Source organism: Sorghum bicolor, chromosome 3 (genome assembly GCF_000003195.3).
Source record: "Sorghum bicolor cultivar BTx623 chromosome 3, Sorghum_bicolor_NCBIv3, whole genome shotgun sequence".
NCBI lineage: Eukaryota > Viridiplantae > Streptophyta > Magnoliopsida > Poales > Poaceae > Sorghum > Sorghum bicolor.
This window is the reverse complement of record NC_012872.2, coordinates 10294202-10355149: the sequence shown is the minus strand read 5'-3', so window position 1 is coordinate 10355149 and position 60948 is coordinate 10294202. Positions and strand designations below refer to the sequence as shown.

General features: G+C 44.3%; 4 protein-coding genes and 2 long non-coding RNA genes across 8 annotated transcripts in view; 3 read left to right on the top strand and 3 right to left on the bottom strand.

The window, feature by feature from the left end:
* Positions 14582-15611, bottom strand: LOC8072409. The gene has a single exon (XM_002455336.2). It carries the CDS (start codon positions 15547-15549, stop codon positions 14998-15000), a length of 552 nt encoding a protein of 183 aa, XP_002455381.1. The 5' UTR covers positions 15550-15611; the 3' UTR covers positions 14582-14997.
* LOC110434045 lies at positions 21941-22626 on the bottom strand. The gene is made up of 2 exons (XR_002451496.1): positions 22496-22626; positions 21941-22141 (listed from the first exon to the last, which is right to left on the bottom strand). It is a non-coding gene; the product is annotated as an uncharacterized LOC110434045 (long non-coding RNA).
* LOC110434044 lies at positions 22632-24299 on the bottom strand. 2 transcript variants are annotated; one of them, XR_002451494.1, is made up of 3 exons: positions 24142-24299; positions 23539-23743; positions 22632-22645 (listed from the first exon to the last, which is right to left on the bottom strand). It is a non-coding gene; the product is annotated as an uncharacterized LOC110434044 (long non-coding RNA). The 2 variants fall into 2 exon arrangements; XR_002451495.1 differs by lacking the exon at positions 22632-22645 and adding an exon at positions 23401-23478.
* Positions 32338-42482, top strand: LOC8072408 (receptor-like protein kinase ANXUR1). The gene is given in 9 exon segments (XM_002457530.2): positions 32338-32847; positions 33908-34387; positions 34620-34994; positions 36537-36749; positions 37375-37746; positions 37895-38138; positions 38228-38375; positions 38661-39045; positions 39673-42482. Coding segments are annotated over 9 exon segments (4857 nt in total). The 5' UTR covers positions 32338-32789; the 3' UTR covers positions 42255-42482.
* On the top strand, positions 52601-57717 carry LOC8072404. 2 transcript variants are annotated; one of them, XM_021457413.1, is made up of 7 exons: positions 52601-52798; positions 53106-53443; positions 54047-54524; positions 54673-54678; positions 54953-55248; positions 56756-57080; positions 57357-57717. In XM_021457413.1, the coding sequence occupies exons 2-6, from the start codon at positions 53129-53131 to the stop codon at positions 57065-57067; spliced, it is 1407 nt and encodes a 468-aa protein (XP_021313088.1). In that variant the 5' UTR covers positions 52601-52798; positions 53106-53128; the 3' UTR covers positions 57068-57080; positions 57357-57717. The 2 variants fall into 2 exon arrangements, with proteins under 2 accessions (XP_021313088.1, XP_002457571.1); XM_002457526.2 differs by lacking the exon at positions 54673-54678 and having other exon boundaries at positions 52602-52798.
* Positions 59408-60948, top strand: part of LOC8085801 (GPI ethanolamine phosphate transferase 3) — a 6239-nt gene continuing 4698 nt past the window's right edge. The window contains exons 1-7 of the mRNA XM_021457649.1: positions 59408-59733; positions 59816-59850; positions 59927-60048; positions 60170-60259; positions 60377-60496; positions 60599-60682; positions 60775-60852. Of these exons, the coding sequence (XP_021313324.1) occupies positions 59483-59733; positions 59816-59850; positions 59927-60048; positions 60170-60259; positions 60377-60496; positions 60599-60682; positions 60775-60852 (780 nt within the window). The 5' untranslated portion in view covers positions 59408-59482. The remainder of the gene's footprint in view (positions 59734-59815; positions 59851-59926; positions 60049-60169; positions 60260-60376; positions 60497-60598; positions 60683-60774; positions 60853-60948) is intronic.

Genomic DNA, 60948 nt, shown 5'->3' with positions numbered 1-60948 from the left:
CCAGAATTCACACTTGCTAAACTTAGCATATAACTGATGTTCTCTCAGGCGAGTCAACACTATCCTGAGATGCTCTTCATGTTCTTCTTTAGTTTTGGAATAGATGAGAATGTCATCAATGAATACAACCACGAACTTATCTAACTCTGGCATGAACACTGAATTCATCAAGTACATAAAATGTGCTGGAGCATTTGTCAGACCAAAAGACATGACCAGATATTCATACAGACCATATCTGGTAGTGAATGCTGTTTTCGGAACATCTTCTGGTTTGATCTTAATTTGATGATACCCAGATCTCAAGTCTATCTTCGAAAATACCTTAGCACTAGTAAGTTGATCAAAGAGAAGATCAATACGGGGCAAAGGATACTTATTCTTGATTGTTACTTCATTCAAAGGACGATAATCCACACATAGCCTCAAGGTATTGTCCTTTCACAAAGATTGCCGGACAACCCCATGGTGATGAACTAGGTCGAATGAAACCTTTATCCATCAATTCTTGCAACTGAGTTTTTAATTCTGCTAATTCTTTTGGTGGCATTCTATAAGCTCTTCTGGATATTGGTGCTGTCCCTGGCTTGAGCTCTATTTCAAACTCCACATCACGATCAGGTGGCAGACCAGGTAAATCTTCTGGAAACACATCAGGAAACTCACAGACCACTGGAATGTCCTTGATTTCCTTGACAGAGATAGCACATACTTGCTCAACTGCTCTCTTAAGGGTAGGGAGATGGATAAGAAGTTGAGACTTGCTATTAGGTAAGTTGACCTTGATGGTTCTATTTAAGGTGTCTATAACTGCACCTCTCTGGCTCATCCAGTTCATACCCAAGATTACATCTATACTTGGATCTTTTAACACTATCATGGATGTTGGAAATATATATCGACCCAAGTCTATTGGTACCTGATATACCATTTCCTTAGTGCATAGTCGACCCCCAGGTGACTGTATAAAGAATCAAAAAGTGTGAGCGCTGGGTGTTGGGCAACAGGGAACATACCAAGCATCACTGGTTCTCCTTTGGGTATAGCTTCAATTTGAGTGTGGAAAACCCTTCCTGTTTTCGGAGTACCCTTACCCTTCTGCTGATTCTGGGCATTACCTTTGTTTTGATTTGCTTGCTGATTTCCAACTGGCCTTGATACATTGACATTTGGAACATTTTGCCTTGGGTATGGGCAATCACGAGCAAAATGCCCACTCTTCCCACAATTGTAACAAGGATTGTTTGCAGCTTGTGGCACTGGCGGACGAATGGCAGGAGCATTTGGCTGACGTTGAACATTGAATGGCATTGCTGGCCTTGCAAAGCTCCTCTGCATATTCTGCTGCTGAGGCGGATGATAAGAAGGACGATATGATGGGCGGAACTGCTGAGCTGGATGATATACGAGCCTCTGGCGCTTCTTGTTGCCGCCAGATGATCCGGACCCTGAGACAAACCCCTTCTTCTTCTTAGCCTCCTTATGTTTGCGGTTCTTTTCTTCACTGGAGATAGCGATGTTCACTGCCTCATGATAAGATATATTGCCACATGATGCCATCATTAACTGGAGCTTTGTATTCAAGCCCCTCATGAAACATGCCTTCTTCTTTTCATCAGTGTTGACTTGCTCAATTGCATATTGGGATAGATGATTAAACTTTCCAATATACTGCAGGACTGGCTCATCCCCCTGACGGAGAGCTAAGAACTCTTCAAGCTTCATTTTCATAACTCCATCGGGGATGTAATGAGGCCTAAAGGCTTCCTTGAATTCTCCCCAAGTGATTCGGTGGCGGGTTGGTTGAACAGCCAGTAAGTTTGCCCACCAAACCCCTGCACCCCCTCTCAGCTGCTGAGCGGCGAAAGCTGGCTTCTGGGTTTCAGTACAGTTGATGAGACTGAACTTTTGCTCCATGGTGCGAAGCCAATCATCAGCTTCAAGAGGTTCATCAGCTTTTGTGAATACTGGGGGACGGGTATCTGTGAAGTCAATATATGTGGTTTCTTCTCAGTTATTGCGACCACGGCCACGCTGACCAACATTCTGGTTCTGTGCTAACAGAGTTGTTGCATTGACCAAGGCTGCAATTGCATCAGCCAAAGAGGGTGGAACTGGTGGTGCATTAGGAAAATCATCCCCACCCTGGGAAGAACTAGCTCCATGGTTGTTAGCAGGCATCTGTTTAAAACACATCACACTTTGATTAACATCCTTACTTAACCATCATACATCATGACATACATAACACAAACACGTTCATCTTATTTATCATACAAGTCCGCTCTTGGGCAGGACTACTGAAACCACTATTTTACACAACTTCCCATACTAGAGGTTTTCTGACTAACTAAGTTACAAAGTCAGAAGATCACACTATATTATACTTCTTGCCTACTCAACCCCTAGTCATCATCCATGTCCGATCCACTTTCGTTGACATCCTCATCTGGAGCTGGAATTTCCGGCTCCTCTGCTTCATCCTCAGAAGTGTCACTATCTACTTGGATGACAAATGGTCCTTCCTCTGCTGCTTCAGGAGCCTCGGGTGGATTGAGGGCATTATGCAGCTGGTGCACCTCCTCATGGAGGATGTTGGTATAGGCCTCAAGATTGACCACATACCCCGCCATATGGTACAGTTGAACTTCCATGTTGATGTTGTCAGTGAGCATCAGGCGCAAATCATTCTTCATAAGCCTGTAGGTCCTTGGCGAAGGAGGACCTCCGCTAGTGTCACTCCCGTTTCCGTTGCTGGCGTCATCAGTGCTGCTATCGCTGCTATCGGAGGGTGGCGGATCGCTTGATGCCAACTGGTGCCTTGGGACACGACCTCCGGTTGACTTGCGAGCGGTTAGGCGGGTACGAGCCATCTGCCAAAATATTTTTATTTTGAATATTAGAACTATATATGTTCTAAAGTTAAAGGATAGAGTTTTATAATTAGATAGACATATTACCTCTATTTATTAACAACTTTAAGGAGGAAAGTTAATTACATGTTATCAATAATGATGCATGAAACGTACTTACGAACAAAGCATACATCAAACAATTAATTAACTTTAAATTAGTCACTTAACATAAAAGTGCATAAACTTTCTTTTCCTAAATAGGGCAATATTATAAGCATCGTTCCTTATATATAAATATCACCATAATTATACCAAGAACATATCCATTTAGATAGAAGGATAAGTCTAAAGAATGATTTGAGACAAGTTAGAAGCATAAGACAAGCTTAGAAGCAATTTGGACTCAAACTAATTTGAAATTTAGTTTGACTCAAAAGCTTTTGAAGTTTTTAAATTGAATACTGTTATACTTTCTAAGGGAAACCTGCTCTGATACCAATCTGTGGCAGAACCTCCTGAATTAATTGGCCCACATGCACCCATCATTGTCTCAAAGACTTCTCATCGGCGTGCACGAGTTCCAAATGATTCAAGAAGTCTGTCGGGTGTCCTCGGGAAACCCGAATCATCCACGTTACATTCTTTCCAGGAATTCCCTCATTAAGCATTACAGTATTACAACATTTTCATAGATAAGATAAATCAGAGTAAAAGCGGAAAGGTTACATAACATAGATTGAAACTTAAGTCCAACGGTTACAAACCATAAGTATTAGTACATAAAAGGTTCGGAACTTTATATTACATAAACCATAAGTCACACAACTTGCTTTACTTGCCCAAGGTCACACATCAGATTCATCATCATCACTCTCCTCCACAAGAGTAAAGTAACAATGACCATCAAAAGGTTGATCAAAAGGTTCACCTGCAACATGGGTTAATAAACCCTGAGCACAAAAGTACTCAACAAGACTTAACCGACTAGAAAAGAGGTGAAGACTCAGGTATGCAGGTTATAGGGATTCAAGGAAAAACTTTATCAGAATCAAAGCATTTCTTTTGCATAAAAGCTTACTAAAAGTAAGACCTACTTTTAGATTTTAACTCAAGATCATCATTCATGACTAACCAAAACTATTATCAAACTTTCATAAACATACTACCTCTTTCTTATACCAAAGTTTCATTTATTACTACGATGATGGTGTGAGGATTGAGGCTCCATATCCGAGGAAACACGGCGATTCGAATCGATTAAACCCAGCTGGGGATTCAGTACCACACGACATATGTAGAACTTAATCTTGCATATGTCAACCTGTTTCTATAGATCCTCCCATACAAGAACGGGTCCAGCGTCACCCGAGAGTACAGTACACCACCATCCTACAGCCAATCTAGATGTTTCCCGGTCATCTCAGATCCGTAAGGTGGGTACACGCTACTCTCGCCATCTCTCCACTCCCAGTACGCGGTTAGCCGTTCTCAAGTATCGGAATAGCTATAGGTAAGGCTTACCATCGCATGTGGGCTGTACTCAAAGGTCTCAATCACAGCAGGCCACCAACGGAACGGTCCTTAATCGACACAGTTGGAGACACTACTTTAAGACTCCATTCTTAAAGCAAGTCCACCGACCGGTCTCAAGTTGAAACATCATTGACCATAAAAGTATTCCACAACAACCCTTCAAACTTTCTCATTTGAAAACCTATCTAATAAGCAGGACTAAGCATACTAAGCATTTTCATAAACAGGTATCAAGGTTAATATAAGAATCACCAAGGTAGGTAATGCAGCAAATAGGATTCACTCAACTCCTATTCACCTAATGCATCATATTAACTCAAGTGATATAAATAACTTTATGAAAATACAAGGATAGGGTTTAATGTCCGGGGCTTGCCTTGGTCGGAAGGGAAGTCCGACAACTCAGCAAAACCAGATGGATTCACAAACTCGGAAGCAACCCACTGAGGATCAGATTCCTCCGGAGCGTAGTCTACACGTAGAAGTGCATATGCATGATCAATGAGATACTCATGACATGATAAAGACAGGTTACATGTTCTTGGATGATAACAACAAACATAACTACCTCGAGTACAATTTACCTTCATGGTAAAGAAACAAACTAATCTAGCTATCAAAGTATAGATCACTACTAAACAAATTTTATCATCTTTATTAATCAATGTTGTGTAGCTATCAAACAACAAAGATCATTTATATAAAACAATCCATAACCAGGGAGCATATCATGCTAAGTAACCACTGGTTGTCAATCAATCCAAAATACCACTCAAATCCTAAAAGGATTAATCATTTCTATTTCTTTTATAATTATTTTAAATGGCTTTATTAAGAAACAGAGCATACTTTATCAAAAAGAGCTGAAATTATTCCTGAAGCTAGATAACAGTAACACAAGTTCACATGTCAAATTTCATGATTTTTGGATATACTCATAAATTATTAAAAATCATGGAAGATCTATTTATTAATAAACACATGCAATTTATCTATACCTGCAAACTATCAGAAAATAAACTCTAATATTTTTCCTGTGTTCTAAGAAATTTATAGAACCTACACAAAAATTTTCATAATTTTTGGATCAGCAGATAATTTATTATACAAAATCAAATATATACATCATAAATTGCATAAAAGAAAAAGGAAACAAACACTGTTCTATTGAGGCCGGCCCGAATAGCCTCGGCCCAAGCCGGCCCACGCGCTGCACCCTCTCTCTCTCTCTCTCACACACAGCCGCTGACGGGGTAGCCCCACCCGTCAGCTCTCTCTCCCACACGCACGGCGGCTCGGCCGCGACTCCAGCCGCCGCCGGCGGGGTCTGAGCTCGCGCTAGGGTGCGCAACAGCGTCGCGTCGCTCCCGCGACTCCACTGCTAGGCTCTAAGCACGCCCTACCCCTTTCTTCCCACCTCGGCCGCACGAATGGCGGGCGACCATGGCGGTTCCCGTAGACCGGCTGCTGTGGCTCGGTAGAGCGCAAAAGAATTGGACAGGGAGGTTCGGGGAGGGATAAGGAACACGGTGCTCACATCACCACAACGGGAGAGGCGGTAGAGGAGCTTGGCGACGGTGGCCGTGCGGTCGGGCGGGTGCTCCGGCTCCGGCGAGCTCGTTCCGACGATCCTGTTCGCGCCCAAAGCGAAAGAGCGAGCGCATGAGATACAGAGGCGGAAAAAGAACCGGAAACAACCGCGAGCAGGATGTGCCACTCACTGGAATAGCGAGACCACGGAGGGAGCTTCTCGGCGGCGGTTTCGGCCGGAGATGGAGAAGAAAGAGAAGCCCCGGCGATTGAACGGACTAGAGAAGAAACTTGGAAGTGCACTGGGTTCGCAAAGAAGTGGCAAACTTAGTGAACTGCTCAATTTGGTGTGAGAGGGATCGAGCACGATCAATTTCAAAGAGGAAGACGTCGGGTTCCATCGGCCGTGGACGGTGAAAACGAGCGGCGGCGTCCACGTTGGTGCTCAAGTGGAGGGAGGAGCGAGCCCAGAGCGTCCACGTCGCCTGACGACCCTGGCAGCAAGCAGCTGCGTGCTTGCACGCATGCAGGCGGCGCTGCGCGGGCGGTGGCCGCGCTGGACAGGGTGCCGATATCCATATCGGGCTACTGTAGACGTCCATATCCTCCCCATTCTGTCTTTTTGCGAAAATCGACCAAAATTTGAATAGAAGTCAAAATTCTACCAAAATAAAACTTGTTCAGAATTTTGAATGCTACAAAACATCTTTAAGGGTCCAAGGCTGATTTTAAATGGAAAGGGATGAATTTGAGCCAAACTGTTTGAAATTCAAAACTCAAATTGGGAAAAATTCCAATTTTGAATTGGGGCAGATTAGAAATTCCAAAATTACTTTTGATTTTCCAAAACAACTTGAAAAACTCCCAACATGAAAGTTGTTCAGCTTTTCAAGCCCTACAACTTTCATGTTGACCATTTTTCAAAATTCCAAATAGATTTTGAATTGAAGACTCAAATTAGAAAAGGGGACACTTTCCAGAAATCTGTATTTTCAAAATTACTTTGAATTTTGTATTCAAACTTCAAAAACTCAAAACACCAAAGTTGTACATCTTGACAAGATCTACAACTTTGCTTTTGAACTCAACTTCAAATTTTGTTTGGTTTTTGAATTGCACAAAAGGGGGCAAATCCAGGGTTTTTAAAATTAGGGTTTCCCCCCTTAAGCTCTCGGAAAACTTTCACCCTAGGGTTTTACTCACCAACACAAACATCCATACACAAAATAAGCACACTTTAAATCCCTAAGCACATTCAACCAAACTAAACTTATTTTAAGTTAGTGCATCAGTGTGTGCTTAACAATTATACTATGCAATGCTCATGATGACATGATCCACTTTTAGTACCCGTAACATCGGGGATGTTACAAATAGCTATAGCGGTGATTCTTGAGGTCAGACAAAGATCTTGAAATCTACCATTGTCTAGAGTTTTCTTGTGGTTTTTGATTGCCCACAAGCAGAGGTGAGGATAGATTGCTCCGAAGTGATAGGATATAGAGAACTGAAGATAACCAAAACCCAAGCTATTTATTTCATTAATCCTTATGCCTTATACCTATAAGCTAAACGAAATTATGGAATAATCCACAAAATCATTGCAATCGTTACAAAGATCCAAAGCATGCATAGGCATAATAACAAACCAACTAAGCATTGAAGGTTCATACTCACTCAACTTGCGATACTATCGTTCTCTTCATAGTAAGGGTAAAGATCCTAAAACTCCTCTTTTGATTATGCAAGCAGGTGGTAAGAAAAGATTCTAAAAATATACCAAATCAAGGAGTGAAGATAAGAACAACGATTTTTAAAATGAGCAACAAGGTAGGAAGGAATAGCAAGGGTAGAGATATAGTATAGAGGAAAATACCAAGGTTTATAGAGCAAGGGTGTTATAACAATTTCAGAACCTTAAGATGACCAATTTCTAACTAGGCTTGCGCCCTACAGTCAGCATTGCTTTGATACCACTTTGTAGCACCCGGTTTTAAGAACAAAACCAGATACACACCATATGTGAGCCCAGGAAGTCAAATCTTACATATAGCCACAAATAGGGGTAATATCAATAGACAATGCTTATATATAACAAACTTAGTATAAAAGATATAACCTTAGATAGCAAACAGTGGAAAGACACTCCGTTCTTCAGGCGAAAGCTCCAAATCCATAGGGACAACTGACTGGTTGAGCACAAGCCTAAACTCTTTTCCAAGCTTGCAATCTGGTACCCATCCGGGATTTTTATCCAAATAAAATGTAAAGGCAAGCGTAAGTACATCTCGTACTCAACAAGAATAACATAGGGTTCATGAGGCTCAAAGGCTAGACACTGGTTTAACTGCATGTAGCTTTTAGTTGTCACAATTTTAGCATATGAGTAGCATCAAGTTGGCAAGTCCCATAGTAAACTCATGATCAATTAAGGTGAATAAAGAATAGCATAAACAACATATTAGCAATAATATCATTAATAATTTTCCATTAGTGATCATTTATTCTGTATTGGTCCAAGGCCGCTCGTGACCGTGAGCACGGCTGATATATCAGTTTTACACTCTGCAGAGGTTGTACACTTTCACTTTGAGTCGTGATTTACCCTTTCGCCCGAGGTCATGAGTCTCTAAACCCCCTTCCTAGGGAGGCCGGCAGGGTTCACTATGAAGCCTTTCAAAGGTTCGTCTAACAAGTTAGGGCCGCTAGGTTTCGTTAGTCAGTCCGTGTGACTCACCCGTAGGAATCCACGGTCTGCTATCCCCCACTTGCGCCACAAGGGTAACCACTAACAAGCTAGAAAAGGTCCTCATACTGAGCTAAAGCCAGAGCCATGTAGCCCTCACAGTTGTACTGTATGTCCCGTATGGTCAGATACAGATAAGTCCTTATGGAGAGAAACTAGAGCACCATAAGATAGCCCAATGCTCCAACCCTCTTTTCCAAAGTTGCTAAAAAGTCATCTTTTAATGTTTATTGCATAATCCTTTAATCAATTTACAAGATCATGGTTTAGTGGAGCACTAGCATAAGCTACCCAATGCATAACCATAGGTGACAAGGTATAAGATCAATACTAGGAAATCCTTATCAAGGAGACACATGCAATATGAACTGTGTGATTAAAGTTATTAGGAAACAAGGTTGATCCCATGCTATACTTGCCTTGAAACTCAGATCTTTCTTTTAGTTCCAAACCTTCCACAAACTGCTTCTTGATCACCACGTAAAAGCTCACCGACTAAACTCAGTCATCACATCAACACCAATCATACAGAGGCAATCATACAAAGCAAAACAAACCTATAATTAGAACAATACACCAACAGTAGCAAATAAAGATGAAAAGTTTATGAAAAGAATCAACATCGCTCTACGATCACACAGACGTAAAGATCACGAAAATCGGAGCTATAGCGAAGAAGATATGAATTTTCTAAGATTTCCTTTAATAAAATAATTAATTAAATAGGATCACGAAAATAAAAAGTTGTAAACTCAGTGAGACTAACATGTAGATCTTGTGATTACGAATCTAACGCAATTTGAATGGATCAAATCGGAGTTAAAATGAAGATTTTATGAGCTAAACAAATCTGGTGGCAATTTTGTAATTACTGAAAACATATTTTGATTTAGAAACCCAGGTAAACTAATTGGAGTAGAGCAAAACCTGGCGGCCAGCCATTGCAGCAGCGAGCTCCTAGCCGGCGAGCATGAAACTTAAGCCTACGGCTACGATTTGATGCGGGGAAAACAAACTCACCAATAGAGATTTCGCAGATAGGTACGAAGCGGAGATGGAAAGCACGACGACGGGCGGATCGACACCGGACCGAGGGCGATCACGTTGTAGAGAAGAAAATAAATTTTTATTTTACTACCTTAGGAATTCTCAAATGAGAGGCTTCCCATATGGTAGTATTTGGTGTGCTTTGCCTACGGGGTTAGGTACATATATATAGGAAGAAAAACTCCCCACCTCCACGTCTACTAGCGATATGGTACTAATTGATTTGCACCCTTTATCTTTACTAATAGGTCTAATTAATTATTAAAGCCCACTAATAAATAAAGACATGGGCCTTGAGCGTTGAGAAAAATGAGAGATTTATTATTTTCGGAATTAATTAATTTCATGGATAAAATAATTCTAGAAAAGTTAAGAATTATTATTTAAGCCAAGAAAAAATACTCCGAAAGCTCCAAAAATTTGAGAAAAATTCTCAGAGACATTATGGAATATGAGGAACCCAAATAAAGTATTTGGAGCTCATGATGAGATAATATGGAGCATCTAAAAATTAGATCATGCTCACAGAAGAGTGAGAACAAAAGCTGGAAAAATTTCTGAAAAGTTTGTAGAGATTGCTTGATGGACGAGGAACTAAAATGAGTGAGTTGGATGACAAAGAAAAGATTTTAGGAAGCTCCTAATAAAAACTTGACCTGAGGAATAAGGAATTTGGTTGTAGATAAAGATAAAGATGTACCGACCAAGGAAGATCGTTCTACTTAACGCAATTTTAAAAACATTGCTTACTCTCAACACACAAAGGAGCAACAATCAAACATTGCATCAAATCTTATGCAACAACATGTATGCACAACAATGTTGCTAAGTCTTATGATAAATTTTAATTTAATGAAAAATATTATTTTCCCTATGTTTCATGAGCACAAAGAAATGTATAATTACTTATTTCTCCTCTATTTCCAAAAAAGTAAAATTTAGGGTGTTACAATACTGATCTGAAGTATATGTGGAGCTTGTGAGGCAACAAATATAAAAAGATGGCACATAAGTTTGTAACAAATAGCAATTCTGAACTATAGTCCCGAGCACTTGTCCTCATTGCTAGCCTATATGTGTTCCTAGCACAAGACATCAAGAGTATGATAGACAACGCGCAATACCACACACTCCAAAACAATTCTCTAGGTGTCCTCTATGTGCTTTCTCTCCCTCTTTTCTTTTTTCACTATATTTTTCATCGACCATTGTTTTTGGAACTTTTTTACTATGTTTTCATATTTTGGCTTACTTAAGAGCATAGAAGAACCACTCACAAAATTTTTAAGATCAAACAGATGAAAGGTGTGGCCTATACAAGGTTTCTTGTGTGCTCCAAGAAGCATGTCGGATCTCTTGGGCTCAAAAACAAAATCTACCTAGCCAAACTTCTTAAAAATAATTTCAGCGAACCCATTGAAGGGGGGAGAAACGTATGCAAAAATTTCTTCTAATCTCCGTAGGTATATAATTTGACTAATCTCGAGTCTATATGTGAAAGTTATAATCATTTGAAGGAAGATACACTTTGAGTCAAGGTTTCTAGAGAGCACAAAACAGGCACATTATACACAATTTTGTGGTTGTAGCTAGGGTTGAAGGAAAACAATGGAGGGATCACATAAAATGGACTCAAATATGATCTAAACTAGCAACAATATACCATGACATAGGACACAAAATAAACAAGATGGACTCTAAATCTGGATTATGCAAAGGCTATGGTGTGGAAGGATGTAGGACAGAAAAAAATATGGTGGTGGACTATGGGACAAAGGTGAAAATACTAGAACTAAGGTAAAGGTGTGAACTTGATGGTAACACCGAAAGCTTTGATTACAAATTGATGAGAATGGGGTTTTGATCTTCCATCAGATGAAGATAGTTGTCGATTTGGTAGATACTTGACACACCGATCTAGCTAAAGAGACTACAAGATCTTTTTTGGGGGGGGAGGGGAGAGACCACAAGATTTGAATTCTACAACCTTAGTACCATATCTTCTCTAACATCAACGTTACTACCTGATTGATCTTGCTAAGATGGAGACAAGCAAGAACTCGAAAGAACGCAATCTAGAGAAAAATTATTGATGCATGATTAAGCACTAAGAGCTATGGTCTCACACATAGATGAATGACTACCATTTAGTGATAGATCGGTCTAAAGCAAAGCCGAAACCCTATCATGGGTGAGAGCTACCGATTATAAGGTATTTAGGGCATGCATACCCCTAGACGTGCCCTTAGTAGGCTCAAAGATGATACATGACCCAGTGGACAAAAGACGATGTTGTAGCACCTTGATAGGTTCTAGACATACTTGTTTTGATGATTTCTATTAACTCCGGTGGAATTTTAATGTGAGGCCAATGGCATTCGAAAGTTTGTATCCTTAACTTTTTATGCATATGTAGAATGTCAAAACAGAGTCCATATGTGTAATGGACGATTATTTTTAGTGTTGATTACCCCTAAGGACCGAGCTAGACTCAAACTTGACTTAGATAGGGCCTCTATCTTGACTTGGATGAACTTGTTGGTCTTCGCTACCTCGATATCTCTCTTTAAGTATTTCATAATTCTCTTTAATGTTCCTATTTATAATAACTTAAGGATCGCTCAGAAACATGCACACCTTTAGATTTAGTCGGTGTGTCCCAGCTCTAGTCATCGGTACTTGTATAGTAGTTGGAGGAGTGATATGTGTATCTAAAAGAGTGATGTCCTTAACATGTGGCCGTGAGCTTGATTGCCAAAGATGCACCAGGATGCCAAGTAAGCGTGTGAGACAATGTGAACACGTCGCTAATGGAGAACACCTTTGTCACTTCAATTACAAGGGATGGGAGTGTCCTGGATCTTGGATGAATATTCCCTATTGAGGCTACCTGGAACTAACCCTGGGCACGAAATACCGAAAACCGAAACCGAACCGAAAAATACCGAAACCGAATAATTCGGTTCCTGTTCGGTACCAGGTTCCCAGGTACCGAATTTATCGAGGTACTTTCGGTACTGGGCCTCGGTAAACCGAAATTACCAAACAGTACAGAATTAGCCTGCCAGCAGCCCATGTAATAGCTATATATTATGTTTTGGACAACTATATGTTATGTATTTGTGGACAACTATATATTATGTATTTGTGCCTTTCTATTTGTTTAATTTGACACTATTATTCTATATGGATTCATATAAAATTTCTGTCAAAATTTGCTACTCAACCTAATATTACATGTTGTTCGGTACTTTCGGTATTTACCGGTACCGAACCGAAAATACCGAAACCGAAATACCTCGGTACCAAGTTTTTCCAGGAACCGAACGGTACCGGCTTCCTCTGGTACCGAATTAGAGAAGGTACCAAAATACCGAACCGATCGGTTCGGTAGTACCGATCACCCAGGGTGACCTGGAACTGTACACTAGTAAAATGGGGATCATCTCGTCCCATCCTCATAGATCTTGCAACCGAACACAAGCTTAGTCATCATGCATATAGTTCATTTTGGTAAGGATCTTGATGATAATTAGCAACTTCCTCTGATCCCCACGAACTGTATGTGATCTCAAAGGTTATGCACTAGTACAAAAAAGATTTTTAGGGATGTCTCTCTTTTCTACCAGACATGGTTAAACTAACACATTGCCTCTAACATCATCGATGAAAATCCATTCACAAGGTTAGTTCCATTAAGAAATCCACCTCTAAAAATATTTTCATTTTCAGAGGCGGTTCTCAAGGACGCTTGCATATGTCAATCGTCTCTAAAGCTTAGTGATTTTTAAAGGCGCTTTTATTAAGTCAATCGTTCTTAAAAATAGATGTAGCACAAATAAATTCATATCTTTTTTAAATAAAATCGGATGAAGATAAAATTTATATCAAAACTATAGAACTCAACAAGATCTAAAACTTTGTACTTGATAAAATTTTTGCTTGAGATCATTTAGGGTTCCAAATATATAAATTAATTCCTAGATTTTAAATTTTAAAATTTGAATTTTTCAAATGACTTTGGATAGAAAAATGTCCTATATGAAAGTTGTAGGGCTCAATGAGATCTAAAATTTGTAGTTAAAAGTTTTCTCATTTAAGATTGTTTACGAGTTAAAATATTGATTACAAGATTTTTATATATTAGTATATAAATAGATAGTATCGTAGAACTAGTCATAATTGATTGTGTGGTGTAGTGGTATAGGATGGACTGCACAGAGAGAAAGGTTGTGATTTCAAATATAATTTTTTTTCTTATTTTTAATTGTGGTTGTCTTAAGAGAACATCATCTAAAAATCGATATTGAGAGGCGGTTTTAAAACCGTCTCTAAAAACCACTTATTTTTACAATTAGTGGTATGGTTGTGGTTTTTTAAACTGCCTCTAAAAATCTATTTTAATCATCTTTAAAAATATTTTTCTACGGTTTGTTGACGTGGATAAGACACAAGAGCATTGGCGGTGGTTAGTGGTTAGTGGGGAGGCAAAGACGGGCACTTGCCCCTTCCTCCATGCATTGACCACTGGTCTCTATTGCCCCTCCCTCTTGCTTTATTTGGCACCACACTAGGAGTATCAATGAACAATTGAGCATAGGATGTTGTTGCCTTAGAGTTGACCTAACGCACCGTCACGTACATCCAGTGACGGAGCAAGCGGTGGCCGGTGGGGCTGTGGGGGCTCTAGCTCCCTAGGGCCGCCGAACCCATGGAGTCCCCTCTTAGCCTCTCATACAAAAATTTTGTTATTAATGCACTTTAAGAAGAGGTTGAAGCTATTTCAAAGAGTCAAAGTAGAAGAAATTCTCCTAATTCTAGATTTGTCCTGTTTAGTAGCCACACCCATACAAAAATAGCATAATGACAGTAGAAGTCAAATTTTCATCATATATGTACCTTTATGTTACAAATCTTTGTAAAAACAGCCACTCAACTAAGGCGAAAACGAGGAAGAAGACCAGTTTTACTCTGTATTGTGCTGCCAAGAACTGAGCAACATTTTTAGTTGTATGATGAGACTGGCTATACAAGAAGCACAAATTAGCAGGTTATAATAGGATTACATATAGGCTGCCCTACACGCGTGCCTCTCAACGAGCCGCATGAGGCAACACAGAAAAAAGGAGGACGCGCTAGCTCCGCATGAACTGTGGCATGCGTCCAGCTCTATCATCGACTGACACACACACACGCACGCGGCCATCAAATTGCATGTTAGGCCGCACTTAGACGACGACGACGACGACGACGACGTTACTGAACATTGTGGGTGGAAAAAAAAAATCAATGGGTATGTTCGTAAGGGACCATGTTGGAGAGCGTGCGGCAGATCTCGGACATCTCGATGAGCGACCTGTTGTGGTCCTCCATGGGGTTGGTGGAGCCGGCCTTCCTGAACTCCTCGTCGCAATTCTGCATGTCCTGTGCCACCATGCTCATGGTGGCGCGGATGGTGACGGCGTCCCTGAAGCCGATGGCGCGCTTGCAGGCGCCGAGGTTGTCCCCGGCGTCCAGGTAGTAGCTCTTGCAGAGGTTCAGCGCCCTCCGCACCAAGGGCGTCGGCGCCGCCGTCTTCACCTCCTGCTTCGCGACCCTCCGCGCCGCCTTGACGCGCTTCTTGAACGCGTCCACCTGCATCTCCAGCACCGTCACCGCGTCCACGACCTTGTACTTCTCGGCGTGCTTCCCCGCCGTCCTGGTGCACAGATCCGGGAAAGGTGTGCTCCTGCAGACTTCTTCCACACCGGCAACTCCCCCGGTGGCCGCCACCGGGCGTGCGGCCAGGAGCGCGACGGCAGCCGCGAGGACGATGAGCAGCACGCGGGCTCCGGCCATCGCTAGCCGATGGTTTTTATTAGTTGCAGGGTTGCGGGTGCGAAAGGGGCTGGGCAAGACTGCTCAATTCAACGGGACCGGCCAAGGCAGATAAATACTCCTACCGACTTGGGATGGGTGGCTCTGCATGCATATGGACGACGGAAATGACGGCTCTCCGCCATTGCTCGGGCTGCCATGGTCCGCTCGCTGTCGTCGCTGGCGTTGGGATTGTTCTATCTATAAGCTAAGGTACCCTAGCTAAAGAATGGCGAGAGCCTCATAGCCTCATCTCCTCCTTCCGTTTCACTGCTCACTAATTTGAGATGAGATGGTCTAACGGCCGAGAATAGAGCATATAGCACGTGACAAAACAAAACTAAAAGACCAGCAGAATTTGGTATATAACAAATACAAAAAATAGTTAATGGACTTCAAATTTAGAGCTCTTTTACCGCGGTTGCTGGCAAGCTGGAGTTTTGTGGTATTTTGTGTCCTCTTTTTTTTTTTGATAAAGCCCTTGGGCAAGCTTTATTGATCGAAAAAAGTTACATCGCCTGATAATAGTTGGACAATAAAACTAGGGGGATCATCGTCCCAAATACAATTTGTTCTAGAAATCATAGCTTGCCTAGCTAGCGCATGCGCCACATTGTTTGCCTCCCTACTTAAGTGCTCAATAGAGATCTCTTGAAATCCATTCCAGACGATGCTACACTCATCATAAATTGCAGCGGCTGAGTTCGCAATAAATCCTCCATTCTCCATAGTCTGGACAACCTCCAAGCAATTTGATTGAACAATCAACCGAATATGTTGAGCTAGCATCAGTCCCTCCTTAAGAGCAAAAGCTTCGGCCATTAGTGCATCAACAAAATAGGAGATAAAAGTATTTGAAGCTGCAATCATACTTCCAGAACCATCTCGAATAATAGCATCTGTGCTGCCACAGCCATTATCGCAGCCTTTGATTAGAGAAAAGAACTTTTAAACTTACTAGCAAGACGTGCCCGTACGTTGCAATGAGGTGTATAACTTATTAAGTGGTCACATGAACGACTTATTATTTAAAGATTTATGCAATGGTCACATTATATGTTCTAATTAGATTTCGTATTGTGTTTCAACATGTCATCGTAACTCGTATACCACGGAGAGAGATCTGTTTCAATATGTCTTAGAATCAAATTTCATATCACCGATAATATAGTGCTTCATATTCTAATTTAGTTTAGAATTAGACTCCACAATATAGACACATCACGTTAACTCATATAGTAGAGATATTTGCTTGGTCCATTGAATCCTCATGGGATAGTAGTGAGCATGTGATAGACCAAAATTCTTTCTTGGTGGTGAGAACCTATTTGACACAAAAAAAAAATCACGTGGGCATGCCCTTTTTACTTTTTTTCTGCAGTCTTACATTGTTTTAAGGTCGAGCCATAGCCACTTTGCATTGTGCCAATCTTACCGTCGACGATAAGTATTTCTGAAAATATCAAATATCCTTTTCTTCTAATTTTTTTATATATAAATGCTGATATTTTTCCTTTTTATCATAGAGATCGTATCCTCATCGGCCACAATTTTTTTTTGCCTTTTTTCTTTTTGCTTTTGCCATGACTCTTGGTTTGGGTCTTTTTTTCCTTTTTTGTGACACAATGATAGCTAGGAATTCTATTCTAATCCAAATAGATGCCTCCTAGTAAGTTGGATAAGGATCGTAATCTAAATCCATATGGAAAATAAAATAAGAGTAGAGATCAACTACAATAAGTTTCTTTGGTTTAAATTTTTTTCTTTTTTCCATAAATGCCACCTTTTTTTTCTTTTTGTCATAGAGTGTTGTCTTTCCATAAACACTGACTTTTTTCTTTTTCCATAGAGATCATGTTGTCATTGGTCACAAATTTTTTCCCTTTTAATCTTTTCCCTTTTTCTTTTTTGTCATGACTCTTGGTTTGGGTCTTTATTTTCTATTTTTTCGACAAGTATAGTTAGGAATCCTATTCTAATCCAAATAGCACCCATGAGGAATAGAATATTGGCGGACAGAAAGATACCTGGTGGACTAAAATTTTCATAATTATATATTAAGGAAAGATAATAAGTATCATCACTCTCAAGTGATTAGCTTCCCATCAGGTTTTAGATCCTCACCTTACCACATGGGAGTGATTATTAGTCGTTGTTGGCTTCAGCAAAACCGTCAGTGATGCTCCAGCAGTGATTGCGTGTTGTGGCGTAGTGGGAGGATATGAAAAAAAATTACCCACACCTGCAACAAAGATTATCCTTGATGCTAACAGCCACAAGTAGAAAAGAGAACAGCCAAAGAAAAATGACAAGACTTGTACATCTTCCAAAGACAAATTAAGTACCATGACTATTACTGAACAAGTTCAAGCTCAAATAAAATGGTGATAAATTTAGGACGACACTTGATCCCATACAAACAAATTTAGAGCTCATTTCAAGATTGGGTCTTATGTAATTAAATTACTTTTATACAAATTTAATTTATTAATTTTGGATCTTATTTGTTGTCAACGCCTATTATTGCGTTCCTCGGAACATATGTTACATGTTATGTCAGTTGGCAGACTTCCATAATGCATCTATTTCAGATTGTGTTTCATGACCTAGAACAATTCAACTGACACAGTCCTAAGAGCTTGAGTCTTCACAATTGTGCAAAAAAGGATTTCAAACTGATATTGTCTAAACATTCATCAAAAATTGTCTAAACAAACATTTTTGGTGTTCTATTTCACAACTCACATACCACAAAACTGACAATCACAAAATCAACAAGTCATATTAGACAATCAACAAGTAGATTTTTTATGCACAAAAGTGATAATCACACAATCAACAAGCCATACACATTTTGCTACTCGATATCACAAATTAAACCAAAGCGCATGACAAACTTGATAAACAACCCTATTATGGACATCGTTTCATTTATTGTCTACTTCAGACCCTATACTTTCTTAAGTTCTACAACACTCTAGCTATACTTGGGATCTACAACACGCATGAGAGTAGAGTGCCACACCTAGCACTGCTACCGGAGCCAACTCTTCAAAAAGGATGATGCCACGAGCCTCTATATGTCAACAGATAATTTCCGTCGGGGTTAGGTCCCCATCCTCATTGCCGTAGGGAGAATTTTTCATGTCCCCCTCTCCATCCCCCAAATGTCATCTAGGATAATTTCTTCATCGTCCTCGTCCCCACCGGGATATTAGTCACCACAAGGATTCACTATCCCCACTTAAACATATTAATTCTCACAAAATTTATTAATAGATAAACCAACAAGCACCTTAGAAAATCCACCAACTTATCACTAAAAGATATGAAATTATCAATAGACCTCTATATATCTAATACACTATATCCATATGAAAACAATAAATTGAACCACTTAATAGATTGGTGCAAGATTGCTACAAGAAATAGGTTCACGGGGGGCGGGGATGGTTCCCCATCCCAGTTGCTGCGAAACTCGACGAGGAGAGTTTTTCTCCAACTTCAATCCCTCTAGGAACTAAATCTTCCGATCCCCATCTCCTAGTAGGGTAATTCCCTGTGGTAAATCAGGGATTGTGTATGTATTACCATCTTTGCACATGTCGCAGCTAGGTGAAAGCCCTATCTTAGGTTTTGGTAATTGAGATAATTAGTGGACTAACCTCTACTTTAAGTGTTGTGAATGAGATAGGTTAGGTCCACACCAAGGTTGAGCAAGGATGGCACTCATGGAGGAGATGATGGTAGCAAAATGATGATCAAATGCTCAATTCTTGGAAAAGAAGAAAGATAAAAACAAAATGCATGTGCTCAAGGCAAAGGTATAAGCTAGGGCATTTTGTTTTGCTGATCAAGGTGTAATAGAGTGTTGATCGAGTATAGGATAGATAGTCGTACTATTAAGAGGAGAACTCAAAGTTCAAATGGGGTTATCTAAGTGCCACTAAGTTGATTGACTCTTTGCATGTGCATTAGATCTAGTGAGGAGATGGAAAACCCTTTGAAAATGATTATCAAAATGCTAATTCACTTCCACTAGAGTTGAAACACTTTTGGAGTTGGCACAGTTGCAAAAGGGTGGAAGAAGCAAGCTAGAGATGGTCACCAGTGGCCATCAGACTCTAACTAAGGGTGTTGGACTAGCAAAGACTAGGTCCGATGGCTAACCCTAGTTGTGTGCATTTCAAGTCACACCAAACCATTATGTATGGTCTAACAGTGGTGATCGAGGCAGTGTCGGACAGAAAGGGCACATTGTTCATCCACTAGTCCCCACCTGTCAATGCTAGGGTTGGTACGACAGGGGTCATCATAGACTGGTCAACGGTTCGAGGATCGACGACCATTTTCACGTTATAGGAGCTCTCTGCATGGCATCGATCAGACTAGAGGAAGGTTTTGGCTCGATGATCACCAGACTCTAGGCGATCGAACCATAGCACACATAGTCATTGGCGGCAATGGTCGAATTCAAACGGCTAGTGACACGTATGCCCCGATGGTCCGATGGTGGGCGTCAGTCGGTCCGACGGCCTCGACTTTTCTAAAGTGAGGAGCATGATGGCTCCTTGGCTCATGGGGGCTTATAAATAGAGCTTGGCCGGTCTTGAGGTGGCTCTCTTTGCACTCTAACCTATTAAACACCCTTGTGAGCCTAAGCAAACACCTCCTACTCATCTACTTGTCCATTGCTTGATCCAAGTTGAGATTAGGAGTGATTCTAGAGCATTTACATCTAGTTGTTGCATCTAGTGGTAGTAGTATTTGAGTTGAGCTCCGGGATTCTTATTACTATTGGTGGTTGCTGCCACCTAGGTGGCTTGGAGCAGCAGTGGGTCATTGAGGAAGATTGGTGATTGTTCTTCGCCTCCAACCAAGTGATATTGTGAGATGTTTTGATCCTACCTCACAAAAAGCAAAAGGATACTCTACTAAATTGCTCGTGGCTAGACGAAGAGCTTGTAGGACTGATTCTTGCGACATCCAAGTTGTGGGTTTGGCGTGTCATGCCAGTTAGTGCACGAATCACTCACTACTAGACTCACCACAACGAGGATTAAGTTGCTCGCAAGCAACCAAACCTCGGAAGAAAAAAATCATTATATCATCTCTCTTGAACGGTCCAGTGTAAAGCTCTTCACTTATATTTCACTCAACTTAGCATGTGTAGTGCTTGTTGCTTGTTTTGGTTGAGTAGTGGTAGTTCTCTTGTTAGTATATAGCACTAGACTACCTTATAGTTGTAACTATTTTATTTGTAGCATTCTAGTTTGTTCTCTTGATTAGTTGGTAGCTTGTTTGCTTGAGTAACTCAGTCTAGAAATCAAACTACGGCTTGTGCAGGAGGCTTGTTTTGGTTGAATTAGAGCTAGAGCAAGTAGTTGCTTGTACAATTTATTTTTGTACTACTCAACCTTTGCTATAGTATTTGTGAGTTTGTAGAAATATTTTTTATATGTTGTTTACCTTGTCTAGCCATCTAGATCCTATCACTACTAGACAGTGCCCAACAACCCCATGATTGGCAGCTCGAGCCCATCAACCTTGTCACTACCTCCTCTTCCTCATCGTCCTCTATGCAGCTTCATTTTTTTGTTCTCAACCAACCAATTTAAGTACCTATATCCGGTACCTTTCTTTTAACTCTACTAGGTAGCGTGCCCGTGCGTTGCTACGGGACAACAAAAAAATTTATATTAAAATATATAGATCGCACAATAATATAATAGTATTATAAAATTAAACACCGACATGGAAATGATATTTAATCTAAAAAAACAAAGTTCCTAAAATTAACACAGTCATGGAATAGCACATTGGTGTTCATTCTCACACTTATCAAATGCCATGACTGCAAGACATTTATACAGGCCATGTCCTTGAAAATTGCACAAATGGTAAACATGGGTTCCAATAGACAGATTCTGCTAGCATATCTAACACCAATACTTGGTTTCTGCATATAGTGAGATAAGACAAATATATGTTGTTTCACAATAGAACAAAATCCTCTGATTGTTAGACTAAGCTGGTCTCTAAACGTCAGGGACCAGAATAGGCACTACTGCTTCAATCTTTCAGTCCTAATGGTTGTCCGGAAGAGCTCTTCGACGGTTCGACCTTGCCTAATAGCCTTTTCAATATAATCTTTAAGTGTGAATGCTTTCAACCATCATCATCATGGTACTGAATTTGAACTACAGTTTCTAGACAAAGGTGTAAAGGAATTAGGCAAGGGTGTAACATGATTTCCACCATTGATATGTTGTGCACACTGAGTTTGAACTGTAGTTCATAAAAAATACAGCAAAACGATGTTGAAAATTACAGCACAATGATGTCCCAACCATCAATGGCTTCTGCTCCATACCTAATAAACCCCACCTGGCCATTAGGTGCTTAGATCTCGATCATCTAGCCCCCCAAGGCATCAGCGCCCTCCCTCAACTCATGTTGAAGATGCATTGGCAGTGCAGGCATGCCAACACGTGAAGGCTCATGTGCCAGGTTGTCCTCTATTCTCATTGAAGATTGTCAATCATCTTCTAAATCAGTAATTTCTTTTTGTTATCTGAATCAGTAACGTAAACAACATTTGGTCTTCAGGAAACATATTCAAAATTAACTAAGACAAGGCATCAGTACTTTTACAATCTCATTACAGAAACTTCTAAAAAGATTCATTCAATTAGCATATGTAGAAAAAATAAGTTTACTTATCTGATCCAAGCCACCTAATAATATGTATACTTAGCAGTCTGGAACACCACCATAGCCCACATCTACGGAACTGGTTACTACATGGCACGCCAAAACTTTGATAATACTACAATTTTATTCTACATGATTAGAACATCAACTCTAATTTTCAAGCAAATAGTAATATTCATACTATCAAGCGCATTAAAAAAATTGTCAAAATTACCTGCATGTAACAACCTTAAAGGTATCATCCACATATATCGGAGAATTGCCACGACTGAGTAGTAAATATAGCACATAAGTAGGAGTTAGTTTTCATCTGCAAAACTTCAGAAAAAACCCATCGCATTGCAAAAACAATTGATAGACATAACTGAAACATAAAGAATGACCCGTTAATTGAGCTATGTATTAGATTTTACAAGATTCTGGGCATTTCCAAACAAGTATGCAAATAAACAAGATTCTTCATTGATTGCATATCTGTGAATGCAATATTGAATATCATTACTGATTAATTTTTCAAAAACAAAAAAGGCAGTAGCCAATATGAACCTTTCAAAAAAAATTTGCACAGGTAAAATCATTACTGGTGAATCAACTATGAAACAAATGTGTGACAAATAAAAAAAACCTTGATGATCATGCGTTCTCTAACAAATGAAGCTTGAACTTTGTTTTTCATGTAATTAATTTTCTGACTGAAGTACCACTTTGGGGTTCCTAGATTCTTCTTACATAATGGAACCTATTTTCTAGCAAACTATGGAGTTTCAGAGCACATCAAAAGTCAGCATAGCAGCTCCATCATTAGACCTGCTACCCCTCCCAAAAAAGAGAGCAAGAAAAATATGTTCTAGAAACAAAACAAGACTACCTCAATGGCATACAAATTAGAGACGTTTGAACATCATTATCCCTCATCAGCTCATTTAAAGTTGGGGACCTATTTCGTCAATTTATAAAAGGCATTGATTAGTTATAAAAGGGTGTTATCTAGCCACAATTAACATGTTAGACACAATCCTTCTTCCAAGGAACCCTAATATGTTTCCATTGGTAATAGCTAATTCAAACTGCGTACACAGGGCAGGTGTAGAAGACCTTACATGTGATGGATCATGCATATTTTAGAGCCTTCCATCAACAAATTGTTTACTTTGCCATAGCTAAAGATAGCCATTGCAAATGGTTCCAATAGAACTCCTGAACAAATGGTAAACCTAAGAACATTGATGATTGATGAAGGATAGCTAAAAGTACAACCTCAAAGGTAATGTGCAGATTCTTGAGGTCAAGATTGTCATCCAAATCATTGACACCATCCAGTAACTTGTTTATGTGATTCATATCAGTAGAAGCAACCATGGGTAATGCAAAGGCCTTCGCATGTTGGATTATCTTATAGAGCCATACAACCGACTATGCAACTGATCTCAACATATAATGCCTAAATATAGAGTAAGTGCTCCTGCATTAAAAAATGCCGAAACAGTTAGGGGTTCAACACCTATAAACACAAGCAATTAATTAAACACACCAAGACGCTAAAGTCTTCATATGACCAAAAATAGTTGAGAAATCTAATTGCACTTGATGGTTATGATATAATAAGCTTATGAGAATAAACTATCTTGGGTGAGGCCTGTAACTGAAATAAGCTTATTTATATGCACAACTCTGATATGTGCAACTGAAATAATCTTATTGATATAATGATATGCAAAACTATCTCTACTGCAAACTGAAATAAAACTATATTTCACTGTAGTTACAATGTGATTTGTAACCAAGAAAAATCCCTCATTTATTCTCACAACTCTGAATATAAAAAAAATGCAAACTCGAGCATATCAATTTGGTGAACACCTGCATTGTGGGCTTGCAGTTCCCTCTGTTGTGCATTTCATCGTGCAGCTTGACGACGTCCAGCAGTAAGCATCCATATTCCATCCTCACGTAGCCCCTAGCACTTCATGGTAGAAGAGGACGAGAGCCTTGGCGTGTCTGGCCTCCTTGAACTTGCACGCATTGTCCAGCCACGCCTCCCACCAAGGTTGGCAGGATGAATAGTAGAAATTCTTGGTCTAGTGCAAAGAACAAAGATATGCAGGCGCAGATCCAATAAAGGACATGGTTGTGCACATGTACAATTAGCCAATTAGATAACCTTTGGAAGGGATGCATAATCCAAATACAATTAGCCAATTAGATTAAGGTAGGTTTTGAGTGCTCGATTTCACATAGTGGGAAGGAGAAGGGTTTGGCATACCTGGTAGTGCTCCTCGCAGAACGGGGGTGGGGGATGGAAGTGCGGCAGGAGCAGAAGACCGATGAAGACGCGAGTCAGACTGGGGCGAAGAACACGAGCAGCCCTGCCAGCTTCTGCTACCGCCCGGATGGCCTCCAAGACCACGGCGGCGGCGGCCTAGGTTTGGTGCGCGGTCTAGCTAGATCGAGGATAGGGCCACGCGCACGTCCATTATGGGGTGTAAGCTCGCTAAATGCTGAGATGGAGGAGAGAAGGGAGGAGAGAGAAGAAGGAGGCTATAAGCTTACAGCCAGCTTAGACACAAAATAAGGAACTTTGTGAGACAAATAAGTGGGCCATGTATTAATAGTGAATAGCTAACTATTGTATGGGTGGGCTGCAAGAAGGCTGTAAGGAACCTTACAACCAGCAAGTGGACTGTATTATTAAACTTGCTCTTATAAGTATTTCTATGATCCACTCAGTCTCTAAATTGTAACAGACACAAGCAGTCTGCACACTCTTTAGTCTCTACATATGCTAGGTACTTGGCACAGGCAACCATACACAATAGCCCACCGCTAGCGACATACAAAGCCTAAAAAAGCTATGGCGTTGTGCCACTGCCGTCGGCAGGGCCTCGTCTATTGACCCAGATCGAAAAACAAATGTACAAGCATATCGATGAAAGTGCCCTCAGTTGCTTGTGTTAGCCTCAGTGACCTTATTATTGTCCGTGCATAACGCTACGACCTACATTAAATCCAAAGTTAATTCTATCAAATTTAAAGTACTTACTTGATTGTGTTTTGTCAAAGTTGTTTTCATAACACTGAACTGAGCACTAAAAGTTAAGTGTTTTGCTAACAGAACCAGGGTAGGACTCGACACTGAACTGAGCACTAAAAGTTAAGTGTTTTGCTAACAGACAGGGTAGGACTCGATTTTTTAAGAAATGAGACCGACACAAGGCATATTAGACAAAGAACATATGGCACTGTACCCAAGCCACATTGATCTATATATGTAGTCCCTACAAAAGGAAAAATAAATCACTAGTTCACAATTTGTGTGGAAGAAAAGCAAGAATAATCCAAATGAAAAGCTCAGATTGATCACACCATGCGGAAGCATTAAAACCTCGGTATGCACCCAATCAGCTGGCTGAACCAGTCAAATTACTCAAAACTATAAAGGGCATCATATTATTGATATTGAAGATATATAAGGTCAAGATAATGATATTACTATATAGACAGAACTTTATAAAACCTGAAGCATTTATGCTTATATATCTAGCTTTTAAAAAACTGAAGCATATGCAAAAGGAAAAATATAAATATAGCACGAAATGACCAGGTATCTCGATTTCATTAGACCAAGCAACCTTTGGGGCTGCCAACTTTCCATAGCAAAAGGCACCATTCCAACACAGAATTCACCACACTAATTTATCTAATCATCGTTCATAGAAATCCTTCCTAAATTGAGCTATCCCCAACAAATACGGTGCCCACAAAAAAATCTGCCCAAAGAAATTATGCCTTTATCTAATTTTCTTGTTTGAAGCTGACGACTTAGTTTTGATATACTTCACTTTTACAGAGAACTATGTTCCCTCCTCCCTCCCTCTCTTGTGTCTGAAACTTTAATTGCAATATGTGTATCTAAAGGTTTGGGTGTACCCCCTGGATCAATTATTGTTGGTTGAAAAGTTTTAATTGATAAGGCCTGATCAATTGTGTCTTCGTTTTGATATACTTCACTTCTACAGAGCACTATGTTCACTCCTCCCTCCTTCTCTTGTGTCTGAAACTTAAACTGCAGTATGTGTATCTAAAGGTTTGGGTGCACCCGCTGGATCAATTACTGTTGGTTGAAAGGTTTTAATTGATAAGGCCAAACCAATTGTGTCTCAACTATAAAGTTCAATGATGTTTCTTTTTCTAAGAGGAAAAGAACTGCACAGACCCAGTAGCAATGGAAATCTAAATGTACAAGATGTAAGATTCTTTGAAGAACAAAAGTATTTTAAAAATTCACCTCATTTTGAAATATCTAGGATAAATAGATGTAATGCATTTTCTGGACTCATTGAGTGATGAGTTTGTGTAGAAACCATGCTACTTCAGTCAGTTTACTGGTTATGCACTTATGTGCCAGTGTTCAAAATATGAATAAAATAATCTTTCACTGGAACATGGATTACTATACTTTGTGGTTTATTTGATAGTTTCACAATTTTCTCTACTTCACCCGCTATCGGATACACTGAAGCAACTGATAGTTCACTTTAGTGGAGCAATTCTGAATAAATTTCTCCAGCTTTTTGATAGATATGTAGCAACACTGATCAAAGTCTTGCCTGGGCCTTCTGAAGATGATCAAAGTCTTACCTGATCCGCGCCGAGGGAGGAGGCGGGCGAGGTCCGCGAGACCGGATCCGCGTGGAGGAGGGCGCCGGTGAGGGCGCGCCGAGGGAGGAGGCGGGCGAGGTCCGCGCGGGGCGACCGGACCGCGCCGAGGGAGGAGGCGGGCGAGGGCGAGGTCCGCGGGACCGGATCCGCGTGGAGGAGGCGATCTGCGTGGAGGAGGAGGCGGGCGAGGGGGCGCGCGGGACGACGTTCGCAGGAGGCAGGACGACCGGATCCGCGTGGAGGAGGGCGCCGGCGAGGGCGCGCCGAGAGAGGAGGCGGGCGAGGTCCGCGTGGGGCGACCGGACCGCACGACCGGATCCGCGTGGAGGAGGAGGCGTGCGCGGGCGAGGGCGCGCCGAGGGAGGAGGCGGGCGAGGGCGAGGGCGAGGTCCGCGCGACCGGATCCGCGTGGAGGAGGCGATCTGCGTGGAGGAGGAGGCGGGCGAGGGGGCGCGCGGGACGACGTTCGCAGGAGGCAGGACGAAAGCGGGAGGGGAGAATGTCGCACCAAAACGATGTCTCCTCTTTAGTCTTTTTACTTGTAGTAGGAGAGTTTTCTGGCCACTAAATTTCTCCTTACCAACGGCTAGCCATAGTAAAATTTCTCTTAAAATAAGTATTTTGGTAAATTTTTGTCTCACCTGTTCACTTCGCTAAAATTAATTTATGTTAATTTATTGTAAGACAAAAATATTATTAGTTCACTGAAAATAGTGCTAAATATCTTTTGCGCGGGCTTGTTATACATCCGGACACTTCCTCACTCGCAGCCATAGGCGGACCCAGGGCCCGACGACCCTGGGCACCTGCCCGGGCCCTGCTCAGTGACGGACATGAGCAAATGAAGCGCAGTGCATCACCCCTACAGCTTTTACTGTATGTTTGTATATATGCTACACACATGAAAGTCTCACGGCGTGATCAAGACATGTAGCCCAAACGCAGATACCATGCATGTAGCTAGTACTAATTAATAATTGACAGTACTTAATAATTAAATTATCAATTTTGGCCAGTTTCATATAACTCAAGACTTGAAAAAATACAGCCAGCGTATAATTTATGTGCCCATGAGCTTAGGTCCTGTTTGGTTTGGGAAGTTAAACTTTAACTTCCATCGTATCGAATATTTGTACACATGCATGAAGTATTAAATATAAACTATTTATAAAACTAAAAACATAGTTAGAGAGTAATTTACGAGATGAATTTTTAAGCCTAATTAGTCCATGATTGGACAATAATTATCAAATAAAATAAAATGCTACACGTACCTGTTAAACTTTAACACCCCTAACCAAACACCGTCTTACATAATGTATATTGAAATCCTTTTTAGCAATACAACGTATAAATAATTTTAGTGTCATGGGCATGTTTATTTCTAGCTACAAATTGCTACCATTTATGACTCCCATAGTCTATTTCTTTATAAAAATTTAATATATGATGACTTAGGGCTTGTTTTAGATGTCCATATAGCCACCTTAATCCACCTGTGTTAATCTACCCTAACACATATGTATTAAGGTAGCATGCATGAACATCTAAGAAGGCTTTATATGGAACACTATGTTTTTTCTTAATTTAAATATGTGAAACTTTAGTTCTTTGAGTACAGTTAATATCTATTTATATCTATTATTCATAATATATGTGCTTAAATTTACATGTAATTATCATATGCTGCTATTGGAACTCAACGTTCGCAATAACACCCGCTATTCGTGATCCACTATCTCGACATCACTCTACTACCAACCCGCTATACTTTATTTACTGTAATATTCGCCCAGGCTCTACAAAATTTCTGGGTCCGCCACTACTCGCAGCCAGAAAGCTGGTTACTGGTTAGTAGATCGCAGGGGTGTGCTCCTGCAGCCGGCCCTTTGCTTGGTCAAGGCGGGCTCAGGCCATCATAGGGGTGTGGGGTAGCCGGGGAATGGAAGCCGGAAGGTGGCCGAAAGCTATAGCTACGAGGAACTAATGACGACACTGGGTAGACACGAGAACAGAGAAATTATTGCACTTGTGTTCAAAAAAAAGTGCATGATGTTGTGAGAACAAACAGATGCGGACCTGCCACGGTCTCTCAGCCTACAATTTTGATCGATAATAACCACAAGTTGATATTCTGTCAAAAAAACATAAGTTGATAATCAAAGTTAGGCATGCATTTTTTCCACAACCATGTCATCATCAGTTAGGTACGATACGAGAGTAATAACTAACGCTGAAACTCCCTTGCTTGTTCCATCATTTACAACTTACAAAAAGAACTCTGACCTTGACACTTGACGGATTCGCTGAGCTCACATATAGTCAGAGAGCTTAACAGAAAGTGGGATGTACCGGGTTTGGCTCCTGGCATGGAGGTCAAAGCAGCCACCTGAATTCAACCAAGGACAACGACTCGCTGAACCCCAATACCCCATGCATGTGTGTGTGTGGCCATGATCCATCTCCGTTCCGTCTCTGAATCCTCATGGCAGAGAAAATGAGCAGAAACTTTATATATATATATATATATATATATATATATATAGACTTAATAATAAACTGTGAAAATTTATATATATATATGACTATATAAGACTATGTTTCTCTTTTTTGGATCCGGTTTCTTATTATTTTTATCTTATTTTTTGTTTATGGCACAAGAACTCTTGGTCCTATAGCGGGAAAAAAAGAAAGTTATGGTCTGAATCTAACTCGGAAGCCTAACATGAGTTTAAACCAATTTTAAACCAAAACAAGCGAATGGTTAGACTCAACTAAAATCTAAAACAGAGCTCGACCAAAATTATCTTTATTCTTATAAAAAAAATATAGTTACTTCAAAGAAAAAAAAAGTCACAAACACCACCGGGGGAGGGGGAGCGATTCTTTTATACCCAAGTACGCAACACCTATGAGCCGGAGAGAAAAAATAAAGTAAAAACGAAAACAAAAATAAAGATCTAATCCAAACTAAGGTAATCATGCTGAACTCAGACAAAACACTGGTGATTGGCAAAAAAAATAAAGACGAAAAAAAGATCCAATCTAATATATAGGACTATGTTTCTCTTTTTCGGATCTGGTTTCTTATTATTTTTAACTTATTTTTTGTTTATGGCACAAGAACTTCTGGTCCCATAGTGGAAAAAAAAAAAAGAAAATTATGGGCCGAATCTAACTCGGAAGCCTGACACGAGTTTAAACCAATTTTAAACCAAAACAAGCGAATCGTTAGACTCAACTAAAATCTAAAACAGAGCTCGACCAAAATTATCTTTATTCTTATAAGAAAAATATAGTTACTTTAAAGAAAAAAAGTCACGAACACCACCGAAGGAGGGGGAGTGATTCTTTTAGACCCAAGGTACGCAACACCTATGAGCCGGAGAGAAAAAATAAAGTAAAGACGAAAAAATAAAGATCCAATCCAAACTAAGATAATCACGCTGAACTCAGACAAAACACTGGTGATCGGCGAAAAAAAGTAAAGACGAAAAAAAGATCCAATCTAATATATAGGACTATGTTTCTCTTTTTCGGATCTGGTTTCTTATTATTTTTAACTTATTTTTTGTTTATGGCACAAGAACTTCTGGTCCCATAGCGGGAAAAAAAGAAAGTTATGGGCCGAATCTAACTCGGAAGCCTAACACGAGTTTAAACCAATTTTAAACCAAAGCAAGCGAATAGTTAGACTCAACTAAAATCCAAAACAGAGCTCGACCAAAATTATCTTTATTCTTATAAGAAAAGATATAGTTACTTCAAAGAAAAAAAAGTCACGAACACCATCCGGGGAGGGGGAGCGATTCTTTTAGACCCAAGGTGCGCAACACCTATGAGCCGGAGAGAAAAAATAAAGTAAAGACGAAAAAATTAAAGATCCAATCCAAACTAAGGTAATCATGCTGAACTCAGACAGAACACTGGTGATTGGCAAAAAAAAATAAAGACGAAAAAAAAGATCCAATCTAAACTCAGGCAATCATGGTGAACTCGAAGAGAATTAGGTGCCACAAAATTTGGCTTTCTATTATTAAGAGGAATAGATTATGAATCTAGAGTTCAGTTCCTGATCCAATATGTTTTGGAATTGAACTCTATATCATACTAGACAAAAGCTATTCTAACTTGTCGAAGTATGGGCTATATATATAAGTAGATAGAAGAAACTCTTCATTATCCGGTAGCTAAAGAGAGACGGGCTAAAAAAAGATGGACGAAAAAAACTTGAAATTTTGCTTCTTTATTATTAGGTATAGATATAAGAAGAAGAAGGAACTATAGATTAGGACTTTGATTTTTTTTGCCTCCGATTGACATCTAACTAAATAAAGAAAGCGGAGCAAAATAAAAAACGCAATTCTTATCCTTTTCTATTTAACTATTAAGAGTTCTTTTTAGAATAGGATGTGAGGAATCTATTTATATTAAGACTCCTACTCCATATTGGTTTAGACACAAGTTATTCTAAGTTGTATGAGCACAGGTTATATATATAAGTCTAGATAAAAGAAACTATCATCGTTCGGTAGTTAGAGGAAGACAAACAAAAATGGATAGACGAAAAAAAGAGCATAAATTTTTTTCCTATTTATTATTAGATATAGATTATATATAATTAGATAATATAGATATAAATATAGATTTGATAGTTTTTTTTCCTCCTGTTGCAACGCACGTGTATTTTTGCCAGTATATATACGCTAAATGTAATGGCGCTCGTCGATCTCATGCATCGCATGGTCCAAGTAGGGATCGGGAACAACGAACAACCTGCTTTTTCAATGATCCATCGCATGGCCCGGCTGTGGTCGTTGATTAAAGAAGAGGTAAAGCGTCGTTGTCGATCTGGAACGACGCTACTAGCACGGGAAGTCGGCAAGGTGAAGACCCTGCGCACACGCACAGCGAGAGGTCGACGTCTCCCCGGAATTTGATACGCGGCGCTAAGCTAGCTACTAGCAGCCAGGCTCCACCGTTTAGTGACTCCCCGACGCGACGACTGTGCTGTGCGTGTACTGGGCCTCGTCCTCTGCTGCTGGGTTAAACTACTCCTAGGATTCATAGATTAGTTTGTCCTCAAGGTACTAGGGCTGGTTTTAGTCCGGTCTACTCTTGGTGCGTGACCTATCTTTTGTTCCCTTCCACATGAAGCCTAACTAGGATATTTTTATTATCATTTGGGTGATTTTGGCCGGTGTGCGTGCATGTGGAACGAAATGCGACACACGGAACTGAATAATTTTGTATATATCCAGCTTTTTACACTGGCACTGGCATCTGAGGACGACGTTTTTACAGGTGATTACAGCAGTAGTTTGGGGACGGGGACTTTTGTTGACCTCCCTCTCACGTCAGTCAGCCCCGAGTAAAACCACCACACTGGACACGCCGATTCTTGCAATTCAGGTTTCAAGAAGAGTCCCCCAGCGGCGAGGGGAGGGGGAGAAAAAGTCGCAGGAGGGAAAAAGCAGCAGCAGCGCAGGCGCAAAAAGCAAATCAAAGCCACCACCAGTCCACCACCGGCAGCTGCCGAGAGAGGTCTAGCCGAGGCCGCGCCGCGGAAGCAGGCAGGGGAGAGGAGAGGAAAAAGGAAAGCCAAATCCATCTACCCGTCCATTCCACCCCGCACGCCGCCGCCGCAGCTCTCGCAGTCGCAGTCGCAGTCGCCGTCGCCGTCCCCAAACCCTACCCCCCCATCCCCTCTTCCCGCGCGCATGGGCCCCGCCTCGCCAGCGCCGCGACGAGCGCGCCTGCCCCCGCCGCTCCGGCGCCGGTAGCAGCAGCAGCACCAGCGGCGGCGGCGGCAGCTGTGTCTGTGTGCCGCGCGTCTTTGTCGGCAGGGGATGGCGCGGCTGGGGCGAGAGGGCTGCCGCTCCGGTCGAGGTCGAGGTCGAGGTCGAGGTGAGCCCCCCCTGACCCTGATCTGAGTGCACTGGTCTCCGTGCTTGATGCCAGGTTTGTGCGATGGACTCGACTCGAGTAGTCTGGGCCCGTGCCACGATTGCGCTTCTCGATTCGAGGTTTTACCGGCAGGGGAATGACGGCTCTACGGCAGGGTTTGGGCGCGCTGGGCGTCTAACAATAGCTGCCATGGAATTTGTTCCAGGATCTTACTGTACCTATACCATCGGGAGCTCGTTACCGACATTTGGGCGGGCGCACACTTGGTTCTCGCCTGCAAATTCGCTGCAAATTCGAGTTTGTTTGGGCCTTTGGGGTAGTGGGAGTGGCGGATACGAGTTTACAAGTAGTCTGCCAGGCGCCAGCTGCCATGGACAATATGGTAGAGATTGAGCGGCTTGTGCATAACAGTAAGGATGTAATGGACACTGGAGCAGACAATAGGCAGTTTCATATTTGTAATCTTTGGGGCCTCCTTGTTTGCGGGGAAAAAAAAGCTTTGTTGTCTGACTCTGATGCTTATATTTTATTCATCAAATATACTGTTTAACTGGACTCATTCTAAAATTGATGGGTGCGAGTGCGAGAGTGGACAAATCTGAATGAGGCAAAATAATAATACCTTGGATAATGAATCGCAAAATGGCATAGCTGTCATGTTTAAATTAATAATGGCAAACCATGACAAAGAAGATCTAATTTGCTGAACATGTATCATAAAATAGATTTAAATTGTTGAGAAGATCAAATACTAATGTGTCAGTTAATAACGTTTTGCACAAGGGAGCGGAAGTATTTTGTAATTTAGATGGAACACATATATATTTATGTGCATATGGACAGTTCTTTCTCTACCTACAATGCATCTTTTAAGAGCATATGTAAAGGGAAGATATGGCCTTTTTCGCACCACCTTAGGACTTCATAACACTTGTATGTTGTTTCTAGGGAGCCAATGAGCCATGGGCCCCCAGCATCTGTTGTCTGCACTATCTACTGATTAATGTACATACTCACTTAAAAAAAGATTCTGACTGGTTGATGTACAACTATTTTTCAGGGATTCGCGAATATACATTGAGAAATTTTGTGTTCAATGTCTTGGGTGCTGTATTGACCCTGGAATTTCTCATTGGGATCAATTTGATTGTTCAAACGTCAGCTCTAGAAGTAGTCGCCCCTGCCATGCCTCCATTCCAAGGTTGGAGACCATTTCGTTCTTTGGCATCCCAAGCTGAAGTCCTTGCAAGTGTTTCTGCACAACCAGAGGATGGCATCCAAAGACAAAAGAAGCTATATTCATCAGCTGTTGCCATGTCATCTGTACATCCCCCTATATCAGCGCCTATCTATAGTTCCATGCCTGGTGCTTTAGATCTGGCCATTTATTCCTCAGATCTATCACATACTCCAGTGCAGCATACCAGACACTTAGCAACAGCTGCTCCTGCTCACGTAGATGCTGACCCTCCGGATGCAGCTTCAAATTCTAGCGCAGCTCCTTCTGGATTGGTGCAGCCTCCAGTATCTCCTCACAATGGTAAGTCTATTTGCCAGAGCCGTGAAATATTCTAATTGTAAATGAGCTCTCACACAGCTTAAAATTGCATATGTTGAGGGGTTTGTCATTTGTCTATTCTATAAGAGCATCATTTGTACATTTCATTCTGATCTATTTGTTCCATTTGTTATGTGACGGATATCATTTACTGTATCTTTTCTATGTTGTAGATATGCCGTTAACCATATTGTGATTTCTGTTTGTTTGCTAGGTTGTTGTGCACCAAACATGGTACAGAAACGAGGGACCCGGGACTGCCATTGTGTTTATCCAGTGAGAATTGAGCTCTTCCTTCGTAATGTTTCCTTGACTTCAAACTGGAGCAACGAATTTCTTCAAGAACTTTCTTCTCAGCTCAACTTGCGTGTTAATCAATTTGAGATTGTAAATTTTTATGTTGTTGGAGCTTCTGGGCTAAATATCACAATGGATATAGCTCCCCATACCGGAATTAGCTTTGCTGCTGATCAAGTCAAGGCAATGAATTATTCACTTACTCTGCATACAGTTCAGATTGATCCTGTGTTGGTCGGGGACTACAATCTTCTTAATTTAACTTGGTTCAGGCCATTGGCTCCAGCCCCAGGTAACAGCTTTCGATCTTGTACTTGTTCTGTTTGTCACAATGAGGGTAGTTTTGTTACTGTCCAGGAAGAGAAAAGCCCCTTTGTTTTTGTTCTTATTGTTTTACACTTTTACTTAATGTGAGATTGAAGAATTTCTGCAGTGTATGATATGTGAGGTGTATATGTAGTGTGACGCACAACCGTGTTATGGAAATTTGGACCTTCAGTTTTCATATATCAAATTGCTCCAAAAGTTCAAAAGAGAAAGGAAGAGACACCATTTGGTTTTTTTTTTTTTGAGCATTCAACGGGGGGGATTCTCCCATCCATCATGGGCGTGATTGGTTCACTTCTCTGGAGAGCCTGGGTCGCGTCCACTAGCCAGGCTAGATTGGGACAGGTCTAAGTGCATTCAGGTGCTTGTTGTTTGGTTCACTGCATGTATGTGACTAGGCTGGGTAGGGAGTTTGTTTGGTTAGCTGGACTACAAGCAAACCATGACCCAAACACACATGCACATGCATGCTGCTGTCTTGTGCCAGCCAGGCTGCACAGGAACGGACCTCAGCTGCGTTCCTTGGGAGCCAGGGTCCGAGTGTCCTTTTGCACGTGCACAACCAGGCCTAGCTTGAGTTCCAGGAAAGCACGTACGAAGGCATACAAGGCTGGCGGCATCTGGGATACCAAACACGCCCCATACAGATCCCTTGTCCTACCAAACCCTTTCATATAGAAAAAACCTTTCATATGAAGAGTTAAAAATGGTAATTAAGGCAGAACAGTATGGAACAATGATATTCATTATTCTCTTATTTCTTTCTAAAATTACATTTTGTACTTCTGTTCTTAGTTCGCCGTTTTCCTGCTTATATACATATTCCCCCTTGCACATGATAATTTAGCCAATTTGCTTCAATATATTTCTTAATGCCTTCAAACTTTAGAGTATTCATGACCCTGGTATATGTTGTAGGGAAAGTTTTTCTTTTGTTTGCCCATCAAAAAGTTTAGAGGCATGCATGTTCAATTTAAATTTTATCACAGTATGTTAGCTTTCTTCGATGAACATTAGATGTGCTGCTGTGATGTTATGATACAAAGTTGAAGCTCAAAGACATGATGGATTGATGATTCTTGCATATTATGAAAAGCGTGAGGGTCAAAGTTAGGAATGCCAATCTCTGGGATCATTTTCTTAGAACTACAACTGCTTGCACCACCACTTTCACAGGCCTACAAAATTTTATAATTTTATATGGACCCACATGTCAGTCACCAGCCCATCAGTGTTGTGGGTAGGCCTGGCCACATGTAGACTTTGTGTGGCTGACGTGTGGGTCCATGCAAAATGTTGCAGGTTTGTGAAACTAATGCCGCAAATACTTTTACGCTTGTGAAATTGATATCAGAAGCTGTAGTTCCTTGATAGTTAGATGCAGGTGGCTGTAGTTTTGCGAAACCATCTCATATAAATATAAGTGGCCTTTCTTTTATGTGTCATGTGATCTTGATTTTTTTTTAAATGTCACTGTTCTTAATATTGCTATCTGTATCATTGGCAGCTCCAGAATTCACAATAGCGCCTAGGGCCTCTCCATCTACAGTATCCAACTTACCAAGACCAAGTGAGGGTCCCAGCAACAATGGACATCCAAGCCTGATTACTGTGGTTATCATATGCGTTGGTTCTCTAATTGGAGTCTTGCTGATTGTTTTAATAATATGCTTCTGCACATTTAGGAAAGGAAAAAAGAGAGTGCCTCGTGTTGAAACCCGTATGTGTCCTACTATCTACTAAATATGTGCTATTTTCTTGGAACAATACACACTTGTTGTGTTCATTATGTGATGGTGATTGGATGATGTCATTTTTAAAGGAAAAACATGTTAAATGCAACATTTGCAGAATGTTTGACAAGTCCTTACAAGATAAATAACTATTGTAAACTATGTAACTCCTATTCTCATTAAAGCACTGCATGTAACTGTGCAAACTCCAAACCATATAACATCAGGTAAACTGTGATTATGCTTTGCACTAAGGCATTCATGGGCTTTTGTAATGTGTGCTATACTTTATTGATGTGATCCAGTAAATTAAAGAATTTGCACTAAGCATTCATATGATTGTCATGTCATGATAAGAGAAGTCCATCTTGAATATACTTGCACTGAGCATTCATAATGATGCATTTCTGACTGCAGTCCTTCAAAGATTAAAAGCAATGTCATGAGCATTTATTGAAGATCCCAGCCTCTTCACCCTAGCACTGACATTAGTGGAGATGGATGTATCCAAGTTTATAGTCAACCTGAAACAAAAACCACTCTTTAGCTTCTTTCCTGGTATTCTTTTTAAATACTTTTATCACGTGTTTAATCTCATAATTCTTTATACAGCCAAGCAAAGGACGCCAGATGCAGTTTCTGCAGTGGAGTCCCTTCCTCGCCCCACCAGCACAAGGTTCCTTTCATATGAAGAACTGAAAGTGGCAACAAATAACTTTGAGCCTTCAAGTGTGCTTGGAGAAGGTGGTTTTGGTCGTGTCTACAAGGGGATACTGAGTGATGGCACTGCTGTTGCTATAAAGAAGCTTACTAGTGGAGGGCACCAAGGAGATAAGGAGTTTTTAGTTGAAGTGGAAATGCTGAGCAGGTTGCATCACCGGAATCTTGTGAAACTGATTGGTTACTATAGTAGCCGTGAGTCATCACAGAACCTTCTTTGTTATGAGCTTGTTCCCAATGGAAGCCTAGAGGCTTGGCTTCATGGTATGATCTATTGCATCTTCTCTTACCAAATCCTCTCTGCATAGGCCCCATTTTATTTGCATCTGAACCTACTATTTCAGTTTGTTTTGGACCATGTAACTTCCAGATATAAGAAACATAATTCTGACCATATACTGCATTTTATCAGGTGCACTAGGTGCTAGCTGCCCCTTGGATTGGGACACCAGGATGAGGATAGCACTTGATGCTGCCAGGGGATTAGCATACCTCCATGAGGATTCACAGCCTTGCGTAATCCACAGGGATTTCAAAGCATCTAATATATTGCTTGAGAATGATTTCCATGCTAAAGTGTCCGATTTTGGTTTGGCAAAACAGGCGCCAGAAGGTCGGACGAATTATCTTTCTACTCGTGTTATGGGAACTTTCGGGTAATCTAAATGTTCTTTTGCATTTAGCCATGGGCCCATGGCCCAGCTATTTCTTTTCTGAATTTACCTTATTCTTGGCCTGTTTGCAGGTATGTTGCACCGGAGTATGCTATGACAGGACACTTGCTTGTAAAAAGTGATGTATATAGCTATGGCGTTGTTCTACTTGAACTACTAACTGGGAGGAGGCCTGTGGATATGTCACAGCCCTCTGGGCAGGAAAACCTAGTGACTTGGGTAATACTTCTTCCTTTTATAGGAGTACTATCTTCAGTTCTTGTGCGATTTTACAGCTGAATTAGAATATTTTTAACGTGATGACTATTAGACAGCCAGCGGGATTGTGTGTGCACTGAATTAGAATATTTTTAACGTGATGACTATTAGACAATCAGCGGATTGTGTGTGCATAGGTCGTTTTTATGTAAGTGTAGGCAGCTGACAACTGGAATTTAAATCTCAAATTGTTCATACATATGATTATTTGTCACACTGAAAGGATTCTTACTCGGTTGACTGCAGGCACGGCCAATTCTCCGAGATCAAGATAGATTAGAAGAACTAGCTGACCCCAGGCTTGGTGGCCAGTACCCGAAAGATGATTTTGTGCGGGTGTGCACAATCGCAGCAGCCTGTGTTTCACCAGAGGCAAACCAAAGACCAACAATGGGCGAGGTGGTGCAGTCACTCAAGATGGTACAACGCTCTGTGGAGTTCCAGGAATCTATGCCAACACCGCCTGCTCGCCCCAACATCCGGCAATCCTCGACGACCTATGAATCTGATGGTACCTCGTCCATGTTCTCTTCGGGCCCCTTCTCAGGCCTCAGCCCCTTTGAGACCGAAACCATTCCAAGAACTGCGGTTTTCTCAGAAGATCTCCATGAAGGTCGATGACTGATCTGGGGTGGTTGCCTTGCCGCTCTGTTTCTGTAGAGCCTGTACGTAGTCACGCATTCAAAGGCTGGTGGTGCAATTGGCCTGGCCAGCCATTGGGAAGGAAGAGGTACCTGTAAATTCCATTTTTCTGCGCCGTCTCAAAAGACTACTAGATTATTACAACCCACAAGGACGTTCTCTGGCTTTGTATGGAAGAAATGATTTTGTTCGAAGTTGTTGCTGTCCTCAGTTCATAGCTCCAGAATTTTACGCAGACAGATGCTGGGAGAGCCCCGTACATGCAGCCAAACGCGCGCTGTGTGGGTGGACATGTTTGTAGGGTTTCTCAGCTGCATTGCATGCCCCTACTGCCTTGCCTTGCTTCCCGGAGTACGCTCCGAGGCCCGCCGTACACGCGTGCCTTCAACCCCGTTCTCCCGCGGTCAAACACCCTCTCACTCTGACCCTTCTCTCTCTTCCCCTTTCTTTCACTCACCAATCGCTATTCGTCACCCATGCATCTTCTCTTCCGTCTCCATTGGCCGCCGGACTGCCTGTAGCTGTCGGACTGCCAATCTCTCTCGGCGCATGGCTGGCAGAGCTCGGCGCCCATTGCTGGTGCTGCTACTCGTCGCCGGCGTTGCTGCCACCGCAGAGTCCAAGGTGTACTCTCCGGCGGATAAGGTGCTGCTCAACTGTGGGTCGACGACGGACGGCCTGGACGCGGACGGGCGGAAGTGGGTGGCCGACACGAACGACAACACGTGGCTGACCGACTCCGGCAAGTCGTCGCTGTTGATGGCGGCCGACAAGGTGGACAATGGTCTGCCGTCCACCATCCCCTACATGACGGCTCGGGTGTTCACCACGGAGGCCGTGTACAACTTCTCGGTGAAACCGCACGACCGGCACTGGGTGCGCCTCCACTTCTACCCGTCCTCGTACAACGGCATCGCCGCCAAAGGCTTCCACTTCTCCGTGTCCACGTCCACCGGCATCACCCTGCTCCGCAACTTCAGCGTCTACACCTACACCAAGGCGCTGACCCAGGCGTACGTCATCCGGGAGTTCTCCCTCCCGCCTACCCCCGCGGGTTTCCTCACCCTCACCTTCACCCCGACGCCCATGGGCAACGAGACCTACGCCTTCGTCAACGGCATCGAGGTGATCTCCATGCCCGACATCTTCGTCGACCCGGCCATCATGGTCGGCTTCGCGGACCAGACCGTGGACATCGCCAGCTCCACGCTCGAGACCATGTACCGGTTCAACGTCGGCGGCTCCTACATCCCGCCGTCCAACGACTCCGGCCTCACCCGGAACTGGTACGACGACACGCCCTACGTGTACGGCCCCACGCAGGGCGTCACCTACAGGGCCGGCCCGCATTTCCAGATCAAGTACCCCAGCGAGACCGCCGAGTACGCCGCGCCGCCGGAGGTGTACCTGGGCACCCGCTCCATGGGCTCCGACCCTCGCCTCAACCAGAACTACAACCTCACCTGGACCATGCCGGTGGACGGCAACTTCACCTACGTCGCGCGCCTCCACTTCTGCGAGCTGCTGCTCAGCCGTGCCAACCAGCGGGCGTTCGACATCTACGTCAACAACAAGACGGCGCAGTCCGACGCCGACGTGATCGGCATGACGTCGGAGAAGGGCGTGCCCTTGTACAAGGACTACGCGGCGTACGTCTCCCAGGAGCCCGACGGCCAGTCCATGTGGGTGGCGCTGCACCCGTCCGTGGCGCTCCGCCCGCAGTTCTACGACGCCATCCTCAACGGCCTCGAGATCTTCAAGCTCAACGACACCGCCGGCAACCTCGCCGCGCCAGACCCCGAGCCGTCCAGGTTGCTCGCCAAGGCGGAGATGGGCGCCGGAGACCACGCGGCGCACAAGTCCAAGCCGCATCCCCACATGGCGAGGGTGATGGGCGGCACGGCGGGCGGCGCGGCCGCGCTCGGGATCGTCGCCGCCATCTGCGTCGTGTGGTACCATGAGAAGAAGAAGAGGGAGGCAGCAGCCAGCGCCGGCGGCTCGCACGCCTCCGGGTGGCTGCCGCTCTACCACTCCTACACCAGCAACAAGTCGTCGGGCCACCTCCCGGCGAACCTCGCGGGCATGTGCCGGCACTTCTCGTTCGCCGACATCAAGGTGGCCACCAAGAACTTCAGCGAGTCGCTGGTGATCGGCGTCGGCGGGTTCGGCAAGGTGTACCGGGGCGTCGTGGATGGCGACACCAAGGTGGCCATCAAGCGGTCCAACCCGTCGTCGGAGCAGGGCGTGCACGAGTTCCAGACGGAGGTGGAGATGCTGTCCAAGCTGCGGCACCGGCACCTCGTCTCCCTCATCGGCTTCTGCGAGGACGCCGGCGAGATGATCCTCGTGTACGACTACATGGAGCACGGCACGCTGCGGGAGCACCTCTACATGGGCGGCAAGCCGCCGCTGTCGTGGCGGAAGCGCCTCGACATCTGCATCGGCGCCGCGCGGGGATTGCACTACCTCCACACGGGCGCCAAGTACACCATCATCCACCGCGACGTCAAGACCACCAACATCCTCGTCGACGGGGACTGGGTCGCCAAGGTCTCCGACTTCGGCCTCTCCAAGTCCGGCCCGACCACCATGAACCAGACACACGTCAGCACCATGGTCAAGGGCAGCTTCGGGTACCTCGACCCGGAGTACTTCCGGCGGCAGCAGCTCACGGACAAGTCCGACGTCTACTCCTTCGGCGTCGTCCTCTTCGAGGTGCTGCTCGCGCGGCCGGCGCTCGACCCGGCGCTGCCACGGGAGAAGGTCAGCCTCGCCGACTACGCGCTCAGCTGCCAGCGGAACGGCACCCTGATGGACGTCATCGACCCAGCGATCAAGGACCAGATCGCGCCGGAGTGTTTCAAGAAGATCGCCGACACGGCCGAGAAGTGCCTCGCCGAGATGAGCATCGAGCGGCCGTCCATGGGGGACGTCCTGTGGAACCTCGAGTTCGCGCTGCAGCTGCAGGACACCTTCGAAGGAGGCAGCAGCGGGCGGCGGACCGTCGGCGACGGCAGCGGCACGGGCCGCGCCGCGCTCGAGCCGAGCAACAGCAACGGGAGCACGGCAAGTGTCACGACGCTGGGGACGTCGTCCACGTCCCGGGCGCACGAGGCGTGCGTCATCATGGAGGAGACCGACGACGAGGTGGCTAACAGCGCGGCCTTCTCGCAGCTCGTGTGCCCAACTGGCCGGTAACACGCCGGCGGCGGTTATGCATGCGCGCTCATAGTGCTTGATTAGAAAAATTCACATCTGCTCCGTATTGGTTACGCTAATTTAGTAAATGCTTGGTTTTTTTTGGGTAGAGAGATTACAATGTAGTGTAGTTCTCATGAAATTTTGGACCCTGCTTTCAGCTTTTTTTTAAAATAGGTAGAAACAAAGATACGTTTCACGGCTACTTCAAGGGAGATAGAGATAAAAGATAGATTCATAGCTGTTTCAACCAAACATTTTATATGCTTTCTACAATAATTTTTTTCATAGTTCACAGCTCATAGCTGAACCAAACATACCCTGAATCTACGATATAACGTACACCGATTTAAAAAACCTTATAAAACTCCTTTGTACGTGCTCACTCCATCTTTATCGTTTGTATTTCCTAAGAAATATCTTTGACTAAATGTGGTACACAATTAGTATCATTAGAAAGATTGAATCAAGGTTTTTAATTAATAACTTTATTTGAAGATACAAATGTTACAATATTTTTACAAATCAAGTCAAACTTATGACATACACCAAAAAGGACAGTTATTTAGAGGCAGATGAAATATATCTCAAGGGCTCATTGGAGCCACAATGAAATGGTTCAGGTGGGAATATCTCTCTCTCTCTCTCCATTGACACTCCTTGCATTGTTAGAATTGTGATGTCGATGCATATGATAGAGCAGTGCTGAAAAGCCCGCTTACATGCCCCCAAAGAGGAAAAAAAATGCTTGTCGAAAGACTTGAGGATGATTTGCGTCGACTTAAGTTTTTATGTCCATGTAGTTGTCAGTATTCCTCTAACATATGACACCCAAGAGTGATGGAAAGTTTGTGATATGATGCTTCATATGACCTCCACGTAACCTTCAATGCCCTCTGCTTAGCCTTGTTAAGCCTTGCAATGACTTCTACTTGGGTGATTCTGGATTTCAACTCAAAGGTAGGATTGTCCATCATATATACTCCCTCCGTACCTATATTACATGACGTTCTGGCCTGTTGGGGCGTTTTCACATTTATTGACGTTTTCACATTTATTGACGTTCTATGAACGCAGCCAAATGCTAGCTGGCGCTGCCCACTAGCCGTGGGAACTAAAGAACTTTCTCGTATATAATGCATCCGCGACCCTATTTAATAGGAGTAGACAAAGAAAAATACTCCATAATTAATGACTTCTTGGTAAATACAATTGTCCTCAACGTCATCTAGGTACTGAGGACCGGGTTCTGAGGGCACTCACACAATGCAAGACTCTATCACAGAATCCAAGACACTTAATTACATATTATTTATGTTTTTTTGCTGATGTGGCAGCATATTTATTGAAGAAAGAGGTAGAAAAAGTAAGACTCCAAGTCTTATTTAGACTCCAAGTTCACATTGTTCGAGGTAATAAATAACTTTAGACTCTATGATAAAGTCTGTATTGTGAGTGCCCTGATGCTTCTTGAAATATGCAACAAACACTAGTGAGGTTCTGGTGCTTTTGGAAATTTGATGAAGTTGACATGTGTGCTCCTCAACTTTAGGCACCCTCCAATAATAATCAAATCCGTTGAATATGTGCACCCTAAAAGGGTAGCATGTTGCAAATCCATTGAACGTGTGAACCCTAAAAGTGTAGCATGTTGCAAATTCATTGAGTGTGTGCACCCTAAAAGAGTAGCATGTTGCATGCACTTGACATCAGGTTAGTCTCAATGCATATTTCATGAGGGGGTCGTGCACATTAAATAGAGTGCCACATAAGCAAAATTGCTGACTTGACAGAGTCATTAAATGAAGGAGTTTCATCAGATAGGAGAGGAGTTTCATCCCCATAAAACTCATATGGCTCGGTTACCTAGTTTATATTCTTGATAACTGTGCCATGAAACTATGCATTGAGACTAGGGAACCCTTGTTCACCCGAACTACCTATTTAAGGATAAAACTGACCAATATTGCACAATTTTGTTTACTGCATCACCGCTTGCCCATAGTTCACTTAATAGTCTAGGTATTAGTTGCCTACATACGAACAGATAGCCATTGAGTGAAACAAAAAAGAGTAATCCTACCACAACAATCAGCTACTTCTCCATTTACACGGTGGTTTTCGAAACACAGGGAGAGTCGGAGGCGACTCCGCCGCCCCGCCGCGCCCCGGCTCTGATGGCCTCGCCGCCGCCCCTCTGAGCCCCCCCCCCCCCCGCCCTCGCGCTGCACGGATCCAGTGCCTGCTCGCGCTCCGCTCCCCCCTACACCGTAAGTTTTTTCCCTCGCGAGCCTCTCCGCCGCCTCCTTCCGTGCCCAGATCTGGCGCTTCCCATGGAGCTGGGGTCAAGCTCGCGCCGGAGCTGGGCTGACGAGGTTGAGGAGGCGCTGGAGGTTGGCTCCCCGGCCGGACTGCTGGAAGCTCTCGGCCGTGGAAGCGGGGAGAGGGTCCACTTCAGCGACTTCGAGCTCTCGGAGGATGAAGATGACGATGGTGCGGCTAACGAGCCTGGGGCCCCGCTATCGCCGTCGCCTCCCGCGCCCCACCTCTCCGAGCGGGGCAAGGAGGCTGCCCCCGGGGCCAAGCGTCGGCGAGCCCGTCGCCGCACTAGACACCGCCACCGCCGAGCAGGCAGGCGGATTGAGGGCTTCATGGCCGCTGCTCGCCGCACTCACCCTGAGTCGTCGCGGGGGTCGCCAGTGAATAGCCGCTCCCCTGCCTCGCACCCGCCACGCGCCGTCGGCTCCCCGGACGCTGATGGTTTCTACCAAGTGAAGAGCCGCCGCTTGGGTCGCTCTCGTTCGCCGTCGAGCCCCCCCAGCCTGTGCCACCCGGACTGAATGGGCTCTGCTTCAATTGCCTCGGCTCCGGCCACCTCCGGGCTTCTTGCAAGTGGCCGGCGAAGTGCTACAACTGCTGGGCCGAGGGCCACCACGCAGCCTCGTGTCCGTTCCCCGTTACCAACTTCAACGTGGGGGCCAAGCGGCCGAGATCTCCGTCGGATGGGCGTGGTGGCGGTCGCGGGTCGTCTCGCCGAGCTCAAGCTCCGCGCGCTGGGGGGAGACGTTCAGGCTCGGCGGACACTGTCTCCGGGCGCTCCGTCTCGTCTGGATGTGCGCCCTCCGTGCCTCACTGCTGTAGAGCGCCCAGCCCGGAGGAGTCTTCCCAACGACATTCTGCGCCTCCTCCGCCGCCGCCACCGCCACCTCCGCCGCCTCCACCACCCGCCCATGAGCCGCCCCCCGGTGTCCCCCCTGTCCAGGAGGCCGTTGTGGCCCCGGACATGGCTGCGGCCCCTGGGCCTGTGGCGATCTCCGGGGGCGAGCTGCTCCCTCGCAGGCCCCGTGCGCCTATGGTGGTTGTTCCGCGGTCTCCTGCGGTGCAGGCGGCGGAGGACTCGCTTCGCCTCGCCTTGGTGGCTAATGTTGCTGGTAATCGCCCACCAGTGTCCACGGCGATGCTCCGCGACCATCTTGTGCAGCATTTCGGGTTGACGACAGGAGAGTTCGATGTGCGGCGGCACTTTCCTGAGGATTTCGTCGTCCGATTTCAGCACGACGCAGACCGCGACCGTGTTCTCGCTTCGAGGCGTCCGTCGGCTCTTCTAATGGTCTGGTATCCTTGGCGACGCACCACTCTTGCTCACTTGGGTTCTTTCAAGTTCAAGGTTTTGCTCGCCCTTTCGCGTGTTCCTCTCCTTGCGAGGAGTGTCCAGGTGGCTCAGACTGTGTTGGGGCCGGCATGTGCGAACATTGAGGAGTCCTTGCTGCGGGACCGCGACGATGATGATGACAGGGATTTCTTTGTCACTGCGTGGTGCAAGCACCCAGCCTTCGTCGTCGACCGTAACCTCATCTTCATCCCGGAGCCTGTTCTGGGGGGCGTCGCGCCACCGGAAGATCACCTCGCGGGCCTTCTCTACCTAATCAAGGTTCGGCTCGTCGTTATTCAAGACTTCAGCTCCTCTCCAGGTTCCCCTGGGGGCGTACAGCAGGAGGTGGGTGCCTGGGAGCTCCCGGCGCCCGGGCAACCTCCTTTCGATGACCCGCCGCTCGATGGGCCGTTCGGTGGTGATGCCGCTGGGGACGGCGAGGTTGAGGACGCCCCAGCTCCGGCTGGGGGTGGCCTCCAGCTGCACCAGCGTGCGTCCCCCTTCGCCCCCTCTTGCGGCTTTGTGCGGGTGGGAGATCTCCATTGCCCGCTTGCTCCCGGTCTTGGCGGCCGCGACGTGCTGGAGGCTCGCGCTCGACCTTTGGAGCCCTGCCCCTCCACCCGAGCTCGGTTTGCTACGCTCACGGGGTCAGGTTCGTCTGCGCCATCGCCGTCCATTTTTCTTCGCCGGGAGCCTTCTACCCCGGCCTGTCCGGGAGTCGTCGGTGCATTTCTCAACATCGCCCCCATTCTTCTTCACGGGGGCAATAGCTGCGTCCTGCCCCCCACCCCCTCTCACGATGACTGGTTCAAGGACTGTGTTGAAAGCGAGCTGGCCTTCGGCGGGCCGGGGACCACCGATGGCTGCGCGCAGGGCGGCTTGGCGGAGGCGGCATCTTCAGCGGGAGCGGCGTCTGCGCCTACGTCTGGCACGGCGGAGCTTCAGTCTGGGGATGTCGCCGCAGTGGTGGCGTCCCAGCCTGCTGTCCATGATGCTTGGGTCAACGAGGATGCCTCAGATGCTGCGGTGTGCACCGACGCCGAGCTGTCGTGGCCGTCCTTGTCAAGCTTCATTGATGATTTCAGGGTGCCTCTCAGCCCTCCCTTGCTGCTGGAGTCCCCCATCCGTCGTGTCTCCCGTGCTGCCAGCCCGCGCCGCACGCCTGCTGCACCGGTGCCGCGACGTAGTTCACGCCTTGCTCAGTCTGCGCACCTAAGGGAGCCCAAGCCGGAAGCACAAGCTCGAAAGGTCTTGCTCAAGAAATGGAGACCCGTTCGCTCCCCTCCTGCTCCTCCCCAAGCCCCTAACTCTAACATCAACGACAAGTTTCGGAGAGTGTTTCGTGAGCCTTTGTCGGCCTCCAAGAGTGAAGCAATGCGGGAGCTGTTCCCGGCAGCCGGCCGTCGGGTAGCGGGTGTCGTGCTGGACCCCTAGACGCGCCCCTCAGCTTCGTCGCCCAGCTGTTTTCCATGTCAGACAACAAGTTCTTGTTCTGGAATGTCTGCGGCTTGAACAGCCGTGTCTGTGTTCGTGATGTCGTCGTTCTGGAGGCCGTTTCTATTGTCTGCCTCCAGGAAACAAAAGTGCAACTGTTCTCAGTAGGGGCTTCGGGAGGGATCCTGGCAGCTTGGCGTAAAGACGTCTGGCAGGCTGCACAGCACAATATTTCCTCCTCCTGCATTTCTGTTCGGTTGTTGCCTTTGGCCGCGGACCCAGTGCATGAATTTTGGCTCACCACCGTCTACGGGCCGTCTGACCTCGCTCTGAAGGAGTCTTTCCTCCAAGAGCTGGAGGGTCTGGCCATGTTGTGCTTAGGAGCATGGTTAATCTGCGGAGACTTCAACCTGATCTACCAGGCGCATGATAAGAACAATGACAGGCTTAACCGCAGGATGATGTCAAGATTCATGCGCTCCATTGACATGCTCAGCATTGAGGAGCTCCACCTCCACGGGCGCCGCTTCACGTGGAGCAACGAACGTGCTAGGCCGACTATGGAGCGCATCGACAGAGTCTTCGCCACGGTGCCGTGGCTTGAGACACACCCCTTCCACTACTTGCATTGTCGCTCCACGGACGCTTCCGATCATGCCCCTTTGGTCCTGGTGCTGAGCACCGAACCATGGGCTCGGCCTGCGTTCCGTTTCGAGGCGTTCTGGCCCAAGGTCGAGGGGTTCCTGGAGGTCGTGGCGCTCGCCTGGCATGGGGCTGGAGCTCAGGGAGACATGTGTCGGCGGATTGACGCCAAGCTGAGGGCCGTGGCCAATGCTCTCAAGAGCTGGGCGGCCACCAAGGTGGGCAGTGTGCGGCTGCAGCTAGCAATGGCGCGAGTGGTGATTTCTGAGCTCGACGTCGCGCAAGAATCCAGGGACCTGTCCCCCGTCGAATTATCGCTGCGCGCTGATCTTAAGGCCATGACGTTGGGCCTCGCCTCCTTACAACGCACGATCGCCCGGCAGAAGTCACGTTGCAGATTCTTGAGTGAAGGGGACGCAAACACACGTTTTTTTCACCTCTAAGCGTGTCACAGGAGGCGCAAAAACTACCTCCACCCCTTTGAGCATGAGGGCGTGCTGTTCACGACGGAGGAGGCAAAATCCATGGCGGTTTACGACTATTACAACGCCATCTTTGGCTCTCGTTTCCGCCGTTTGCACACAATTGACTTGGAGCGCCTGGATTTGCCTCGCCTCGACCTCTCTGAGTTGGCAGCGGAGTTCACTGTTGATAAGATTTCCCGGGCTGTCTTTGACACGCCGCAGGACAGGGCACCTGGGCCGGACGGCTTCACGGGCCGCTTCTACCGTGCGACATGGTCGATCATCAAGGACGATATTTGTGAGGCGTTCAAGGCGCTGTGGAGCCAGGATTGGCGCAACTTCTACCTCATTAACGCTGCCTCCATGGTGCTCCTACGCAAGAAAGAAGCCGCGCTGGGGCTGCGGGACTACCGGCCCATCAGCCTCATGCATAGCTTCTCCAAGCTGTTCTCCAAGGCCCTGGCCTCCAGGCTTTCTCCGTTCATGGATGATCTGGTGCACGCCAACCAGACGGCTTTCATTCGCGGACGACGTATCCATGATAATTTTCGTTCGGTCCAGCTTTATTGTCGGTGGTTGCACAAGGGCAGGTGGCCGTGCGTCTTGCTCAAGATTGACATCGCCAAAGCGTTCGACTCGGTCTCCTGGACTTTCATGCTACAGGTGCTTGAACGCCTCGGCTTCCCCCTTGCCTTCCGCGATTGGGTGTCTGCCATGCTCTCCTCAGCTAGCACGAAGGTAGTAGTTAATGGACGCCCAGGCAGGAGGATCTGTCATGCCAGGGGATTGAGGCAGGGAGACCCGCTCTCGCCCCTCCTTTTTTTGCTGGTGATGGAGGTGCTCAGCTCACTCATCCGGGAGGCTGATCGGCGCGGTCTTCTCGCACCGCTGCCAGGTGGCCACTTTGGGCACCTGTCTCGCCGTGTACGCGGACGACGTCGTGCTTTTCCTTGCGCCTGAGGCAACTGATTTTCTTTGCATCAAGTCCGTCCTGGAGCTGTTTGCGGGAGCCTCGGGCCTGCTCACCAACGTCAGCAAATGCTTGCTCTCCCCGATACGGTGTTCAGATGAGCAGATAGCTGCAGTGCAGGCGGTTTTTCCTTGTCAGCTATCGCCTTTTCCTTGTCGCTACCTGGGAGCGCCTCTGTCCTTGGGGAGGCTGTCGCGCGCCGTTGAGCAGCACCTCGTAGACGCGGTGGCGCGGCGCATCCCCACGTGGAAGGCCGGGCTGATCACCACGGCAGGGAGGCTCACCCTAGCTCAGTCCACACTGTCCGCTATCCCGGTACATGTGTCGATTACCTGTGTGCTCTCCCCGTGGGCCATTCGGCAGATCGACAAGCGCCGCCGAGCCTTCCTCTGGGCGGGCACGGAGTCAGTCGCCGCTGGCAAGTGCAAGGTGGCCTGGATCTCTGTTTGTTCGCCTCGCATCTACGGTGGATTGGGGCTGCCGGACCTTCGTACGCTTGGCTTTGCTCTCCGCTTACGTTGGGAATGGCTGAGGCGTCAGCCGAACGCGCCGGCTTGGTCCCAGCTTCCCTCCGATGACGGCTCGATCGTTCGCGAGATGATGGCGGCCTCGACCTCTGTCGAGCTGGGGGATGGCGCGCACGCGAGGTTCTGGACGGATCGGTGGCTTCCTGAGGGCGCATACAGTCCTTCGCGCCCAATCTGTTCAAAGCGATCCGGCGCCGCTCCCTCTCGGTCTCCGTTAGAGATGCTGTGGCAGAGCGTGCATGAGTGCGCTATATCTTCGGGGCGCTGACAATGCATGTTCTTGTAGAGTACGTGCTTCTCTGGGAACGACTGGAGTCAGTGGTCCTGCAGCCAGGCGTTCCGGACCGGTTTGTGTGGCGGTGGTCGCCTCATGCGGTCTACTCCTCTTCCTCGGCATACAAGGCCTTCTTCCATGGCCTCACGCTTCTGCCTGCTGCGCGTCAGCTGTGGAAGGCTTCGGTTCCGCCTAAGGTCAAGTTCTTCGCTTGGCTGGCCTTGCGCGGTCGCTTATGGACCAGTGATCGGCGTTACAGGCACGGTCTGCAGGGTGATGCCTCCTGTGCTCTTTGCGATCAAGAGGATGAGACAGCCGACCACTTGCTGCTCGGCTGTGTTTTCGCGAGGGAGGTCTGGCACCGTTTGCTTAGCAGCTTCCGTCTACCTCTGCGGCCGCCTACCGCGCCCTCGTCCCTCGTCGATTGGTGGTTGTCCTCGCGCGGTCTGCTACCAAGAGCGCTTCGCCGGGGTTTTGACTCCGTTGTCCTTCTAGTCGCTTGGTCAATCTGGAAAGAGCGAAACCGAAGGACCTTCGAAGGCCTCCGCTCCAGCGCCATTGACGTGGTCCGTTCTATCGTCCACGAGGGGCAGCTGTGGGTGTCGGCAGGGTTCAGGGCCTTGGAGGTCATCGTCGCGCATTCCCTTAGCGAGTAGTCCGCGTGGGTGGTTCGTCGTTCTCCTAGCTTCCTGGCATCTCGCTAGGGGTTGTTCTTTCGGTTTTCTTCGCTGTACTACTGTCAAACTTTTTTCCTCCTTAATGAAATACACGTGAAGTCGTGTTCTAGGAAAAAAAAAGTTGCCTACATACAAAATTTAACTACTGGCATTTACGAATTTAGAGACAAACAAAGCTAAGAAAACCTAACTTCAGGGGTGGAACCAAAATTTAGATATATAGGAGGGACCGGGTCATCAAATGTCCACAAAAAAATATATGGTACTGTCTTTAAATCTTGATGTTGGTTTTAAAAAAATTATCAACTTTGATGTTGGCTTAAAAATTAAAACAAATCATCTTTAGAGAGAAGTTTTATAAAACAACCCCCTATTTTGATTTATATTTAGCAAAAAAAAAGTACCCTCCAAGAGTTCAATAAAAGAATTCATTAAAAATAAAAAGTTGCCAAATATTCTATCCAATTTTTAAGTTTAAGTAGTCGAGAGGAACTTCATATCCACTCTTTGTCCGACGTTTTTCTCAGAGTAAATTGGACTTGTGGGTAAATTAAGAAAATAAAGGATTTCAGATGAGAAAGCGGTAAGAGATAAAGACACTATTAAAAAAAAGATTTGGTTTATTAAAAATAGCTTAGGGTTTCCAATGCAAAATTGCTTAGAAGCTATTATAGAAGATATCAAAGAAAGAAAAAAAATTACAATTGCTATTTGTTTTGTTAACTTGTTAGACTCACTGGACCATCAGACTATCAACAACAACCGCCTATGTAGCTTTTCTCAAACTCCTGAACCGACGTCTCCGACTTAACCAACAACATCGAGATAGACATATGATCCCTTCCTCGTTTATCATCATCATCGTAGGTTTGTGCATGCACCGGGAGCACATGATCGAGTAGAAGCACAATTTTAGATGGGTTTGGAATGTCATCTTCATGTGTTTTATAAAATAATGCTGTGCCTAGTAGCTTTAAAAAAAGACATAGTTTGGCCTCATGAAACAGTGGCAGTAGCTACAACGAACGGAGCCATAGAGCATGATTTTATAAAACATAAAATAAAATTAGTTTCATATTTCTCTAAGCCCAATTAAATTATCTAAGGCCAAATCGGATTTTATTTTTAAAATATATATTTGCAAAAAAATTTGGATATATTCTTTGAAAATACTTTATTTTTTTTGCTAAAGTTAAATTGGTCTCTCTAAATTATCGAGAAAGTCTGATTTACCTTTCTCATGACTGACGTGGTGCCATGTAAGACATTGGTGCGGTGCCACGATAGGTAAAAGTTGCTCAGAGTTAAATTGTACGGTTTAAAAAGTTAGAGAAGTCTTAAAACTTTTTTTTAATTTGGTGGGGTGGGTTGTTAAATTGTTTTTTTGCTCAATAGTTCATTGACACTAAGGCCTTGTTTAGTTCACCCCAAAAAGCAAAATCTTTTTAAGATTCTCCGTCACATCGAATCTTACCACACATGCATGGAGTATTAAATATAGATAAAAATAAAAACTAATTGCACAGTTTACCTGTAAATCACGAGATGAATCTTTTAAGCCTAATTACTCTAGGATTGGATAATGTTTGTCAAATAAAAACGAAAGTGCTACAAGTTTTCGGAACTAAACAAGGCCTGATAGACTTTTTCCCCAGGAAGAGAAGAGGGTCGAGCGTCTGAAATAGGCCGTTGTGGGCTCCGTTGGACTGCTTGGGCGGCCTGCCAGGAGCCGAGGCTTGGAGCAACGAGCGGGCGAGGGTGGATGCAAATCGCACGCTGCCCTCTGACCTAGCTGGTCTGGGGCGCTCTCGTCCTGCTCCTCCCTCTCCCCTCTCCGTCTCTCTGGCCTTTCTGGGGCGCCGCCGCCCTTCGCCAGGTCTTCGCCGGCGACGGTTACACACCAGGTATGCCCGCCCCTCTTCTATCCCCTTCATGCTGTGCGAAACCTAGCACCCCCAAACCCTAATGTAAAGCTATTTTGTATTCGGATCTGACCAAGTTAAAGTGTACACAAGATACCACTAACCTCGAGTTTTTGCCCCCAAATAAAAAATTGTTGGGTGAACATGTGTACGACCCATGGTCAATGGTGCCTTAATGCATATGTAGTCCTTTGGTTTCCTATCTTCAATGTAGCTGGAAAAATAATTTCATTTTCCTTGGGAAATAATTTATTTCTGTTTCCCCTCGTGTGTTTTGCAATTACTGTAGGCTGAGCAAATATTCTTCCGCCAATGGCGAGGGAACCAAGTCCTGAAATAGATGACGAACTTTTCAATGAAGTTTATGGGAAAGCATACAGTGGCCCAGTTGCATCAGCTGCAAATAGTGCGACTCCTAAAGTAAATGCTGAGAAGAGGCCCCTGACTCGTGATAAGTCCGATGATGAAGACGAGGCCCCAGATCCTAATGCTGTTCCTACGGACTTCACTAGCCGAGAGGCTAAGGTCTGGGAGGCTAAAGCTAAGGCTACTGAAAGGAACTGGAAGAAGAGGAAGGAGGAAGAAATGATTTGTAAAATATGTGGAGACTCAGGCCATTTTACTCAGGTACTCATCTTCCTATCGAAAATAGAACTTGCATGGAAGTATATCAAAATAAAGACATGTAAAGAACATACAAGGATTCCTGGCATTTCTTATACTATTGGTAGTGTTAGCAAATTCATAGCAGTGCTGCACTGATCCTAGTTAATTTAAGCAGCAGGTTTCTTTTCAATCAGCATCATATGAAGCTTCAACTGCAAAGAAGTGCTGGGATTAGTTGATAGACTTGTTTATTTTGTCACAGTTCATGATAAAAAAGGTTTTGGCCTTTTTAATAGCAGTATATGCCAATGCAAGTCATAAGAATTGATGCACAAAATCCTACTTGCACATTTTGTGATCTTTATCTTTTGTATTTTGTCCTCCATGGTTTGAGCAAAGCTAGAAAGTAGGCAATGTTTACTTGACTGGAAAATCCTGCAGACGTAGTTTCTTTTATCTGCTTTGTATTTTGCCCTTTTTATTTGGTGTGTAACATGTTGCTCTTTCTGCTTTGGTGTACATGGCACTTTGTATATACTTAATTTTGAGTTTACCTTTCCTTGCTAAATGTTATAATAAAAATGTCAAAGCGCGCTCTTCATTTAACATCTCCTTTCTGTACAGGGTTGTCCCTCCACACTTGGGGCAAATAGGAGAAATGCAGATTTTTTTGAAAGAGTTCCAGCAAGAGATAAGCAAGTCAGGGATCTTTTCAATGATAGGATAATAAGCCAGATTGAGAGAGATGTGGGGTGTAAAATCAGAATGGATGAGAAGTTCCTGTTTGTCAGTGGAAAGGATAGGTTAATATTAGCCAAAGGTGTGGATGCTGTGCATAAAATTATTCAAGAGGGTAAAGGCAAACATAGTCCAAGCAGTCCGAAACCGGATCGCTCTAGATCGCCTGTACGAAACACTACTGAGTTTCGACCCAGACACTCTGATTCTCATCGCTCACATAGCCCCAGAAATTATGATTCTCAACGGTCCCATAGTCCAAGAAATGCATCACACTCTCAAAGTAAAGGATACCATAATGAAAGGCATCTAGATGGTCGCTTACACAACAATATGCCCAGGTTTTCAAAAGGCTCTTCACAAGGTAGGGCGCTCAGGCACACTGGTATAATCATCTATTGTATGAGCATTAGGAGGCAGAAGAAAATGACAATTTGAGCTAAGAAAATATTTGGTCCCTTTTCTGTTGGTTATTGCCGTGCTAGAGTATTACTTGTTTGGTCCTTTTGCAGCTCAAGGTAAGTTCAAGCTTTATGTGACGAAGCGTTTCTCCTTGATTATTGCTCAGACAAGACTATCTCGAATATGTGCCCGAATATGAAGTGTTTCTACCTATTAATTGGTCAGAAAGGGTGTTTTGAACACATCATACTTTATGAGTTGGATGGCCTGCAATTTTGTGTATTGCATCTGGTCCTCCTTTCACTATACAATAAAGTATATTTAGGTGAAACAATTTTAGCTATCTGGAACTAAAATGCAATATGTTGCATCTTCTTCCTTTTGCTGAAGCTCATGCCAACTTCGGAGCAAAAGGTCGTCCAGCCCAATCAAAATCTCCACGCCATACCTCTTATCTTGATGAATTTCCTAGAACACATGGCGAGAATAACCAATTTGCTTCACACGTGCCCAATGACTGGGGAATTGAGAGGCATGGAGCAGATGGCTCTTCAAGTCTTAAGTTTGAAATGCCATCCCACCAACAGACCTTGGAAGAGCTTGAGTTGGAGTTTAAAAGGGAAGCTACACAATTAGCTAGAGCTCGTGACCAAGAGGAGGATGAAGAGAACCACAGGCATCGAGAGGTAAAGCTTATTTTGTTACCATGACTGTCACTTCGTTTCTGTATCCATATTTTACTATGTTATGCTCACTGGTGCTGTCTAATTGTTAACCCCTGTTATCTTTTGTGTTCTGTCCATGACTAGAAAGAGGCTGCAAAGTTTTCTTTTACCCCCGCACCCCCCCCCCCCCCACCCAATAAGGATTCAGAAGTATTAGATCATTGTATGACCATAGTACCTGAAGTATGATAAATGAAGTAATATTGCAACATTTACCTCACCTGAACATAAAAAAGCAGCTTGGGGTGTTCTATTTCAGGTCAAAATATCTGGGTTCTGCTAATATGATCTGAAGCATACAGTAGAGTACCAAGTGGCTGCAGAATCTTGCTGTCTTGTATTATTTGCCATGTCTATTTTTGAATTGGGACTTGGGAGTAACTACGCATACAATTGAACTACTAACTGTTTCAACTGAAATTTGGAGTTGGATAAAATCTACTTAGTATTTGTGGTTCCAATATGAGTTGCTATCTCTAGTCTACCTTGTTTGAAATTTGATGTATCTACAGCGTGAACATGGCACTGGTAAATGGTAATGCACTGTTCTTTTACCTGATAATTTTGGATTCTCTAGTTACAATAAACTTCTGGTTGTAGGAAAAAGTCGTTTTACTTTTTAGAGTAAATTTCACAAACCTACTGGTATTTTTGTCTGGTTGTCACAACTCACAGAGCAACAACTTTTGGAGAGCTCATTTCTTAGACCCATCGCTACTTTTGGGGTTTCTTCACAAAATTACCACTTTTTGTCTGCTGCTCCCGGCCAGTTGGATTCATGTCTGTGGCAGATCACTTGGATAACCCTCCTGCACATCCACGTTAGCATCTGCATCCATGTCTTGCTCCTGCTCCCTTCCCCTACGATAATAGCCAGCATAGGACCTGGTTGCCTAGCAAACAGCTTTGCGGACATGGATGCATAGTAAGGTATAGACCTGTTTATTTGTTGGGTTGGGTCAATTTCAGGTTGTATTTGAAAAAACCCGTTGTAAACTTTGCAAGTCCGAGCTTGTAATTAGGCCAAATACTTCAGCCCAGAGATGGGTCGGTCGAGTATTTGTCAAATTTTATTGAGTTTCTGGTCAAATATCGGAGCTCCAGCCTGACCTTACAATCATATTGGCCTGGAAATCTGACAGGTCAGGTCAGGTTTGTTGTGTCAATGCCCATGATAAGGTCTAAACAGGTACTTCAAGCGATGTCAATCTACAAGTTGTAGTTTTGTGATAATTAGACCAAAATAGTGGTAGGTTTGTGGAATTTACTCTAGTTTTTATTGTATAAGGGCTATGTCACAAATAATTATTTTCACTGAAGTCAAGTTTGTGCCTTTCATTTCATGTTTTGTAATGTGCATGTGCTCCCCTCTAGCAAAAATATCCACTAGTGGATATGTACCAGTTACATGACATACTAACTCTGCATTTGTTGTTATCATTTCTTGATGTCATCCTTTGTGATGCAGTCGCTGAGAGTGATTAGAGAAAATTACATGGAGAGAGTGATTACCATGAGGAATTTGCATTCAAGGAAGTGGGAAGAATTTCTTGAACAAACCTTTAAAAGGCAACAAGCACAGCCTTCGTACACACAAACTGGCTATCCAGGTTTTGAGCAGAGGACGACACATATCTCAGCTACACATCAACCAATGGATTCAAAGAGAACATATCCATATGCTTCTGATAGCTATTCAGCCCCAAAGGCTCATGCTGCATATGGTGAGTTTCAGCATGAGAGGCATGATGATCTTGGGAGGACCTATGGGCGATATTAACTGTTTAATAGTGGTGAGTTATTGAATTATAAATACCCATTTTAGATTTTTGATGTTTAGCCCTGCAGTTCAAATGTATTTAGAGGTAGTCATTTTTTTGCTTGAGCAATTTTTTTTTGGTAGAATTGTTGCTTGAGTAATGGACACAATGGTAAGTTAATGTTCTACTAGGTAAGTTAAGAGCTGCGACTGGCAATAGATACAGGCTTGGGAGCCTCGTCTTATTAGAAAATGTTGACCAAATGCTCCCTTCCTCTTTTTAGTCCTAAAAGCCGTTCCAAATTTTCAGGGTGATTGTGTGAGGAATCAGTGTCAATGGTGTTCTACTTAGGCCCTCTTAGCACCTATTGCTGTTATGTAGCTTGAGAAGGTAAGAATTCATATGTAGGCAGAACTCTCTTCCAGTTGCTTCTTTTGCAGCGTCTACAACCACAACGGACTGTGGAGCTGTTCCCATGGAATTCAGGCATTGTAACAAGCTGCTTTGCAATGAACTACACTGAAATGCTATAACAAAAATATTAACCTGTGTGACTATTTTATCTGCTTAGCAGAAATCTCCCCGAATTGGCGTTTGTGTGAACCTAGTATTTTTTTTCCTAACTTGACATGTCAATATGCTAGGTCTATTCGAATGGCTGTTTGCATCATCACATATTGTCTTCTTTTAAGGTTTGGCACCCGATATGGAAGTTAGAACCTGTGGTAACGTGTATTTAGTAAAGACTTGGCCCTGTTCCTCGCAGCATGTGCAGAGCTTGTGAAATTTGGTCAAAACTTGATGGTACTCGTTACAGTGGTGCCTGTGTACTGTTTTGTGTCAATCTCAACGGGCACTGTACTAGTCCATATACATCCGTTCATCCAAAACAGGTATAAATGAATGATAAGGTATTCATCCGAACCAAACACATACGTTAGGAATCAAAGCTCTGAGTCGCATGACCTAAGAAACATGTACAAATGTAACTCCTGTTATGTGCTCTATTCTCAGTTCTTAGCTAACGAAGTCTGACCTGAAGTTATAGCATCTCAAGTGCATTTGCATTATAAATCTTGTCCTACTTATTCTCCTTGTGCTTTCTCCTCTAGATTGGTGGATCGATATGCACGTGTATAAATCTGCAGGTCAATTTTCCCAAGTGCGAAAAAATTAGGAGCTGAGACAGGGAGTTGTTAGACTATCTCTAATAATCGTGACCCAAAATACAAGACTCATTTGTCATTGGTAGCGCTACAGGTAAAAGGTTCCATACCTATTTTTAGTCTTCTCCAACAACAAGACCTAAAAGACAACACTCTCTGCAAATGAGTCTCGAGGAGAGAGGATACTCAAAATGAGTCTTCTGTATAGGTACTCTGTTGGAGGCTATAGGTATTGCGTTGGAGACCTATTTTAGGTTTGAGTTTCCAAATGATTCTCCTGTTGGAGACAGCCTTAGAGAGTAGTTTTTTTCCCCTAATCTTGCTAAAAGTCAAAGATTGAGAGTATGTTTTGAAAACTCTTGGAGATGCTCTTATGGTGCGCTGTGCTCGTAGGACACATGACATGATGGTGCGTTTAAATAGTGGTTCGTTTAGTTTACGTAAGTATTTCTTAGATACTGGCATACTGCACTGATCGTTCATGTAAGTATAGATTCGATACATTTGATGAGGACACGGTTGTAGTCTCGCCGAGACTATAAATCATATTAACAAATACACGTACATTACATTGGGTGTGGGTGTGTGAGCATGTGTAGGTGGCAAATAAATTAGATGTGCCAAATTTGCTCATCGTTGTAAATGCTATTTTGGCCGGTACTAACTAAAGAAAAATGCATCACGTATCAAGGCATTGGTCTACTCTACCGCTTAGCTGGAACTTAGCTTATGCTGATGCTTTGTTGTAAGAGAAAAATAAATTGTTATAAGAGAAAAACACTATACATTAGCTAAAAAATATATTTTTGCTTGAAAAAATATATAATAAAAATAGTGATTCTATGTTTGGAAAACTATATAACACAACTGTACTGAGCTGATGCTTTCGGCGTTAGTGGTAGAACAACAATTTCGCATGCAACTTAACATCGTTAGCCTATCAAACTAATGGAAGGGCCAAAAAATTAAAGAAAATTTATTTTAGGGCCAAATGAACAAGTTCGAGAGAAAAAGAGCTAAGAACACTGAGCAACACTTTCTTTATGTCCAAGAAAATAATTTCCTCAAATCTTTAAACTGAGCCGAGAATGGGCTTTTGGCTATTAAACAGCCCAACTTCAATGTGCGGTGGTGATTGGCCCATCTTTGACTTTCACCTTCCCGGAGGCAGCCCGGGCTTAACAAAGCGGAGGCCCACTTCGCGATCCATCCATCACCTCTCCTACGCTCTGCCGCCCGCCACCAGTCGCCAGATCGAAATCGGAGGTGATGTCGCCGCCGGCGAGCCACCGCCGCCGTTCTCGGCTCCTTAGCTGGCCGCTGCTGTTCGTCGCGATCCTCGCGGTCCACTCGCTGGCAGTATACCTCTTCACCCGTGGCTTCCTCCTCACCCGCACCGAGCTCGACCTCCACAGCAGCCGCGACGACCTCTCGCCGCAGGCCGACGTATCCCCTGGGCGCGCCTCCTGGCCCCCGGCCTCCGTCGATCGCCTTGTCATCATCGTCCTCGACGCGCTGAGGTGCCACGTTTTGGGTCCCTCATAATCCACGTACAGAGTCGTGTTTCTAGCTGATGCGGTTGAACAATTTGTTGCCTCGCAGATTTGATTTCGTGGCGCCGAGTACCTTCTTTTCAGGTGCCTGACTCTGAGCGGAAAAATTGGGATACTGTAGCACTGCTAATTGTTAGCTAATCGCTAGACTCTGCTGCAGAGAAGCAGCCGTGGATGGACAAGCTGCAGGTCTTGCAGAAGCTTGCTGCAGATGAAAAGACCTCTGCAAGGATCTTCAAAGCACTCGCTGATCCACCAACAACTAGCCTCCAGCGCCTTAAGGTGATCCTAACATTCGAGTCGTATCATGATATAATGTTTCTCCTAGAAATATTGTAATGTAATGTGATCCAAAATGGTACTTCGTGGGCTTAACGGAATTGTTTCAAAACTCAATGCTCAGGCTCTCACCACGGGTGGACTCCCTACCTTTATTGATGTCGGCAATAGTTTCGGTGCTCCTGCAATAGTAGAAGATAATATAATGCATCAGGTTCATCTCACCCCACGTTCAATTTTGTACCGATTAGGTCCAATTATGTGTCTACAGCTCATGCTGGATTGCTAGCCGTGATGGTGCAATGTTTTCTGTTTGTTGGTGATCAACCAGTTGGCTAAAAATGGAAAGAGAGTAGTCATGATGGGGGATGATACATGGATACAGCTGTACCCTGAACACTTCAACAAGTCATTCCCATACCCTTCCTTTAATGTTAAAGACCTTGACACAGTATGACATTCTGTCAATCAAATTCTTTTGCTTGCTTTTTGATGAACCTCTTAGATCTTTCTTTTAAGTTTGACTGAATTATCAATTATGATTGTATGCCAGGTAGATAATGGTGTAATTGAGCACTTGCTTCCATCTCTTCACAAAAATGATTGGGATGTTCTTATTGCACATTTTCTTGGTGTCGTAAGTTATTGTGCATTCAATTGGGCCTTACCTGCCATTTCTCATCCTTTTATCTTCTTTATCTGGAAACTTGTGAGATCAACTTTGTTTAGGACCATGCAGGGCATATATTTGGTGTTGACTCAACCCCGATGATCCAGAAGTTGGAGCAATACAATCAGATCCTGGAGGTCAGTTGTCTCATGCATATAATATTCTTCTCTTGTGCTTTTTAGGAGGCATTTAGCATTACCTTATCTATGCTCTTCACATTTATTTTCCAAGCT

Excerpts from the sequence above, each read along its gene's own strand:
- LOC8072409 (XM_002455336.2), bottom strand. The coding sequence starts at position 15,549 with ATGGCCGGAGCCCGCGTGCTGCTCATCGTCCTCGCGGCTGCCGTCGCG.
- LOC8072404 (XM_021457413.1), top strand. The coding sequence starts at position 53,129 with ATGGCGAGGGAACCAAGTCCTGAAATAGATGACGAACTTTTCAATGAA. Across the intron at positions 53,444-54,046 it reads ACTCAGGCCATTTTACTCAG|GGTTGTCCCTCCACACTTGG; the intron begins GTACTCATCTTC and ends CTTTCTGTACAG. Across the intron at positions 55,249-56,755 it reads AGAACCACAGGCATCGAGAG|TCGCTGAGAGTGATTAGAGA; the intron begins GTAAAGCTTATT and ends TTTGTGATGCAG.